The sequence below is a fragment of the Camellia sinensis genome, chromosome 15 (assembly GCF_055761805.1).
Source record: "Camellia sinensis isolate YWXY chromosome 15, ASM5576180v1, whole genome shotgun sequence".
Lineage (NCBI taxonomy): Eukaryota > Viridiplantae > Streptophyta > Magnoliopsida > Ericales > Theaceae > Camellia > Camellia sinensis.
In genome coordinates, this window is record NC_138975.1 from 18,008,816 (window position 1) to 18,080,904 (window position 72,089).

General features: G+C 39.6%; 2 protein-coding genes and 1 pseudogene across 3 annotated transcripts; 2 read left to right on the forward strand and 1 right to left on the reverse strand.

The window, feature by feature from the left end:
- Window positions 1-14,751: 14,751 nt before the first annotated feature.
- LOC114268618 (DNA repair protein RadA-like protein) lies at window positions 14,752-49,694 on the forward strand. Its single transcript, XM_082910207.1, has 15 exons — window positions 14,752-15,578; window positions 16,913-16,968; window positions 17,236-17,294; window positions 17,482-17,553; window positions 18,001-18,084; window positions 18,659-18,766; window positions 19,129-19,191; window positions 34,983-35,063; window positions 35,830-35,895; window positions 36,270-36,425; window positions 46,550-46,627; window positions 47,384-47,422; window positions 47,811-47,893; window positions 48,429-48,501; window positions 49,263-49,694. The coding sequence occupies exons 1-15, from the start codon at window positions 14,875-14,877 to the stop codon at window positions 49,440-49,442; spliced, it is 1,902 nt and encodes a 633-aa protein (XP_082766333.1). The 5' UTR covers window positions 14,752-14,874; the 3' UTR covers window positions 49,443-49,694.
- LOC114301546 (mitochondrial dicarboxylate/tricarboxylate transporter DTC pseudogene) lies at window positions 44,687-45,693 on the reverse strand (annotated as a pseudogene). Its single transcript, XR_014357318.1, has one exon. The product of XR_014357318.1 is annotated as a mitochondrial dicarboxylate/tricarboxylate transporter DTC pseudogene (transcript).
- Window positions 49,695-53,490: 3,796 nt separating the features above from the next.
- ABO5 (ABA Overly-Sensitive 5) lies at window positions 53,491-57,334 on the forward strand. Its single transcript, XM_028204599.2, has 2 exons — window positions 53,491-54,354; window positions 55,402-57,334. Exons 1-2 carry the CDS (start codon window positions 53,506-53,508, stop codon window positions 56,605-56,607), a joined length of 2,055 nt encoding a protein of 684 aa, XP_028060400.2. The 5' UTR covers window positions 53,491-53,505; the 3' UTR covers window positions 56,608-57,334.
- The last annotated feature ends 14,755 nt before the right edge of the window (window positions 57,335-72,089 follow it).

Below are 72,089 nucleotides of genomic sequence, written 5' to 3' on the forward strand. Positions count from 1 at the left end.
AATCCTGAGCAACTTACTGTTACTTTACTGTTACTGCTACTGTCACAGAGATCTCTGTCGGTTCCCAAGCTTGGAACCATTGTTGTTACTGTTATGATGGTCATCAACTGACTGTTCGATCTGTTAAGACCTACTGTACTGTTTTGTTATTGGATGTACCACAAATGACTGCTATGGTTTCTAAATGACTGATACGACTGTTTAATTACTGAAAGGACATTCATTCTTAACCTCTTTACACAACTGTTATTCACTGGGCTTTAGCTCACTATTTATATATATATGTAGGTATCTAGGCACCGGACCGGAGCTAGGGATGTCGAGTTAGCTCTCATTTTGTCAAGCCAACCGTTGTGCCTCACTGCGAGGTTCCAAGTCCGTTTCAAGCCAAGGCTGGTTTGGGGTGTTTTAGATTTCCCCTTTTGCCTCTATTCTATAATAAATGTTGAGACATGCACTGTACTTAGGGGTGAGCAGCGGATATACCGATCCGCCAAAACCGACCGAACCGATCCGATCCGTTGCATTTTGGACGGATGCGTGATGACGAGCGGACGATTGCAGATTGATTTTCTTCAATCCGCCAATTTGGCGGACGGATGGCGGATTTGAGATTTCTTTGGCCGCAACTGAACCGCCAAACCGCGAGCACCCCTAGTAATTTATAAGACTTTGTGCTTTCAATTTGTTTAAATATTATGTTTGTGTTTTCAATTGAAAAAGAGTTTAAATATTTTGTTGAAAAAAAGTTTTCAACTTGAATATATTTTTTGAATTGAAAAAAATAAACGTATTATTTATCTATATTTTTTGGTTTTAAATCTAATTCTAAAAATAATAAATAGAAAAAATGATATATGCTGGTTGATTTTTGTTTTCAAAAACATATATAGATGTAACAATACAGAGACATACAATTTCTACTATTGCTCTGTTTATGATTTTGGTAGTTTGAATTGTTATTATATTTTAAGAACCACAGATTGTAATACTTTATGTGGATGAATCGTGCTGTGATTGTAATATGTCGATGAAGCATGCAGTGATTGTGATATTCTAAAATTTTAAACTTTCTTTCTTTAGATAAGGCATATAGTGATTGTAATACTTTTTTAAGTCATTGACTGTAATACTTTCTTTCTTTTCTTTTTTTTTGAGGAAATGCACAAGTTGAATTATATTGAAAATTTATAAAATTCTAAACCGCCAACCGATTCGCATCAATCTGCCAATCCGCCAATCCACTCAATTCACATTTGCCGGATTGGCGGATGGATGCGGATTGATTTTCTCCAATCTGCCAATCTGGCGGATTGGAGGTTCCGTGGCCGCAACCGACCCGCGCCCACCCCTAACTGTACTGTTGTGGTAGGGATTTGGTCCCTAACCTGAATGTTTGTAAATATGACGTATATATATATACTATTTTGGTTTTGAATATGAATATGTTCAGGAAAGTCTTTTTGCATTCAGAATGTCACAGTTCATTGGACACCTTTTATTTACTGTTTTCGCTTCCGCCAACCCCTTACTCTGTATTACTGTCCCTACTGTTAAATAGGCCTTTGGTAATCACGGATTACTGGCCGGTTATGGTGCTAAACCCATAGGGTCGGGTTTGGGTCGTGACAAATGTCCTGGCTTGCATAGCCTTCGCCATTAACTCAAAGATTAAACGGCCTATTGAAGTAGGTTTTATCCCAGAGCCGAGCATTGGCCCTTCGGAGAAAGTCCAGGTCAATGCCATAGAGTCAAGACCGAGTTGGATGGACCCCATTGCTACATTCCTGCCTTCCGAACAGCTCCTAGCGGATAAGAAAGAAGCACACAAGCTGCGAAACAAAGCCCTACGATACTACTTGAATCCGCAAGGAAAACTTTATAAAAAAATCCCTTTCTGGTCCATACCCGGAATGTGTGCATTAGGACAAAGTCAAAGAGCTTCTGATTGAAATACATGAAGGCAGCTGTGGGGCACATTCTGGCGGGCGCTCTTTGGCTTATCAAGCTGTGACACAATGGTATTACTGGCCGACAATGAGAGCCAATGCCGAGTGTTACGTGAAAAAGTGCGAACGGTGCCAGAAGTTCTCTTCTCTGATTCACCTACCTGCTGAAGAGTTAAGCTCCATAACTAGCCCTTGGCCGTTTACTCAATGGGGACTTGACATCGTCAGACCGTTGCCTCGTGCCCCAGGTAACAAGCGATTTCTGATCGTCGCGACCGATTATTTCACAAAATGGGTAGAAGCGAAGGCACTAACGCACATCCGAGATACCGACGTAAAGCGTTTTGTATGGAGAAATATCATAACGCGGTTCGGCATTCCCAGAGCACTTATATCAGACAATGACACCCAGTTTGATTGCGAAGTCTACCAGGAGCTTTGCAACAAGTATGGTATTCGGCCCTACTTCTCCACCCCGGCTTATTCACAGAGTAATGGACAAGCTGAAGCCTTCAATAAAAATATTTTAGACGGCATCAAAAAAAGGTTGGAGAAGGCGAAAGGCCGATGGGTTGAAAAACTACCGAGTGTATTATGGGCTCATAGCACAACACCGAGACGGTCTACTGGGGAAATGTCGTTCGCTTTGTGCTTCGGAACACAGGCAATTATCCCCTTGGAGATCGGCCTCCTAACCTTGAAATCAAAAGTTTTTGATATGAGTCGAAACTTTGGATTTGACTCTGATTAAAGAACGAAGAGACCGTGCCCTTGTAGCCATAGCACGGTACCAGCAGCAGCTTGCTAAGTCATATAACCAACGCGTTCAGCTACGCCGATATGTACCAGGCGAATTGGTCCTAAAAAAAGTGCTTCCAGCTGCTAGGAAGCCGGCTGACGGAAAGTTAGGTCCTAACTGGGACGACCCCTACCAGATCGACTCAGTCGCGGGAACGGGGGCTTATCGGCTCAAGGACATGTTTGGCAAGAGTCTGCTACGCCCTTGGAACTCCTCACATTTGCGTAAACTCTATCATTAGACCCGACCTGTGGGGCATAATATTTATTTTGAATGATCTGCCATGTACAGATTTCACTTTTGCAATGAAAAGTTTTGTTCTCTTTCATTGTGTAACTTAGTTCTAGTCCTTTGATTAAAGCCTTTGAATTCGGAGCCCGATCCGTGCAGGTCACATTTTTGCCGAATAAGACTCCAGATTCAGAGCGCCCTTCGTGCATGTCGCGATTGATCAAGACAAAAAGCCTCTGAATTTGGAGCTCCATCCATGCAGGTCACGTTTTGGCCGAATAAGCCTCCGAATTCGAAGCCCCATCCATACAGGTCACGTTTGGGCTGAATAAGACTCCGGATTCAGACCGCCTTTTGTACATGTCACGATTGGCTAAGACAAAAATCCTCTGAATTCAGAGCCCCACTCGTGTAGGTCACATTTGGGCCGAATATGACTCCGGATTCAGAGCGCCTTTCGTGCATGTCGCGATTGGCCAAGACAAAAAGCCTCCGAATTCGGAGCTCCATCCGTACATGTCACGTTTAGGCCAAATAATCCTCCAAATTTGGAGCCCCATCCGTGCAGGTCACGTTTGGGCCGAATAATCCTTCAAATTCGGAGCCCCATCCGTGCAGGTCACATTTGGGCCGAATAAGACTCTGGATTCGAAGCGCCCTTCGTGCATGTCGCGATTGACCAAGACAAAAAGCCTCCGAATTCGGAGCCCCATCTATGCAGGTCACGTTTGGACTGAATAAGACTCTAGATTCGGAGCCCCATCCGTGCAGGTCACGTTTGGGCCAAGTAAGACTCCGGATTTGGAGCGCCCTTCGTGCATGTCACGGTTGGCCAAGACAAAAAGCCTCTATATTCGGAGCCCCATCCGTGCAGGTCACGTTTGAGCCAAATAATCCTCCGAATTCGGGGCCCCATCCGTACAGGTCACATTTGAGTCGAATAAGACTCCAAATTCGGAGTGCCCTTCGTGTATGTCGTGATTGGCCAAGACAAAAAGACTCCGAATTCGGAGCCCCATTCGTGCAGGTCACGTTTGGGCCGAATAAGACCCCGAATTTAGAGCCCCATTCGTGCAGGTCACGTTTGGGCCAAGTAAGACTCTGGATTTAGAGCGCCCTTTGTGCATATCACAATTGGCCAAGACAAAAAGTGTAATAACCCCGACCTCCAATTCATGCTAATCCATGATTAGTTATACCTAACAGTGATTTAGAAGGTATCTAGAATTAATTTGCATATGTGTTGCATTATTTTTGCGTTTCTATCTATTTGCCATAAAATGATCTGTTCATGTTTAGACTTTGAACTGCGAATTGAAAGCCTTATCGGCGCCCGATTTCGAAATTGATTAGTGTTTCATACTAGTTAGAATATATGTGATTTTATGGTAGATTTAATTAAAATTTGATTTGGTATGATTGAATTAGATTAAATAATGTTAATTTACATTTGTTTGAGTTATTACAAGTTTGCCACTTAGTGGCTTGATTCTAGACAACCTTTATTTTGCTTTATTACATATTTGTTGCACCATTTGCTCATCTCTTGTAACCAAATAGTGAGAAAGAGGGAGAGTGAGAGAAACTTGAATTCATCTAGAGATTTTGCTTGGAAATTGAAGAAATTGTAGAAGAATTGCACAATTGAGCTTCCATTCTTGAAATTGAGGACTTGAGTTAGGAGACTCACCCTTTTAATTGAGAGTTTGAGTTGTTCTTGCATGATTCATGGTAAGGATAGTGATTTAAGGCATGGATTAGCTTAATATGTTGAATTGAGTAGGAAATCATGCATGCATGTTCATATCTTAGCATTTTGAAGTGTCTTCATGGAAGTTCTTGCATGCAAGCCCATATTCTAGCCTTAGTCCATGAATTCATCATGATTTTGAGCTAAATCTTACATTTGGTCATGTTTTAGAGCATTGGATTTAAAATGAACACTTGTATGTTAAGCTCTTGTTTTGTTTTTGACGTTTTATTTGAAATTGTGTTTAATTGACTCACCTTTGCACTTTGATTTTACAAATTGATATTTGAAACATCTTATACTATGAGTTTACAAGTGTTTTACAGAAAATGGGCCCAAGAGGTCTAGTTTTGAGGTGTTGAATGCTTGGTTTAAGCTTGGGAGGCAAATCTGGAAATTCCAGAATTTGGCTTCCTCGCTCGACTGAAGGATTCCACGCTCGAGGGACCATCGTTTGTTCAGAGCTCCGCTCGAGTGAAGGAATGGTGGCTCGAGCATAAATTGCAAGCTCTCAGGTTTTTGGTGCCCGCAGACGCACGCTCGAGTGACGAGACCTACGCTCGAGCGAAGAGTTGTGTCTCATGCTCGAGCGAGCGTCGAGCGGGTATCAAGCGTAAAATTTTAACAACCAGTACTTTTGCATTTTTACAGACCGCTCGAGCAAAGGAGTCTACGCTCGAGCGACCCCTCTGTTTTGACAAGCTCGCTCGAGCGAAAGAAGCTACGCTCGAGCGAGACCCCTATTTTCAGCAAGTTTTGAAAAATGTTTTCCAAGACATCTTTGCATCCTCATTCCATCCTAGGCATTCCTAGGCCATGTTTAAGACTCTATAGTGAGGATTTAAGGTTAGAAACACTCTAAGAACCATCGACGTAAGTTTTGTGCAATTAGAATGTGTGTTTCAAGTATGTGTCTATAATGTGTTATGTAGGTCACGTGCCGCGTATCGTGTGATCAATCTGCTCCGTCTGTCTGTTTCAAGGCCAACTGTGAGTAATAATTTAGTAAAGTTATGTTCAAACTGTATCTACTTTCTGTGTGATAAAACAAGATCTATTTTCTGAAATGATATGCTCTGTACAATGGATGATTATTCAATTTCTGACATGTATTCGTGACATCCTTAGCATCATGTGATATCTGTTAGCTGTTACCCGGTATCAGAGGTTCCTTTATGGAACTTATTTCTGTCTGCACTCTATTACCCGTACCAGAGGCCCTGTTACGGGGGCTTAGCTTCTGTTCTGTTCTGTTGCCCGGATCCGAAGGTTCCTTTATGGAACTGGTTATTCGTAACCTCACGTGTATACGTTCTGTTCTGTTCTATTCTGTTTATGCTAATGGATGTATCACGTAAACTTAATCATGACTTATGATTTCTGTCTGTATATGATCTGGACAAATGATGAATTTGATACAAATCTGAATTATGATTTCTGAATCTGTACGAACTCATTCATTGAAACCCTTTACTCTATCATTATTCACTGGGCTTCGCTCACAGTTTATATTATGTATGTAGGTGAGTCGGCATATGACCAGGGCCAGAGTTGACAGCTTTCTGTTCTGTTTTTGTCAGCCAACCGTTGTGCCTCCCGAGGAGGTTCCAATCGAGTCTAAAGCCATGGCTGTTTTTGTATTCATGCTAGCCTCTGTGTATGCTCTGTAAAGTCAGGTCTTGGGAAGTACATTCTATAAATACTTTGTAAATATTGTGTATTTGGACTGGCATGTTTATGTATATATAAATAAGTTTTGAAATGTTCTGTCCCATGTACGTTATCACAGCTCATTGGACCTTGTCTATTTTGTATTATTGCTTCTGCAGCCCCTTATTATTTACTAATCTGTTCAGAGGCCTTTGGTAATCCACGGATTACTGGCCGGTTACGGTGCTAAATCTACAAGGGTGGGTTTAGGTCGTAACAAAAAGCCTCCGAATTCGGAGCCCCATTCGCGCTGGTTACGTTTGGCCCGAATAAGACTCCGGATTCGGAGCGCCTTTCGTACATGTCGTGATTGGCCAAAAAAAAACAAAAAACAAAAAAGCCTCCGAATTTCGAGCCCCATTCGTGTAGGTCACGTTTGGGCCGAATAAGACTCTGGATTCGAAGCGCCCTTCGTGCATATTGCGATTGGCCAAGACAAAAAGCCTTCGAATTCAGAGCCCCATCCGTGTAGGTCATGTTTGGGCCAAATAAGACTCCGAATTCGGAGCGTCCTTCGTGGAATTCCCGATTGGCCAAGACAAGCCTTCGAATACGGAGCCCTGTCCGTGGTCTCGTTTGGGCCGAATAAAAACTCCGGATTCGGAGCGCCTCGTAAGCTGTTACAACACGCGGTGAAAATTGAAACATTCAAGCATTCAGAAATGTTTCATTAAATTGATTTCAAGCATTTAGAAATATTTCATTAAATTGATCAACTGGCACAAGCTGTATAAACATAAGTTGACACATGCAAGCATTCAAAATGAAGTGAGTTCTTAAATCAATTGATTCGCACAAAGTGTATTAATACAAGTTGAAATATGCTAACATTTGAAATAGAGCGTCTTATTAATTTAGAAAATAAATACATAATTCGCACTCAATCTACATATGATCATTACAAGGTTTGCCTTTATTCGGCGGCTCCCTCATCATCACTCTTCTTAACTTCGAAAGCGGAAAAGGGGAAATCATCTCGCTGGTATAGCGGCGATGCTGAATTCACACCTACTGCCTGAAGAGCCTCAACTTCCTAAAGTGCCTTGATCCAACCGTGCTTAAATCCACGATTTTCACATCGGCAAACTTCCTCGGCGAGTTTCTCCTTGGTCTTCTCTATTCTAACCTTTCGGCCTTCATGAAAGCCTTTTTCATAGGCCCTAGACTTTGCAGTCTCAATCGCAAACATGCTAGCCGTGTCCCGATCGGCAATGGCATGACTTATTAGCCTCTGGGTCACCCTCTCTCCCACAACCGGGTTAGGATGGCTGGCCGATTGAGACTCGACAGACTTGATTTTCCTTAGTTCATGCTCGGCCTTCTCCGTGCGAGCTTTTAAGTTCCGAATGCGTTCATCTCTCTGTTCTATATCTCGTCGAGCGGCGGGAAGATGCATACCGATTTCATAAGTGGTGTACAGCCCCTTCACCGCCCCATGAATGCGTTTACGAAACACTTCGAAATCCTGCCGACCTACCATCGCCAATTGGACTTCAGGTGGAAAAATCGATCGAGCGAACTCGACTGCCACATTTGGATCACGAACGATTGAATCAGCCTCTATCATTGGTCTATTCTCCACGAAGACCGCAAAACTCAATGGACGCGGTGTCACATCAGATTCCCTTCCAGAACGAGGCGTGGCTGCTTGTCCCTCCTAGGCGACCTACTTCGACGGCAAGGAGATTGACGTCTCTCCCGGTCCCTCGAAGTCCTACTTCCCGTGCGCATAGGTTCGCCACTTCAATTCATATCTCCTTCCAGCTCAGCCAATGTTCTCACCTCTCCTCTGCTTCAAGTCTATTTGACATTCGCACTTGTTTAACCTTCCTCAACGAACTGGACTGAATTACTGACTCTGAGCATATAAATAGGACCTTCATGCACGAAGTACACACCCCACTTATTCCCTACGGGGGCAGCACCTCCGAGGTGATCTCATTAATACTAAAACCTCAATAGCCCGACGCCGATTGAGTCATGTGCCCTAACCATCCCATGAACCTCTGTTATTCGGCGTTCTAGTTCATGAACTAGTTGAGGCAAGGGCAGAGTCATCAATCTAGTCGGCTTAAGTGCCCTAGCCGCTCCATGAATTGATTTATCAGTACAATAATCACAAGTTCATTTTATTCGGCTTTCCAGTTCATGAACCAGCTGGGCAAGGGCAGATTCGTCTATCTAATCGGCGTATTTGCCCCAGCTGCCCCATGAATCTCAGTTATTCGGCATTCTAGTTCATGAACCAGCTGGGGCATGGGTAGATTCATCAATCTAGTCGGCTTAAGTGCCCCAGCCGTTTCATGAATCGATTTATCAATACAATATTCATGAGTTCATTTTATTTGGCTTTCCAGTTCATGAACCAGCTGGGCAATGGCAGATTCGTCAATCTAATCGGCGTATTTGCCCCAGCTGCCCCATGAACCTCTGTTATTCAGCGTTCTAGTTCATGAACCAGCTGGGGCAAGGGCAGATTCATCAATCTAGTTGGCTTAAGTGCCCCAGCCTCTCCATGAATCGATTTATCAGTATAATATTCATGAGTTCATTTTATTCGACTTTCCAGTTCATGAACCAGATAGGCAAGGGTAGATTCGTCAATATAATCGGCGTATTTGTCCCAGCCGCCCCATGAACCTCTGTTATTCGGCGTTTTAGTTCATGAACTAGCTGGGGCAAGGGCAAATTTATCAATCTAGTCGGCTTAGGTGCCCCAGCCGCTCCATGAATCGATTTATCAGTACAATATTCATGAGTTCATTTTATTTGGCTTTCCAGTTCATGAACCAGCTGGGGCAAGGGCAGATTCATCAATCTAATCGGCTTATGTACCATAGCCGCCCCATGAACTGATCTATCAGCACCCCATGAATTCATTTTATTCAGATTCATCAATCAAATTCATTAATATAATTGGCTAATAAGTTTGCTGTCTTACGTAGTCTTGACATTTTGTTCTAACTGTTGATTCTCTTAATTATGTACTCATATAACAAACAGTATAAGCAATAACTTGGGAGCATAGAAAATTTTCATTTATAAATTGGGTGTTAACAGCGAACATTTTACACATGAAAATCGGTTGACATCCAAAAAAGATGAAAATTTACTAACAAAAAACTGTGCATCATTCCTCAGGGTCAGACGCCAGCGGGTCAACGTCTACCTGCTCGTATGGAATCGGCTGTGCCAACGTCACATTCGCAGTAGCGAGGGCTTTGACCCAGCCGTGTTTGAAGCCCCGATTCTCAAACTTCGGCACTTCATCTGCGTAGCTTTCTAAGGCGGCCTCTTGCCCAGCTTGGAACGCTTTGGAAGTCTTAGTGTCGGCCTTTTCCCTTGCCTTCTTTGATTTCTCCAAGTCGGTTTCCAGCTTGGTGATTGCCTTCTGGGCTAACTTAAGCGCCTCCTCACTGGCCTTTGCCTTTTCTTCGGCGGCAAGCTTTAACTGATTGAAATTTCTAGCTCGCTCGGCCTCCGAGTCGGCTCTGGCGGGTTCCACCGTTACTTGCGCTGCCTCAGAATCGGCCATTTGAGAGACCGCCACAACCTTGTTTTGTTCATTTTCAATTTCGACTTTCAACAGGCCGATCTGTTCTATGGCGTCGTGTTGACGGTGGCCGATCTCGGCTATCCTGCCCACCGCCTATAAAACAAAGAAACAACAAACAAATAATTAGAAAAATATTTACAAACGTGCATGCATGAAGACGAAAGATTGCAGATAAGACAAGTAACGTACTGATATGGCCGACTGAGTGGCCAAAACAATTAGCATCAGATCTGGCTCCGTTCAAAATACGACTCTATCGACCTGCAAGGATATCGAGGAGGCCATGCTCAAGGCCATAGCCGGGTCCCTCAAAGTCGAGGAGTCTGAGGAAATTGGTATATTTCTGACCCTTGGTTGAATCGTGAATGGAAGGACCAAATCTGATTCTTCAACTCGGGGTCGTTTATCGCTTTGGTCCTCTTCGTACTCGGCCTCTCGATCGGTGGGGCGCTTTGTGCCCATTTGTTCATCTTCGTTGGCCTGCCCCACCTGCTCCATCTTGGCCATTTCAGGGTGAGTCGTCTCTTCGGCAATAACCGGAGGAGTAGACTCAGCGACCATGGCCTGTGTAGACTTAGCGACTGCGGCGGGTGGAGTTTCTGATCGGACGGCCTCGGCCCTCCGCCTGGCGGCAATCCTCTCGGCGTTCTTCTTCCGCGCAAGTTGCGAAAGTGATTCCCCAACCATATCCTCTGGATAAGCGCCGGGAAGATCTCATAAGTTTGTAAAAATGTCTTCAAAGATGTCCCCTAGGCCAGATGTGGATGGAGGGTCAGACAAATTCAGTCCAATCTCCTCAAACGCCAAATTAAGGGCTTCGTCTACCTCGGTTCCCAATTGGTCTGGTTTCCTTGGCGATCTGATCGACTACTTGTTCTTCTGCATGTTTCGAAGCGGAGGCTTCTAAACCGATCTCCTTCAGACTTTTAAAGCTGGGAAAGATGAGGGCTGTAAGATGATCTTCGCCTCTTGGAACTGAAATATGGTTTGTTGCCAAAAACGTTGCGTAGAACAGCGCGTAGTGCAAGAGAATATGAGTCGCCCTTCCTTGCTTCTGAAGATTTGGACGGCCAACGAATTGCAGAGCGATTTTAATATCAGCAAGTACAGCGTCGTCGGCCGAAACCAACACTTTCTTTAACTCGTTACCTGCGCAAACAAAACAGTAAGTACATGAAAGAAGAGCCGAATACACATGTGGAAATATAAGCAACTAGAATGAGCTATACAGTCACCTGGATCGCCTTTTCGCCTTGGCACGGGATTTAGGCGATCTTCACTCTCACTGAATTCCCAGTTGCCTTGAAAAACGACCATTACGTTGTCAACACGCTTGCCAGAGCTGGCAAGCATGGTCACTAAATGATGATCGATGTCCTTGGGCCTAAGAAAATAGCGTCCTAGACGGCCAGTGGACTTGGCAAAGACATAGTAATGCCGAATTGCAAGAATGCCTAGGTTCATCCTAAGACGACGATTTAACTCTATGATCCCCATTATGATGCGAAAAAAATTCACGTTAGCCTGGGAAGGGATTAGGCCCCAATGTCGAAAGACGGCTCTAAAAAACGGATGAAGGGGAAAACGGACGCCGTCTTCAACAATCAATAGGAGAGGAAAGATGATTGTGCTTTCATCGGTCCTTTGCATATCGGTGGTGCTATCTTCCACGAGTGACAGATGAATGTCATCGATGATGGAACAATGGCGTCGGAAGCTAGAAATCTGATCCGCAGAAAGGAGTGCTTTCAAATTTTTTGCCATCGTAGCCAGCCTAAGGATTATGCAAAACTAATAGTAAATAAGAAAATGGTATTGGGAGTGAAAGATAAGAGAACTTACAGGGAGCGGAAGGGATAATGAGAGACAGAAGAGAGTTGCAGAGGTCGCGAGGTGGAGGAGTTGTACTAGAAGGAGAACCAAAAAATCTTGAGTATTTAAAGTATACATTCAAAGAGACAAAGTTTTAAACCACATTAAATGGAGGAAGCGTATGAAGAGACGGGAACTTGTAATGATGACTAGAAAACGTGTGTGTTTTGACACGCTTCGGAATGAGGTTAACCGCCGAATTTTTGCCTTTTCAAGATTGATACCAAACACGTCGACTAAACAGAGTTAGTGAGGTGTTCGGAGGGCGATTGTGGTAGCTGAATAAAAGCAGACGCAGATAGGCAGTGTATATTTTCCCAATCGGTGTATAGTATGCACTCGGCCCCGCCCCTGACGTTTCAGATACCGAATAAGTTGAGCAGGGGGTCGATTAAAAGTTGGAATACGGCATAATTGGGGGGGCCGAGTGAATAAGTACATGACAGATCAAGAGCGGGCCCTGCCTAGAAGACCAGGAGCGTATATAAATAGAAGAACGACGAACAAGAAGAGATATGTGAGAATTAGTACGCTTAACTTAAGACATACGCAATCAAGAGAGCATACATTGACTTATCCGTCGGAGTGCTAATTCCGGCACCCCCCACCGGAGTGTTCATTCTTTTTCACGCTACCAGCTAAGGATCTCGAGCGTCCCATTGGATCCAAAGAGTATTTCCAAACTACCTTACCCACAGATAGTATCTCGGAACTAGGTTTCTTATCAAATGCAGTTCTGAAACAAGGCAGACTGGGAGGTTTTTTTTTTTTTTAACTAAAAGAGTTACACACAAACCCTCATAGGGAACTAGGAAGAGCATCAATCCTAACAATTTTAGAGAGAACCATTGGGGGGTTTGAAACCCAACCTACAGGAAGGTCATTATGGACAAAGGCTTGTGCTACCCAATAGACAGCCCTATTGTTGGTTTTGTTATTCCATCTCAACTGTAGATAGGTAGACTGGGAGTTTGAATTTGGAATTTGCTTTTTGGGTCTTCCGCTTGGTCAACCACCAGAACAATGGTGTTTTTTTTTTTTTTTTTGTGTGGCAAATGGCACCTGTTATTTGGAAAAAAAAAATAGAAATTTGTTTTTATTTTTTTTAAAACAAAAGTAATATATTTTTTTATATTTTAATTCAAAAATATTTTTAAAAAGTAATTCAAACCAAATATACAATAAAAGTTATTTTAAATCAGTAATTGAATATTTATTTTGGAAAAAAATTATTTCCTTTGTAATATTTTCAATTAAAAAAATTGATTAATGTTATTTTTTGTTAATAATTTTTTTTATTGAATTTTAAAAAGAGTTTGGTTATAAATGTTTCTCAGAATTTTCAATAGAGTTTCGAGTAATGTGTTTGGTTATGAGTTATAACAGTTTGAATTAAGTTTTGAAAGAAAAATGTTTGGAACCTCTAATTTAGAGTGATGCACCCACTGCCACTGTCAGTCATGTGTCTTGATTTTTTTTTTTCACCTTTTCCACCTCATTAGAGGTGTGTTTAGAGATGTGTTTTTAGAGGTCTCTAGAATTGTTGGTTTTGAAAACTCTTTCAAAAACTTATAACCAAACAAATTTTTTTATTTCACATGTCACATCAAATATTCAAAACTCAATTCAACACTCAATTCAAAATTCAATTCAAAACTTTTTTCAAAACTCATAACCAAACAAATTTTCTACATTCAAATCATAATTCCAAAACTCACAAACTCAAAATACAACCCTATTCTCAAATCATATTTAGAAAATTCTACCAAACGCTACCTCAATTTTTTTTGTTTTTTATTTTTTACATTTTTAGTGAATTTTTTACATCACATATGGAGCTGATGTGTTAGTAACGTGGCAGATTCTGTTAGTTTTTTGGATGAAAGTTAGTCTAGGAATAAAGTGGGAATGATTGCAAATATAAAGGGTCAAAGTGGGATAAATTGCAAACATGAATGGCCAAAGTGGGAAGGATTGCAAACATGAAGGATTAAAGTGAGAAAAAGTAAACTTAAAGGGCCAACGTGGAAATTGGGCAAAACTTTAGGGGGCAAATTGTAATTTACTCATAATCTAAATGACCATTCTACCATTGTTGACTTTTTGACTTTAAATTTTTTAACTTTTGGGTAGTTGAATTCAAATAGCAAAATAATAATTTTTCCCTCTAGACTTTCCTCACAGGCTTTCTCAAATAATATAGAATTTTTAACTTTTTTAGTAACTTTTTAGCTTTTATAAGTTATTATAAACAAAACTATTTAGAATATCTTAATATTTTCATCAAATTGAAAATAGTCGTACCTTTCATCAATTTATTGTTCATAATTGTTAGAGATGCAGGACATATACCATTACTAGATGACCTGCTAATTGTTCTCGATCGATTACCTCATAGTAAAAATCTATAAAAAAATTTATATTAACTGGTCAGCCGGACATACCTAATTGTCTCAAATGGTTTAACAAATCAAATTTTTATTTAAATTTTAAGATAAATTATAAACGCATTCTCTAAGATTTATTTAAATTACAAATTAACCCTTGTGATTTTAGAAATTACATTATACTCCTAAAGTTTCTAATTTCATAATAAATAGGTATTTTTATTAATAAATCATTAAATTAATTAACAGTTTTTAATAATATTAAAATATTATTTCAATTAATAATTCAAAATTTTTTATTATTGTATAATTAAACAATTAAAAATTTTACTTTTTTATTAATTTTGTTAAATAAAATTTTTTGATAGAAAAATATTTATAATTTTTTAAATTATATTAAATAATTATATTTTAAACAAATATTAAAATATATTTGTAATTTGTCCTAAATTTTAATGACAAAAAAGGTTTAAAATAAGGTTAAAATGGGAGATGCTCTAGTAAATCACCTCTGGTACTCAAAAGGCTTTCAAACGTCGAAGTTCGCGGTCATCATCTTCACATAAATCTCCTGAAAATCAATCAATAAACCACTGTAACCAAAACACTCTTTCTCTCTCATGCAAGTCTCAGACATGCGAGCTCTCCGAACCCTCTATGCCCACAAACACCTCCGCATTCTTCGTTCACAGAAACCCCCCTCATTTCCCACTCTAATCTCATCTAAATCATTTCCCCAAAACCCTAAATTTTCCCTCCAAAGAACCCTCTACTCAACCCCTCATCTTCTCTGCAACGAATCGACCAGTTCAAATTCTTGGGCTACTCTCAATAGTCCAAGAACCGAATCAAAATCCAGTGTGACCACCGTTTACGATCCAGTCTCGGGGAGTCTCGTCACAAGTAGAGGGTCAAAACGAAACAACAACGATGGAGAATCGGAGTTGAGCAATGGAGATGAAGATGTGTCGAAGAGGAGTCATGGGGATGTTCGGAGAGGGAATTTGGGAGGTGGGTCTGAGAAGAGGTTGGGATTTGGGGAGATTTTGGTGAATAAGAAGAAGGGGAAGAGTAAGGAGCAATGGGTTTGTTCGGATTGTGGGCATTCGGATGGACAGTGGTGGGGTTCGTGTAGGGCTTGTAATAGCGTGGGCACTGTTAAGAAGTTTACGGAAGTGGAGTCTGATGGGGGGAAGGGAAGTGGGTTTGAGGTTTCAAACAATGTGGTAAAGTCTTGGTTGCCGACGCTGTCGGGAGAGGTGGTGCCGATGAGATTGACGGATGTGAATCGGGGGATTAATCAGCTTAATTGGCGAATTCCATTGTGAGTTTTCACTGTCTTGTTGGAGCTCTTAATTCATGTTTTCGTTTGGTTGAAAAAAGAAAATATTTTTCATAGAAAACGTTTTTATATGTTTAGTTTCCTTCTTGAAACTAATAAACTAATGACATTAGTGGTGGTGAAAGTGGTGGCAGCGGGTTGAAGATGGAGGTGGGGAGGCGTTTGGGGGCGGCGGCGGCGGCAACTGCTGTAATGGTGTGGTGGTAGCGGCGGTGGAGGTGGAGGTGATAATGTGGTAGCATTGGTGACTTTAATTCAGAAAACGTGAAGAATATTTTATGATTAAATAAACTTGTTTCTGCTCCCTTGTTTTCAGAGGTAGAAAGGTAAAATGGATAGTCAGGATTAATGGTGAGGAAATTGTTTGGAAGGGAATTGATAATGAGGAGATTAAATTAAATTGTGTTTGTTTTGATGATAGTTGTTAATTTGGGTTGTTAAATTATTATCCTATAAAAGAAATATAAAATATTAAAACAAATAAAATTATAATTTTTACTTAACAAAAAATACAAAAATATTAAACATTAATGTTAAAAAAAATGCCTAACATGTAAATAAAAAAACAAAAAAACTATCACCACCTTTTCCTAAACAAAAAATGCCTAACATGTTAATCTCATGGGATTAATTTCCTAATACTATCTCCACCTTTTCCATCTTAATCCCAACACTAAGGCCCATCCTAATCTCATGAGATTATGAATCCCTCTCCATCTCTCAAAACAAATACAACATATAGTGGGTCCTACTTCCGTCTCAATCCCAATCCCATTTTTATCTCTCAAAACAAACGGGGCCTCTATTGGCTATAAAGAATATTTTTTTTTGTTGATTTTTGTTTTCCGTTATACCAACTGCCGTGCCCAAACAAACAGAGCATTAGTCTGTACATTAATCTTATATGTTACTGAAATTACAGGTGTTAGTAACTAATCCATGAATGTGATGTTTAAACACCCTGCATTAGTGGATTGTTGTTTGTTAGTTGTTACCCAAACACATTGATTGACTATTGTGTTCAAGCTGGTTGGCTTAGAAAATTGAACTCCCTAAAGGGGTGGGGGGAAGGAATAACAAATATAGATAGCATATCTTGTGTTTAGGAGACTATTGGGGTCTGTTGAGTTCTTGTCAGATGAACTATGAGATAATTGTCCCATCATAGGAAGAACCGGCATAGAATAAAAAGGGAAATCCTCATGGCATGCTCTTGAGGTTGATTTAGTCTATACATTGCTTATTTTAGGAGATACATCGTCATTTTTTCAATTATATTGTATGGACTGTTTATATCTGGTATGCTTGATGCTTAGGTCTGGACTATTTGGATCTGAAGTTGCTAGAGTGCTTGGTGGTGGTCTTGTTCCAGGTATAATTTTTCTTCAGCTCTCTGGAGATGTCTGAGGATCTTGGCAGGAAACTTTATAGCCTATGAGTTAGGCTGCATCTTTCTCCTATAATATTTTTAAAATTTCCTCGGCATGCACTTCTTTTGTTCTGCACTTTCCAACACTACAAGTTAGAATCAACAATGCATTGGAGTGTTTAATTTCGATTTGCTATGATAATTCCATGTTAGACATTAAGTTGGATTTTAAATATTCTATTATGTTGTGATGTTTGCTGGGTTTTGTAGGTTGTTTGGTTTTGGTTGGTGGTGATCCTGGTGTTGGCAAGAGTACATTGTTGTTGCAGGTATGATTTGGTTCAAGGATTGAAGTGGTCACTTCGAGATATATAATGTGGGCATATTTATGGTTTTGTTCCATTAACTGGCTTTTGAATAGATTTTCTTTTCTTTGTTGAACTTGTTGTCTTTCACTCTCTCTCTCTCTTTCCCGATAAATCTATGCTGATGTCACATCTTACTTTTGAATGGAAGATTGCTGCAATAATAGCAGAAGGGCGTGATTTTGGTGCACCAACTCCGGTTGTTTATGTTTCTGGTGAAGAGGTTAGTGTTTATTAAGCCACATAAAAAAATGATTGAGCCTGCAGTTAAAGCTACTTATTTCATAAATCCATATTCATTTTTCAACTTACTTGCTTGTCCTGTCTTTCCATTAGATATAATTTTTTTTCCCCTTTTGATGAGTGAAGTATTGACTGAAAGCATCAAAGCAGGGGCGCCATTCGTATACAATTTACAAACACAAACACCTTTCCTTGTTGACCATTGTCCTTTTCTTATTTTTTTTATTTTTCTTTTTATAGTAAGGGAGTGTGTGGACGCTGTTGAAAATTTGATTATAATCCTTCTTTTATTTAATTTTGACAACTTTATTTTGTTGTTCAAATCATCCAATTTCATTCTACTTGGGGGGGAAGGAGAGGACCAAAAAGAAAAATGAGGACTTAACTTCTTCCATGATACTTCATTTGTTTATCTTCCTAATGGCAGAGTGTTGAACAAATTGGAAACAGAGCTGATCGACTGAGGATTGGAACGGAAGAACTTTTCTTATATTCAAGTACTGATATTGAGGTGCATGATTCTGGACATATCTGCTTTGGTCAATGATCACGCCAATTTACCTTCTGCGGCACTAAAACGTGTGACTCAAATTTTATCAGAATAATATTTTTGCTGAGAATTATGTCTTCTAATGTAGTCTAGTGACTCTAGTGTCAGTAATTGCATATTGAAGTGCATGCTTGTGTTGCTCTCTTTCTCTCTCTCAAATTCTTTTTTATTGAGTCAACATTGATTATCATTTCATGGCTGTTGAACAGATGTTTAGTTAAATCCAAAAGAAAATTTTCTTAGGACTTTTTAGGTGGGGCTTCCCAAGTGCCTGTTTTTAACTAGTAGAATTTGTTGGTGATATATTAACGATGTAATGTATTTGTGTACCTGTAAGTTTATTGTAATGCAATTTAAGGCAGACAGATGTGTTATAACTTAGTTTGCTGGGGAGACAAAGTTTCATTTAGTGGAGTTGAAACAATACTTATTAAATGAAACATATTCATGCTAACTTATGCCCGTAAATGTGACTATGGCATATTAGTCCTCAAAATATTTACTTTTCTAAGTATTGTTTGATGCCTTCTTTCAGGACATATTGGGGAAAATTTTTCTTCTCTCCCCTCGGGTTTTAATTGTTGATTCCATTCAAACAGTTTATCTGAAAGGAGTGACTGGAAGCCCTGGAGGAATTTTCCAGGTTTGACTATTTTTTGAATACTTTAGCAGCTGCTACTTTTGATTGGAAAAGCAGTTTTTAGTTTGGGAGATTATCATTTTTGGATGCTTCAATTTTGATCATTTGGGTAAAAAGCTATGCTAAGTTATATTTACTCTATAAGTCACTTTCGTTTTGCATCTATGTTAATTCCCTAGTTTAGGTTGTTTATACAGTAACAAAGGTTTTCTTTGTAAGAATAGCAGTTTTTCCTCTTTTATCTTGATGGCCTGAAATGGTGCCATTCTCAGTTAAACTGTATTTTAAAATAGAATCAACTGTACAATATTTAGCTCATGTAATCTAGTAGTTTATTATGCCTAGACTGACTTGATATTTGACAGGTGAAAGAATGCACATCAGCATTGCTGCGTTTTGCGAAGAAGACAAACATTCCTGTTCTTTTGGTGAGTGTACAGTTTTGAAATCTGAGTGCTTTATTTATTTTTGTCCAATGTTTTAGAGTTCATAACTTGATTTGGCTTAGGTTAGACTTAAATTTTCTCAATTTCTGATGTTAAAATTAAAATATGCTCACTGTTTCATTGTGCACTGACATGTTGCCTCTTTCAACAGTAAAATTTTAAAATGTTGAAATTGTTGGGAGTATTTAATTTTTCCTTACTGTTAATTAAATTATTTCTATTTTACATGCGTTTTTTTGTTTATGTTACGTGACTCTGCTAAATTTGTGAAGTAGCCATGTCAAATGCTCAAGACTTTGGTAAGGGTGTGAGATGTAAGAAATATAAAATTTAACCATGTTCCAGTTTCCGTTGATATGAGAATAAGATGAATTCGACATTCGTCACATATTAGCACCTAACATCCTTACTGAGTCTACTTATCAAAAAAAAAATGCACCCCCTAGTTGAGTCCATTTAACATAGTCTTTTGCCTCTTCTTGTTTACAAAATTGACCAGCTTCATCACATCTTGTTTCTGTTCATTTCTACTTCTTGTTTCTAATGATGCTACTTGTCATGTATTGGTGCAGGACGTTGCCTTTCTATGAAAATTTTAGGCTGTCCTATAACTAGGTTTAAGCCGCAAAGGTTTTAATTTTAAAGGTTTATGGTTAAGAGGGTTAAATTAAGCATAAGGGTGGATTAAAAGATTATATTGGTTGAGGTTTAGGTCTGTTTGGGTGATGTAGAATAGTAGGGAAAAAAGAGATCAGAATGCTCAACAGCAACCTATTTATAGACTAAGATTTGTGGGAATGAGGAACCTATTTAAGACTTAAGATTTGTTTTCTTGTTATGTTGTATAGTCGGATCTGGAGGGGGTTAGACCTAACCTACAGTAATACTTGGATTGTGTTGACGTTTTAGTTTTTACATTTCCTGCAATATATATATATATATATATATATCAGTGGTTTTAAAGGCTCAAGGTGCACTAAGGCGACGAAGGTCTCTTGGGGCTTAAGCGTAAGGCGAGGCACGAACTTTATTGAAGTAAGATGCACACTACACTATTAGTAAAAAATAGATAAATTAACATAGACAATTCATGGTCTCAGTGTAATGTGTGGTGAATTAATTATTTGTACCTTTTTCTCTTAACGGAGATTGAGACTCAAAATTGAAATGGAGGAGAAAAAACATTGAAGAAGAGAATAAAAAAGACGTGGTTGCAAAAAAACACATAGACAAAAGAAGACCTTTTTCTCCTAACAGAGACTGAGACTGAGACTCAAAATTGAAATGGAGGAGAAACAACATTGAAGAAGAGAGAGAAAAAGCAGAGACATGGTTGCAAAAAAACACACAGACAGAAGAAGAAGAAGAAGACAACATCAAAGAAGCAAAAAAAAAAAAAAAAGACAAAAAAAATACAGCAGCGAAGGGGAAGGAGAAGGAGAAGGAGACAACATCAAAGAAGCAACAAAAAACAAAAAAAGACAAAAAAAATACAGCAGCGAAGGGGAAGAAGGACCGAGCTTAGAAGAAGAAGCAAAAAAAAAAAAAAAAAACATAAAAAGAGAGCAGTGAAAAAAAAAAAAAAGCAGCGAAGAAGAAGAAGAAAAAGAACTCACCTGGTTGAATCGAGCTGAAGAACTCAGACACTGTTGGCACATAAATTTCAACTAAATTTATGACACGTATGGAGTCTATGATAGGAAGGTTGTAGGTAATCACTTCCTAAAAAAAGATCAATGTGATCCGTTGAAATACATAAATAAAACGATGTTGCATCTCAACAACGTTATTCAAGATACTCAAGTGACACGTGGAGCCTACGAAAGATGACACCTGTAGAGCCTACAGGAAGGACACCACACAGGATGAAACCCCAAAGATCAATCCGGTTAATCAGATATACGATTAATTAGATAGCACTATTATTCAAAATTCAAATAGACGCTATCATTCAATTTGAAATTCAAATTGAAGATGAAGCATTCTTATCACCTGATGGCCCTCCATAAATATAAGGACCATCACACAAGAGGCGGGGATCAGAAAATCAGAAGTGAAAAGATCAGAGAGAGAGAGAGAGAGAGAGAAATTGAGAGCTAAAAAAATCATTACAAGAAAGAAGAAGAGAAGCCTAGAGAATTTGAGAGCCTACGCTAATGGCGATGAATAGGTAAAGGGTTCCAAACCCAAGAATTGTATTTTGTATTTGAGGGTTCAAAACCCATAACAACCTCAATAAATATTTATTTTATTTTCTTAAATTGTCTTTTGTTGTTTATTTTGTTCTTCATTAATCGGATGTTTCATTTGTATAAAATGTGTAATTAACGATCTGAAATACAGATCGGAAATAAGAACTTGCAATTCAAATAATCAACACTGTTTAGTCCAAAAACTAAACAGTAGACATTTGTAACATAAAATTTTGAAATGTGTTGAAATACTTCGTGTTTTAAAATTTGTGTCTACAAATTCTGGCACACCCAGTGGGACTTATTTCTCCTCCCATCTTTTGAAGAATAAAAATATATATATATATAGTTGAAACTTACTGATATATTCTTTTGTTATAGGAATGCTGAAGCAACTGTCAGGAGACAAACCTACAATCCAGTGGTTCTGAAATCACCAAGGGTGGAGATAGCACCCATCACCCATGGGGCTCCGGAGCGAATGCTCTTGGCTGTCCCAAAGGTAGAACCAGCGAAATCCTGGAAAGATGCACTTCTTTCCCCTATCACCCAAGGGGCTCCGGAGCAAAAGCTCTTGGCTGTCCCGAAGGTAACTGGTGTGACGAAGAAAGTCACACTTCTCCAGAAAGTTGAAAGTTTGAGAAAGATTACCGAAGATTATGTAAAAGCGTCAAAGCAGTACGCAACCGTGAGGGCCATAGCTCGAACGAAGAGCTTTCTAATTCAGGCAAAGGAGGCTAATCAATTTGCAATTACGACTTTTGTTGCAGCTTCAACGGGGGTAACAAAAAATGTTGTGGCCTAACTACTCAAAAAGGTAGAAGACTCCATTAAAATGGTGGAGTCTGCCCAGAAGAAAGCCTCTGCTGAAAACATGGCCATCATTAGGGCCATTGGGAGGAGGGTGATGAGCCAAACTCTTGTTGATGGAAAAAAGACCCTTGTTGTTAAAAAAACAGTTTTGGCCTACGAACCGATAGTTCTGTTCAGAGCACAAAATCGGTCAAACCAAATCTCAGTCAATTCTTAGGAGCCAAAGGAACACTCGTTGGCTCGACATGGTTCGAATGAGGAACACCCGTTGGCCCGACAAGGTTCGAATAAGGAACACCTGTTGGCCCGACGGGATTTGAATTAACATCAATTGATCCGTTCTAAAAATGTAGGGATTGTTCATAAGGAATTTGCAGAAACGCAAACGGTTCCGTCTTTGCCCCTAGGGGCTTGACTTGATATGTCATCCGGTCCAGTTTTGAAAAGACAAAGGCGAAGAAGAAATAAGGCATTAAAGAAACTGGAACTAAGAACAGTGGCAACAAATATTATAGGAGCTATTGAAAGGGCTCTCTCAAAAGATGAACCCCAAAAACAAATTGAAAGTCCTGTCTGTTAGCATATTATATTAGCCGAAAGTGTTTGGCATATTATATTAGCCGAAAGTGAGTAGGGTCTGTAATCATTTTATACCCTCAGGGATCATCTTGTAATTGTTTTCTTTGTAAACCCTAATCTTCATTTATAAATAAGGGGTGATCTTCTATCATACCCTAAGCTGGTTACCCAAGCTTCATGGTATCAGAGCTACACCTCTAGGGTTAGGGTTCAAAAAAACGTACCTAGTTGGATCATCTACTGGGTCGATCTTCAGTCACTGTTGTCACGTTGCTTCGTCTTCATCAACCGGTTGGACCATCTGCTTCGTCTTCGTTCTTCGTCTTCGTTCTTCTCCTCTGCTCGTCGATCTCCTCAGCTCGTCGTCGTCTTCCTCAGCTCCTCAGCCCCTCTGCTCGTCACTCGTCCAGCTCCTCCAGACGTTCGTCACTCGTCTTCCTCACCCCTCATCGTCGTCGTCACTCGTCGTCCTCACTGTGGTATGATCTCAGACCTAGTGTATATATAAATATATATATGTATTAATATATATATAAAACTAGCCTGATATATATATATTTATATTTATATATAAATCCATGTATATATCCTGATATCAATTTATATATATAAAAAAAAAAAAAAAAACCGAAAAAAAAAAAAAAAATGGTTTCTTAAATTTTGTTATATCTTTATAGTGGTCATTGTGCCTGTTATATCATTACCACCTTCCAGGTTTGTGATTGCTACTAGTTTTGTTGCGGGTTCGGTAGTATTGTATCCATGACAGATTCCACCAGTGCGTCCCCTTCTTCTCAAACACCAAAGAGTGAAAGTCCCATTCTACCTACTACCATGACTGAGAACCCCAACCCTAGTCTGAAAATCACCACCTCTCTATTTAATGGTCAAAACTACCTAGCATGGTCTCAAAGCTTGACTATGTTTTTGAAGAGCAGAGGGAAGATGGGATATGTTGATGGCAGGATACAGGCACCTAGTACCACTGACTCAGGTTATGACCAATGGGAGATTACCAACTCTTTAATTATGAGTTGGCTTATACATTCGATGGTTCCAGAACTTGGTGAGGGCTACTTATCTATGGAGACTGCCCAGGACGTTTGGGAGGCTGTGGCTAATACCTATTCCCGCAAAGGGAATTTTTCACAGGCATTTGAGTTGCGCCGCTCTATTGAGAGCTCACTTCAGGGGGAGCAGACTGTTCTTCAGTACTTCACTTTCCTCACCAACGGCTGGAAACGCCTTGATCACCTGGAAGACTATAAGCCCGTTTGCCTTACTGATTCTGTCGGGTACAAGAAGTTCATCTCACGGGAACGGGTCTTTAAATTTTTGGCCGGCCTAAATGTAGAGTATGATCCAGTTAGGGGTCGAGTTCTGAGTATGGATACTCTTCCTTCACTTCAGGAGGCATTTTCTTATGTACAAAATGAGGAGAGTCGCCGGTCTGCTATGATGTCCCCTGTCTCTACTGATCGTTCCGCATTACTGTCTACTCCTCGAGATGGCCTCAGCCTGCCTCATCCGTCTGCTGCTAAGGAGTCTGTATTCTGTGATTATTGCAAGAAGCCGCGGCATACTCGTGAGACGTGTTGGAAGCTTCATGGGACTCCATCTGGGGGTCGCGGTGATCGGTCTGGTTCGCGAGGAGGTCGGTCAGGTCAATCTAGGGGCCGTAGTTCCTATTCCCGGGCTCATCAGTCTAGTGCCGTTGATACCCTTGATTCTAATTCTACTTCTGTTACCCAAGCTTCTGATACTGAGCTGGAGGATGCTTTGCGCCAATTGTTGGACCGCCGATCTTCTACTGCTCTCAGTACCGCTTCCTCGTCCTTTGCCCGCTCAGGTAACTTAGCATCTTCTCCTTGTGCTTTCCTGTGTCATCCATCTTTGCCGTGGATTATTGATTCTGGTGCCTCAGATCATATGTCTGGCTCCTCTGATCTTTTCTCTGTCTATAAGCCCTCTTCAGGTCAGGACAAAGTTAGGATTGCCGATGGAACTGTTTCTTCCATTTCTGGAAAAGGTTTAGTCCAAGTCACTCCTACCATACATCTATCTTCTGTTCTCCATGTTCCCAAGTTTTCTGTCAATCTGTTATCCTTAAGTCGTCTTACCCAGGATTTAAATTGTCGTGTGACGTTTTTTCCTGATCATTGTCTTTTTCAAGACCTTGTCACGGGGAAGACGATTGGCAGTGGTAGTGCAGAAAATGGTCTCTACTTCCTAGATCAACCGGACAAACTTGCTTATTCTACCACTACGTCTTCTACTACCTCCGCTGATGTATGGCTATGGCATCGGCGTCTTGGGCATCCCTCATTTCATTTACTTAAGCATTTATTTCCTTCTAGTTTCGCAAATCATCATGTGTCTGACTTTCTTTGTGAGTCTTGTCAACTTGGAAAACAACATAGAGCTTCTTTTGCTCCCAGTTTGAATAAAAGCTTAGTTCCTTTTTCATTAATACATTCTGATGTTTGGGGTCCCTCTCGTGTTCTGTCTGTGAACGGTCATCGCTGGTTTGTTACATTTATTGATGATTTTTCTCGTGCTACTTGGGTGTATCTCATGAAAGATAAGAGTGAGGTTTTCTCTGTGTTTCGCACTTTTCATAAGATGATTTGTACTCAGTTTGGGGCCACTATCAAAATATTTCGTTCTGATAATGGCGGGGAATACATAGCTTCTGGGTTAGGACAATATTTCTCTACTCATGGCATTATCCATCAGACCTCTTGCACCAATACCCCCCAACAAAATGGGGTGGCCGAACGCAAGAATCGGCATCTTCTTGACATGGCTCGGTGCATGTGTTTTTTTATGAATATGCCTCGACTCTATTGGGGCGACGCTGTTCTCACCGCTGCCCATCTTATTAATCGTCTCCCTACCCAGGTCTTGGACAAACAGGCTCCGCTTCACGTCCTCCTCGGTTCTCAGTCCTTGTTTTCTATTCCTCCCAAAATATTTGGTTGTGTCTGTTTTGTCCATAATCACTCTCCCTCTCGTGGTAAGTTGGACCCTCGCTCCCTCAAGTGTGTTTTCCTTGGTTACTCTCCTACTCAAAAGGGGTATAAATGTTACCACCCTTCTTCTCGTAAGTGGTTTGTGTCCATGGATGTCACTTTCTTTGAATCTCAGTCCTATTTCTTGTCCTCTCCGGTGTCACCGTCCTCATTTCCGGGGGAGCCTTGGTGTGAAGTGAGCCCTGTGCCTCTTATGGAAGAACCAGTTGCTCTTGCACCACCCTCTACTACTGTGCTTCCTATGGTGGAACCAGTTGTTGTTCTTGCACCTCCCTCTACTGAAACTATAGAACCCACTGTCACCAAGAATAAGGACGAGAATGTTTATGTCCGGGACATAGACAGAAAACAAGTTAACTAGATACACGGGACCGTTTCTGCTACTCCACTGCCATCTCCTGCTTCTGATGAGAGTCTAGGTAACTTTGAATCTCGTGAGACCATTGATCTTGATGTTCCTATTGCCAAGAGGAAGGGTGTGAGATCTTGTACTCAACATCCTATCTCACAATTTGTATCATACTCTCATTTGTCATCCTCATATAGAGTGTTTGTATCCAATATTTCCTCTGTTAGCATTCCTAACCATTTTCAGGATGCTCTTGCTACCTCTGAGTGGAAACTAGCCATGATTGAGGAAATGAAAGCACTTAGGAAGAATGGCACTTGGGAATTGACTGAGTTACCCACGGGCAAACGACCTGTGGGATGTAAATGGGTATATACTGTGAAACACAAAGCAGATGGGTCTATTGAGCGTTACAAGGCAAGACTTGTAGCAAAAGGGTTTACTCAGACATATGGCATTGATTATCAGGAGACCTTCGCACCCGTGGCTAAAATGAATTCAGTCAGAGTACTTCTCTCTCTAGCAGCTAATCTAGATTGGCCGCTTTATCAGTTTGATGTCAAGAATGCTTTTCTCCATGGTGACCTCGAAGAAGAAGTATATATGGACATTCCTCCGGGTTTTGAGGATCATCAAACAGAAGGCAAAGTATGCAAACTTCGGAAGTCATTATATGGTCTCAAACAGTCTCCAAGGGCTTGGTTTGAGAGATTCACTCAGGCTATGTTGAAATTTGGCTTCAAACAAAGTCAGGCAGATCACACATTGTTTGTGAAACATTCCTCACGTGGTAAGACTACAGCACTTATTGTTTATGTAGATGACATAGTTCTTACAGGCAATGATAGTGGGGAAATACCTCTGTTGAAGAAATATTTAGCCAACGAGTTTGAAATCAAAGACTTGGGAAGCTTGAAGTATTTTCTGGGAATTGAAGTTGCTCGCTCTAAAGATGGGATATTTATCTCACAGAGAAAATATGTGCTTGACCTGTTGAAGGAAACTGGGATGCTTGGCTGCAAGGCATGTGCCACTCCACTGGAACCAAATCAGAAATTGGGGGATGATGAAGGAGGAGAAGTTGTGGATAGGGGGAGCTATCAACGATTAGTGGGTAAGCTCATTTACCTATCTCACTCCCGTCCTGATATTGCTGTTGCTGTCAGTATAGTTAGTCAGTTTATGCATGCTCCTCATCAGATTCACTATGAGGCTGTCATGAGAATCTTGAGGTATTTGAAGTCTGCTCCTGGTAAGGGTCTGTATTTTTCAAAGTATGATCATCTTCGTGTAGAGGCCTATACAGATGCTGACTGGGCTGGGTCAGTAACTGATAGGAGATCAACTTCAGGGTATTGCACATTTGTTGGCGGCAACCTAGTTACTTGGAGGAGTAAGAAACAGAATGTGGTTGCCAGGTCAAGTGCAGAAGCTGAGTTTAGAGCTATGGCACAAGGTGTGTGTGAACTTTTATGGATCAAATTATTGTTAAGTGATCTAGGTATTGATCAGACGGACTCCATGCGGTTATACTGTGATAATAAGGCCGCCATCAACATCGCTCACAATCCCGTTCAACATGACAGGACAAAACATGTTGAGATTGATCGCCACTTCATTAAGGAGAAACTCACTAGTGGTACCATTTGTACTCCTTTTGTCCAGTCTGGTGAACAACTTGCTGACATTCTCACCAAGGGAATTGGGAATAAACCATTTCATGACATATTAGGCAAGCTGGGCATGAGAGATATCTTCGCACCAACTTGAGGGGGAGTGTTAGCATATTATATTAGCCGAAAGTGTTTGGCATATTATATTAGCCGAAAGTGTGTAGGGTCTGTAATCATTTTATACCCTCAGGGATCATCTTGTAATTGTTTTCTTTGTAAACCCTAATCTTCATTTATAAATAAGGGGTGATCTTCTATCATACCCTAAGCTGGTTACCCAAGCTTCACTGTCTTTGTTGGAAAATCCAAGGTGGATGAGGGTAAGCAACCCTTGGGAAATATTTCTACTTTGGTTGAACTATCTATGGAGGGAATAAGAAAAAGGCCTGTGACAAGGTCCATAACCCGTCAGGCTGAAAACAGAGCATCGCAATCAGATGCTTCAAATATGAGTAATGTTGTGGGGGTTGATAATCCTTTATACGAACAAGATGATTCTATCTCGTTTGTTTCAACGACTATTGGAAACAATGAATTGAAAGATATCAACAAAGTTGCAGTTATGATGACTGAGGTTGAGAAAGAAGGTGAAAATTCGCAGGTCCAACAAGATCAAGGTCTCAAGGAAAAAGTGGTGGCCTTACAAGAACAACTTGAGAGAAGAGAATGGGAAATGGCTGCTATGTTGGAGCAAATGCAACAGTTGCAGGCCCAAATGACAGGACCAGGAAGTGCACCCAAACAAATGACGACACAACCTGTTGTGGGGACATCCGTAGGCATATAAAGCACACTAGCCCCAGGGGGCAATGGTCCTTGTTACTCCGATCTAACCAGTGGTGGTATGAATCCAGTGCTCATGGCCATGATTGATGATATGGTGAGGAGACAAGTAAAGAAAGTCAAAGAAAAAGATGATGAAAACTTTCGAATAATTACAAAACCTTACCCAGCGTGGGTAGATGCTGTTCCATTCCCTTTTGGTTTTTCCCAACCAGATTTCAAAATGTTTGATGGAATAGGAGATCCAAGACAACATGTGGCTCATTTTCTTTCAAGGTGCGGGCCAATAGCCCAGAATGAGGCCCTGTGTCTGCAGCTATTTGTTCAATCACTTGAAAGTTCTGCGTTTACTTGGTATGCTAACCTTCCTGAGGGATCAATCCTAAATTGGGATTCCATGGTGAAGGTGTTCCTTAAACAGTTCTGCAACACACAAAGGCGAGTTGGAGTACCAGAACTGATTGAGACCAAGCAACGTGACAATGAGTCTGTTGAGAAAATTCATCATGACTCGCACAGTTAAGAAAATTCACTTGTGCAAGTCACGAGAGGCATTTGTTGGCACATAAATTTCAACTAAATTTATGACACGTATGGAGTCTATGATAGGAAGGTTGTAGGTAATCACTTCCTAAAAAAAGATCAATATGATCCGTTGAAATATATAAATAAAACGACGTTGCATCTCAACAACGATATTCAAGATACTCAAGTGGAGCCTACGAAAGATGACACCTGTAGAGCCTACAGGAAGGACACCAAACAGGATGAAATCCAAAGATCAATCCGGTTAATCAGATATACGATTAATCAGATAGCGCTATTATTCAAAATTCAAATAGACGCTATCATTCAATTTGAAATTCAAATTGAAGATGAAGCATTCCTATCACCTGATGGCCCTCCATAAATATGAGGACCATCACACAAGAGGCGGGGATCAGAAAATCAGAAGTGAAAAGATCAGAGAGAGAGAGAGAGAAATTGAGAGCTAAAGAAATCATTACAAGAAAGAAGAAGAGAAGCCTAGAGAATTCGAGAGCCTACGCTAATGGCGATGAATAGGTAAAGGGTTCCAAACCCAAGAATTGTATTTTGTATTTGAGGGTTCAAAACCCATAACAACCTCAATAAATATTTATTTTATTTTCTTAAATTGTCTTTTGTTGTTTATTTTGTTCTTCATTAATCGGAGGTTTTGTTAAAATTCAATGTATAAAGAGAAATAGAGAATTGTATTATTGATTGATATATGTTGTGTTTACAATGAGTCCTATATATAGAAGATTAAAGGAGGTAGGTATGTAGTAGGTGGAGTAGTAGGTGGAGTAGGTGAAGTGGGTGGAGTAGGTGTAGTGGTAGGTTTTGGTACATTTTAACAGCCTCCCGCAAACTTAAGGGGGATAGGAACTAATCAACTTGAGTTTGGAGAGACTAACAAAACAAGAAAATAGACGAATACATAAAATAAAAAAGGATAGGAGACACTGTATGGTCGTGTCAGACCGTTGTAGAAGACTGTATGGTTATGGCAGACCGATGTAGACGACAGTTTATGGGGTCATGTCGGACCGTTGTAGCAGACAATATTGTGACAGTTGTTGTGACAGTTTACGGAGTCTTGCTGGACCCTTGTAGAAACTAACCGGAATCAATGTCGGGACAGTTTACAGAGTCTTGTCGGACCCATGAAGGAGCCAACCGGAATCAATGTCGGGACAGTTTACAGAGTCTTGTCGGACCCATGAAGGAGCTAACCGGAATCAATGTCGGGACAGTTTACAGAGTCTTGTCGGACCCTTAAAAAGTCGCACCCTCAAAAGGTGTGGCCAATCTTTCAAAAGGCGTGCCATCAAAAGGCGTGCCCAATTCATAAAAAGGCGTGCCATCAAAGGCGAGCCCAAGTCATAAAAAGATGTGCCGGACATGATGGCGAGGCGCGTCACCACATTGGCTTGCGCGCCCGTTTTGTCGTCTGGCGTCAAGTGGCGCGCGATGCGCGTGTTTGCCCTGGCTATTTAACCAAGGTTGAGGCGGAGGCTGTGCAAACCAGTCTGAAACCGTCGAACATTTGCATTCTGAAATACTTTGTAAACACTCTGTAACCAATCCTTCTCTGAAAGTACCAGTCGGAAATCGCTGCGTCGCTGAAACACTCAACAACCCAAAAAACATGGCCTCTTCTTCCCGTCCAGCTACCCAGAACATGGCCTCCTCTTCCCGTGGTCTGCTCACGCTCTTTGCAGACCTGAACGAGTCCACAAGAGAAATAACTGGTGCGGTGGCCAGTGAACCTCAACCAAACACCTCTGGTTTTGCTCCGTTGAATTTTCCGATGCGGTCTGTGGAGCAAAAAATGGCGGTGCAAACTGATATTGAGGCCAATCAGTATACTTTGAAGTCATGTGTGGAGACTATGACGGCAGTCACAAACTTGTCGCACCGGCTTCAGAGTAGGATAAATGAGGTGCAGCAGTTAAACGCCCAACTGGCTCTGCTCCAACGCATGTATAAGGATGCGCGAGCAGAGATAAGTATGCTAAAGGCGGAAAATAAGGAGCTGAAGCGGAAGGCCACCGTTATGTTCCGATTTGGAGGTCCGCCATATGCTGTAGTAGAGGAGCAGGGGGGAGGCAACTTGCTTGGTGGCCTAGGAAGCACGGAGGCCGGACTGGCACGGGACACCCAAGATAAAAGTAAGAAGAAGAGACCCGTAGCAGAGTAGAGAAGAAAAATCCCACTGTGGGTGTGGTTGTTTTGTTGGTGTGTTTTTTTTTTTTTTTTTTTGATGTAAAATGGTGAACGGGGTGAGCCCCGACATGAATAAAAGGAGGTTGGTGTGCAAGTCGTCTTCGTCTGTTTTTTTTTTTTTTTAAAGATAAAGGAATAAAAAAAAGAAAAAAAGAAAGGTGATATTCAAATCGGTAGAGAATAGGAAAATAAAAAGAAACGAAAAGAGGAAAGTGGAGTGGGGAACAGGAGTGTCATGAAAAAGAAAAAAGTATAGGTTGGAGAATCTGAGCATCGTGGGTCACATGGGTGAATGGTGGTAAAGGAAGTAAAAGAAAAAAAAGAAAGAAATGGAGTGGGTGATAAAAAAAGAAAAGCTGGGTGTGGTGGTGAGTTCTGTGTGCGTGTGTCTATGGAGAGAGAGACCCAGCTAGAGGAGATGAGAGTGAGCCGTGTGTGTATGTGCTGGATATGGTGTGTGAATGGCTTCAAAATGCAACCCGAGAGGGAGAGAGGTCTGTGGCAAATGTCATAGATGGCCTCATTGTCCAGAAACACAGCAACGTTTGGGTTGAGAGGACACTGTTATAGGGCTCCACAACAGAAGTAGAGACTTGGGGTGAGGGATAAACAGTGAAACCGAGCTTTGATTTCGTGCCATAGTCAACAGAAAGACGTTCCAAAAGAAGTGATCCAAGAAGTTGAAGTAGATGAGCGTTTTGTCGTCATCAAAATAGGCGGTGACGATGATGGAGTCTCGATCTACCACATCTCAGATCCAGATCCAGAGCTACCACAAATCTCTGTCTTTCTCTCAGATCTAGATCCAGATCAAGTTTAAGATGGTTCGCCTTTGTCTTATGCAAACAGAGAGATTGTCGGGGCGGCAAAGTTCTGAAAAAAGATGACCTTTGGATATGGAAAATAAAAATGTGGCTTAGGTGGACTTGGGATCAGATCTGGGGTTTCTAGAAAAGAAGAGGAGTTGTAGTGCGGTGAGACTTCATCAACGGATGTGGTAGTGTCGGTAGTCAACAGTGAGGGAGTGGTGTCGGCGGCGAACCTTGATGGAGTGGTGTTGGCAGCGAACAGTGAGGGAGTGAGAGAGAGTGCCATTACAAAAACAGAGTGGTGAGGGCAGTTCAAGGTCAGTGCCATTGCAAGACAATGAGGGGACTTCAAGAGAAGTACCAGAAGAACAATATTTTGAAGCAACACATTCTGTTGATGTGAAAGAGGATAAAGGAAGTTCCGATACAATCGAATCAGAACATGGGTCTATGAGGAAGAAAGGGGTTACTTTTGAAGTAGATGGGGCAGCAATTCATGATGCCGAATCCTCCAAGTTAAGTAGCTTGACCTCATTATCGGCTCGAGGCACACGAGACCTTCAAGTGGTTGCTGCTGAAATCAGGGATGAATTTGCGACGGCTTCGAGTTATGGCAAGGAGGTTGTGTAGAAAATTCCAGCGGGCAGCAAAGGCAAAGTTGCCGGCCGGCTACCCGCCGGTGAGAAAAAAATACAGGTTTAAATCTTATAGCTTTGATACCATGTTAAAATTCAATGTATAAAGAGAAATAGAGAATTGTATTATTAATTGATATATGTTGTGTTTACAATGAGTCCTATATATAGAAGATTAAAGGAGGTAGGTATGTAGTAGGTGGAGTAGTAGGTGGAGTAGGTGAAGTGGGTGGAGTAGGTGTAGTGGTAGGTTTTGGTACATTTTAACAGGTTTCATTTGTATAAAATGTATAATTAACGATCTCAAATACAGATCGAAAATAAGAACCTGCAATTCAAATAATCAACACTGTTTAGTCCAAAAACTAAACAGTGGACATTTGTAACATAAAATTTTGAAATGTGTTGAAACACTTCATGTTTTAAAATTTGTGTCTACAGACACCACAAGATTTCTTCTTTCCAATCGATTGGGGATTTTTAGTCGTATTTGGGGTTGGGTATTGAGTTGTATGCATCAGAGTTATAATCTTTTGTAGTTTGAGCTGTTAAAAACATTGGTATGAACCGTTGATTTCAATCAGAAAACAAAAAAAAAAAGCCCATCAAGTCGTGCGCCTCGCACCTTTTGTCACCTGGCCAAAGTCGTGTGCCTTTTGTCGTCTTATTCAACTCGCATCGCCTTGGGTGTCTTAAGGCGCATCATCTGCGCCTCGCCGCGCCTCGTCCCTAGGTGTGCCTTTCACAACACTGCTATACATATTAAAAATACATAAAATAATGCTCTTTTAATAGGTTATATAGCAAATATGCTATTGCCTGAGCCATATTCATTCCCTTTTAATGTTCTTTTATATTAATTTAGTTTACTTACTAAAAAAAGGTCGTTGACGTAGAAAAGTATTTTCGACTTTTAATCTCCTTTGGCTAAAGTATGACCAGTGATTAATAACATTTTTTTTCCCTGGTAAGTAAGATTGAATCTTATCTGTTGTTTTTCCGTGGAAATGTGTCTGGGTGTCAAGTTCACCATCCAAGGTGGCCTTTTTTGTGTGGACGGCCATGTTGGGGCGTATCTTGACGTTGGATAATCTAATCTGCCGTGGCTATATATTAGTCAACTGGTGTTGCTTGTGTTGTGGGGATGCGGAGTCGATGGACCATTTGCTAGTTCATTGTCCAGTTACTTCTCGCCTCTGGATGCTAGTTGTTGCGACTTTTGGGTTGGCTTGGGTGCATCTGGATTCAGTTACGGCAGTTCTACAGAGTTTGATGGGGGGTCGAGTTGGTAGGTGGCGTCGGAAGGCATGGTTGCTTACTTTTCATTGTCTTGTTTGGTTGGTTTGGTTGGAACGTAATAGGCATGTTTTCCAGGGAGTGTCTCATTTGGTTCCTTGGTTGGAGCGACGGATGCTTACGGTTTTGCATTGTTGGGTGACAACTTTGGTTGACCCTGATGTTTTGGCCTTTGTAGATTTTGTGGAGGATTTGATTTGTTAATTCGTTGAGCGTTTGTGGCTTATAGTTCTGTACTCTTTGCATCATATTGATGCTTTTCTAATAAAGTTTGGTTATTTATCCCAAAAAAAAAAAAAAAAAAAAGTAAGATTGAATTTTATAAAGGATATGCAAAAATTACATTCTACATGGTGCATACCCCAGGCATTACAAGGAAGATTCTTGTAACAAACTATACACTTAGGTTCACTGGAGGTTTGCTTGATCGTTAACTTCAGGGCCTCCAGGATTAGTTCTCGGATGTCCGGATACAAGGTAACTTGGGTCTAATTGGGATGGGTTGGGTGAGATATATCCTAGATCATCAAAAATATAAAATTAAAAAAAATTTAAAAACTATACAGTCAACAGCTATACTAGATGTAACTATTAGAAATGCTAATCAATTAGCTCAACAAAAGCAAAGTACAGCCATACAAGCAGCCAAACAATAAGAGTGCTTTCCTTCATTCTTTGGACCTTTTCTTCTTCTTGTCTGTTCTTTTTGTCCATGTAAATTGATGTTTTTATTTCATACCCAGTGGCATTTTCCTGTTGCTTATAAACATGATCGATCTTTTCTGTAAATATTGTCAATTTTTGTTTTGTTCAATGCTCTACTTGGATTTGAACTGAATCACCTCTTCTTGTGTATTCCAGGCTGGACATGTGACTAAATCTGGAGACATAGCAGGACCTCGTGTCTTGGAGCACATTGTTGATGTTGTTTTATATATGGAAGTAGGTATCTTGTTGCATTTTCTATCTTGGATAGTTTGGAGTTGGTTTTGTGGCTTGATAGTCCCACCTCTGCACATGTTGTCACCTTATCACCAAGATACCTTTATGTGTCAACCAGTCATTGTGACACATGGGCCTCTAGCATTAGGCTGTGGTGCATCCCTTTGCGCCCCGGCAATCCATTCTCGGACCTAGGCACTGTTGTGCCACTTCTATCGAGTGTCTGAATAAATATAATTGAGTTTGGCGTCTGATAGCAAAAATTATGGACCTCACAGCAAGAAACAATTTTGGTTCTCATGCTTGTATTTAGAGTCCTAATTTATGTTTGTTAAAATTGTTTTGCTGTTGTTGCTTTGATTTATATTTCAACAGTGAAGAGTGGTTTTGTTTAGAGTCCTAATTTATGCTTATTCAAGTTGTTTTGTTGCTTGTTTTTATTTATTTCAAGAGTTAAGTTTGTTTTAGTAATTTTAGTTTTTGCTAGACGCTAGCTGTAGTTTGGGCCCATGGGTCTTATTTTTGGTTAGTTATGTTATTGGGTTGAAGTGTCAAACTTTCATATTTTAGTTTGTCATCCTAGTTGAGTAGGAGTCGTCAAAAAGCCTATGAATATTGATGAAATATCTCCATTCATAAAGTTGAGCTGATGAGAATTTGAGATTGTACTTTTGTATTATGCTTCAGTGGATTCTCTACTCGACACTGTTGCGTTGAACATAATTTTAGCTGAATGCTACTTAACTATTAAATTAAATTCTGTCAGGGGGAGAAACATTCATCTCATCGCTTACTTCGATCTGTGAAGAATCGATTTGGATCCACTGACGAGGTATTCACCAGTATTCAATTTGGATTCGCTGAAAAAACGATTTCACTATTTTTTTTTTTTCATTTTGAATTCTGGTCAATGTTTCATGTTGCATGAACATTAACTCAACCAGTTGGGTGACATAAATTGCCAGATGACCTTTAATGTGGGGACACTCTTTTATGTGAGCTCTGTAGTTTTTAGAACACAGTAGCTATGTACTTCAGATATTTTTTCATCATCATTTGAGAATATCACTATCTAGTAGTATCTGAAGGCATATACGATATATATAACTGGATTTACTTATGTTTACTCCATGACGATGATTGCTGTCCAATTGTGGCACATATTGCCTTTTGATCTGTAATAACAGAATCACTTCTTGTTGTCAGCTTGGAGTATTTGAAATGTCACAATCAGGATTGCAAGCTGTTTCAAACCCCAGTGAAATGTTCTTGGGCGAGCAGCAACCAGATTCAGATGTTTTAGCAGGACTAGCTGTTGCTGCAATTATGGATGGATCTCGAACTTTTCTTATTGAAATTCAGGTAAAGAGCCATTTGCAAATCCAAGGTCGGGTAAAACTTTTAATTTATGTGTTCCATTTAAGGATTGATATTTATCTAAAGCTAGCAGATACAAATTAACGACCTTCTCAAAATTTTAATTAAATTCTGAGGTTTTAATTTTTACTTAGAAAATATGAGGAAGAAGAACTCCGAAAATATGAGGAAGAAGGAATATATTTCTGTTATATTCAAAACTTCTTATTTTACAAGACCAAATGACACTCCTTATATAGGAGATATTACAAACATCATTATAACCCATTATATGCCACTTACATATTATATATTACCACTATCTACCACTATCATATTATATACATGTCACTATCTACCACCAACACCACTATCATATTCTATACATGCCACTATCTACCACCAACACCACTATCATATTCTATACATGCCACTATCTATCACCAACACTACTATCATATGCCACTATCTTATTATATGCATTAACACAAATTTCCAGCACTCCCCCTCAAGCTGGTTTGAAGATATCTTCCATAGCCAGCTTGCTAGTCAGCTTATCAAATTGCTTCTTGTGTAGTCCCTTCGTTAGCACATCAGCTAATTGTTCACCTGTTGGAAGGTAGGTCATACAAATTATGCCAGCATTGATTTTCTCCTTGATGAAATGTTTATCCACTTCTATATGTTTTGTGCGATCATGTAGAACTGGATTATGAGCTATAGATATAGCTGCTTTGTTGTCACAATAGACCTTCATAGGTGTCGGGTGAGAAAACTTTAGTTCTTCAAGAATTCTTTTAATCCACATTACTTCACAGATTCCATGGGCAACAGCTCTGAACTCTGCTTCTGCACTACTTCTAGCTACCACATTCTGTTTTTTACTCCGCCATGTAACTAGGTTCCCACCTACAAAGGAGCAGTATCCGGATGTTGATCTCCTGTCTGTAACACTTCCTGCCCAGTCTGCATCTGTGTATACTTCAACTTGAAGATGTCCATGTTTCTTGAACAGTAAGCCTCTCCCTGGAGTTCCTTTCAAATATCTTAAGATCTTATAAACGGCCTCAAAGTGCTCTGCTCCTGGTGAGTGCATGAACTGACTTACCATGCTGACTGCAAAGGCAATATCAGGCCGCGTATGAGACAAGTAAATCAATTTCCCGACAAGTCGCTGATATTGTTCCCTCTCTTTGACTTCTTCAGCCTTAGCAGCTTGTAACTTCAAGTTAGGCTCGATCGGAGTCTCCACCATCTTACAACCAAGCATACTTGTTTCTCCAAGGAGATCAAGAACATATTTTCTCTGATTAACGAATATACCTTTCTTGGATCTTGCAAATTCCATTCCGAGGAAATACTTGAGGGCTCCTAGATCCTTAATGTGAAATTCTTTTGCGAGTTTCTCTTTGAGGGCTCCTAACTCTGCTTCATCATTACCAGTTAAAATGATGTCATCAACATAAACAATCAAAATTGCAATTTTACTGTTTTTTGAATGTTTATAAAATATTGTGTGATCTGCTTGACTCTGCGAGAAGCCACAACTGATAACTGCCTTCCCAAAGCGTTCAAACCATGCTCTTGGTGATTGTTTGAGTCCGTATAATGACTTGTTCAATCTGCATACTCTGTCGCTTCCAAGTCTCTGCTCAAATCCCGGCGGTAGGCTCATGAACACCTCCTCTTCAAGATCACCATTGAGAAATGCATTTTTAATGTCAAGTTGATGTAGAGGCCAATCTGAATTTACTGCAAGAGATAACGGTACTCTGATGGAATTTATTTTAGCAACAGGAGCAAACGTCTCCTGATAGTCGATCCCATAAGTTTGAGTGAAGCCTTTAGCCACCAGCTAAGAAGTATGGACACGGACACGTGACACGACACGGATACGACACGGACACGCCGACACGCTAATTTTCAAAAAATGCAGGACACGACACGCGGGGGACACGCATGAAATATATAATTTTATATATTTATTATATGTTATATATATGAATATATCATTCAAAGATAATAAAAATATTAAATATGACAATAATTCTTATGAATTTATATGATTTTTGTTTTATTATTGTATCTTAAGTTGTTTTGTTCAAACTTATAACTGGTTTCACATGTGTCTAATTGATAGACACGTGTGTTTAAGAGATACACATGTATTCTACAAGTGTCCAAAGAGTGTCCGGCTCTTTAAAAAATAGGACACGTTTTAAAGAGTGTCGGACACGTGTCGGGAAAGTGTCCAAAGAGTGTCGGTGTCCGACACGGATACGACACGGATACGTTACCTTCTTAGAAGTGTCCGTGCTTCTTAGGCCACCAGTCTCGCCTTGTATCTCTCAACACTTCCATCTGCGTTACATTTTATCGTAAACACCCATTTACACCCAACTGTTTTCTTGTCTTTGGGTAGATCAACTATCTCCCAAGTACCACTTCTCCTTAAAGCATTCATCTCCTCCATGACTGCTAATTTCCAATTCGGATCATCCAATGCTTCCTGTATATTCCTTGGAACAAACAAGTGTGAAATCCTAGATGTGAAAGCTCTATGGTTTTTAGACAGTCTTTGATAGGAGAGGTAATTTGCAATAGGATGTTTAATGCAATTTCGGACACCTTTCCTAATTGCTATAGGAACATCAAGGTCGGAAATAGAAGGAATAGGATTACCTAAAATTTCGATGCCAGAACTCGGGTGGACATTCGGGTCATTAGGATGGACATTCGGGTCATTATTCCTCAGATGAAATCGCTTCCTAGTATAAACTTGAAGCTCAGGATTTAGATCATTTTGTAGTACTTCTCCCCCTAAACAAGAATCTTCTTGACTAGGCACCATAGAACTTGGTTCTCCTAAGTGATCATTATCAGACAGATGTGGTTTTTGTGTAGGATAAATGACATTGGGGAGCGGGATAGAAATATCCCAAAAACGGTCTTCTACTCCACTTGTCTCCCCCTGAAGAGAAGTGTTGGGGAAATAGGATTTTGTTTCCACAAATGACACATCCATACTCACATGAAATTTCTTGGTTTGAGGATCGAAACACTTATACCCCTTTTTGTTTGAGGAATAACCCAAAAAAACACATTTTATAGCACGGGGGTCAAGTTTTGAACGAAATTGACTAGGAACATGAACATAGGCAGTACATCCAAAAACTTTGGCGGGTAAATCAGAAAACAACCTCGTGTCAGGAAAAAAAGTTTTGAGACAATCGAAAGGTGTTTTGTATGTTAACACCTTTGTAGGCATCCTGTTTATCAAATAAGAGGCTGTTAAAATTGCTTCACCCCATAAATATTTAGGAACATGCATGTAAAACATTATAGCACGTGCTACTTCAAGTAGATGTTTATTTTTTCGTTCTGCAATGCCATTTTGTTGAGGGGTATCCCGACATGTAGATTGATGAAAAATCCCCTTTTTTTCCAAAAACTCACCCAACTGCTCATTGAAATATTCTGTTCCATTATCAGAATGTAAAATACCAATTTTGGTTTGAAATTGGTTTTCAATCATATTGTAAAAATTTGTGAATAAATTTTTCACGTCAGATTTTTTATTCATCAAATAAATCCAACATAAGCGGGTATGGTCATCAATAAATGTAACAAACCATCTTTTACCAGAAAGAGTAGTGATTTTAGAAGGGCCCCAAACATCACTATGAATCAAATAAAAAGGTTTGGAAGCCTGGTAAGGTTTTGGCAAATAAGTAGAGCGATGAAATTTTGTAAAAATGCCACTTTCACAATGAAAAGAAGAACAATCAATCCCTTTAAATAATTATGGAAATAAATGTTTCAGATAAAAAAAACTAGGATGTCCTAGCCTATAGTGCCATAGCATTATTTTTTCTCGAACAGAGATTGAACTAGTACTATTAAAGCTCTGAGCTTTTTTATTACTAACAGGTACTTCATCAAAGTAATAAAGACCTTCAAGCATCCTAGCACGCCCAATCATCATCCCCGAGTTTTGGTCCTGAAATTCACAATGGGATTCAAAAAATGTAACACGACAATTAGAATCCTTAGATAGTTTACTGACAGACAAAAGGTTACAGGCTAAGTTGGGGACGTGAAGAACAGCATTGAGATTAATTTTCTCAGTTAGTTTAATAAATCCTTTTCCTGCAATAGGTGAAAAACTACCATCGGCTATTCTGATTTTGTCATGACCAGAACAAGGGAAATAGGTACTAAATAAATGGGAAAAACTAGTCATGTGATCGGAGGCACCGGAATCTATGATCCACGGAGAGAAGTTTAGGCAAGAGAAGGCTTTAGGATTTCTACCTGTTTGTGCCAACAAAACACTAGGAGTACCGGATGAGGAGTTGGATTTTATCAACTTTAAGAGTTGATCAATCTGCTCTTTGTTGAAGGGACCTGAATCGGCTTCATTAGCGGTAGGAAAGCCACGATTCTTCTCTCCTTGTTTGCTGCTTTTCCAGTTGACAGATTTTCCATGGATCTTCCAACACGTTTCGCGTGTATGGCGAGGCTTGTTGCAAAAATCACACCAGACCCGTGGCTTATCATCAAACCTGCGCTGGTAATTTGCAGCCTTGTTGGCCGCAGCATCGCTAATTAAAGCAGAAATTTCAATTGATTCACCAGTACCTTTTTTCTTAAGCATGACGCTCCTTCGGCTCTCTTCCCTTCTGACTTCGGCAAATACTTCGCCAATGGATGGGAGAGGAGGTCTGCCAATAATTCTTCCTCGCACTTCATCGAACTCAATGTTGAGGCCGGCAAGAAACTTGTAAACACGGCTGTCTTCCACAGTTTTCTTGTGGTGGTTGCAGTCGTCAACCGATTTCCATTCGTATGTGTTGAAGATGTCAAGATCCTGCCACAACCTTTTCAACGAATTGAAATATTTGGTGACGGAATCATCTCCTTGACGAATCTCTCCCAACTTCAAAGTTAATTCGAAAACTTGAGATTGATTTCCTAGGTCAGAATACATCTGACTAACATTATCCCACAATTCTTGTGCAGTAGGATAGCACATGTAATTAGAGCTTATATCCTCCTCCATGGAATTGACCAACCATGTCATAACCATGGAGTTTTCAGCGTCCCAACTGTCGAACAGTGGATCATTAACAGCAGGAGCCTTCTTGTCACCAGTGATGTAACCGATCTTTCCTTGCCCACGGATATACATCCGGACAGATTGTGACCAGCGGAGAAAATTATCACCATTTAGGCGGATGGTGGTGATTTGGACAAAGTGAGAGTTTGACGTTTTCACTGGAATGGCAGCGGCAGGGGTTGAAGTGGTTTCGGACGTGACTTCCGACATGGATATGACGGTTTTAGGGCTGCTGTGTTTTTTGTAGCTCTGATACCAACTTAGAAAATATGAGGAAGAAGAACTCCGAAAATATGAGGAAGAAGGAATATATTTCTGTTATATTCAAAACTTCTTATTTTACAAGACCAAATGACACTCCTTATATAGGAGATATTACAAGTATCATTATAACCCATTATATGCCACTTACATATTATATATTACCACTATCTACCACTATCATATTATATATATGCCACTATCTACCACCAACACCACTATCATATTCTATACATGCCACTATCTACCACCAACACCACTATCATATTCTATACATGCCACTATCTATCACCAACACCACTATCATATGCCACTATCTTATTATATGCATTAACACAAATTTCCAGCATTTTTCTTTGCTCGTCTGTTGGTAATCAATGGTAGTTACATATAAAGAGAAGTACTGCTATTTATTAAAAAAAGAATACAGCAGGGAAGTGCCCTTTGTCTGTAGCAATCCATTACGTTCTTCACCCTAGAGCAGCCTCCTGAACCACATGCTTTCTTCTTACCCTACTACAAATTCTTGTTACTGATCATATAGACAAGTTTTTGCGTCCAGTATTAGAAAAATGTTTTTGTTGTTGCAGAAATGTTAGTGCTGAGCTTACCGGTCTTAATTAACTTGGATGGAGTATTGGGAAAGAAAAGCCATCAAGTTATTTCCCCAAAAGGCAATGGTATCATCGTTTCCTAATAGCCTATTAATTCGTTAAAACAAAGGTCTTATTATTCAGTATACATTCAAGAATTTTCAAGGTGTTTATGCGAAAGTATGATTCAACAGTCATACCCTCTTTTCTTACAAGAGCTTGGGGAGGCTGCATACCTGACAATAGCCTTACTTCCACCATTGTTTAGAAAATCTCTTTGTGGGATCAAGTCACAAACTCAACTTCTACATTGCTTCTCAGCGGTTGTGTAAGAAATAGATGTATTATTGATTGATATATATTCATATCTATTACAATGATTCATGATTCCTATATATAGAAGAGGGTGAGTGTGTAGTAGGTAAGGAGTAGGTGAAGTGGAGGTGGTAGTGGTGTAGTGGGTTAGGTTTAGTGGAGTAGGTGAGGTGGTAGTGGTGTAGTGGGTTAGGTTTAGTGGAGTAGGTTTAAGTGGGTGAAGTAGGTGGAGAGTAGGTGGATTTTAACAGCCCCCCGCAAACTCAAGGGGGATAGGAACTAACCAACTTGAGTTTGGAGAGAGTAACAAAACAAGAAAATACATAAAAATAAAAGAGGATAAGAGACACTGTATGGTCGTGTCAGACCATTGGTGAAGACACTGGATGGTGGTGTCATAACGTTGTAGAGGACACTGTATGGGGGTGTCATAATGTTGTAGAGGACACTGTATGGTGGTGTCATAACTGTGTAGAGGACACTGGATGGCGGTGTCAGACCGATGTAGAAGACAGTTTATGGGGTCATGTCGGACCGTTGTAGCAGACAATGTTGTGATAGTTGTTGTGACAGTTTACGGAGTCTTGTTGGACCCTTGTAGAAACTAACCGGAATCAATGTCGGGACAGTTTACAGAGTCTTATCGGACCCATAAAGGAGCTATCCGGAATCAATGTCGGGACAGTTTACAGAGTCTTGTCGGACCCATGAAGGAGCTAACCGGAATCAATGTCGGGACAGTTTACAGAGTCTTGTCGGACCCATGAAGGAGCTAACCGGAATCAATGTCGGGACAGTTTACAGAGTCTTGTCGGACCCTTAAAAAGTCGCACCCTCAAAAGGTGTGCCCAATCTATAAAAAGGCGTGCCATCAAAAGGTGTGCCCAATCCATAAAAAGGTGTGCCAGATATGATGGCGAGGCACGTGAGTGCCTTGGCTGGCGCGCCCGTTTGTCGTCTGGCGTCAAGTGGCGCGCGATACGCGTGGCTGCCCTGGCTATTTAACCAAGACGGAGGCGGAGGCCGAGGCAGAGGCTGAGACAAGAAACTGAGAAAAAACTCTGAAAAACAAACTCTTCGTTGTCGGAGAGAGAAACTCGGTAATATTCTGTAACACGCTGTTGCCCAGAAAATGGCTTCGTCGTCCCGCGGTCTGCTCACCCTCTTTCCCGACCTCAACGAGTCAACAAGAGAGAGAACTGGTGCGGTGGCACTGGAACCTCAACCAAGCGCCCCGGAGTTTGCTCCGTTGAACTTTTCGATGCGGTCTGTGGAGCAAAGAATGGCAGTGCAGTCGGATGTGGAAGCCAATCAGTATACATTGAAGTCATGTGTGGAAACCATGACTGCGGTTACAAACTTGTCGAACCGGCTGCAGAGTAGGGCAAATGAGGTGCAGCAGTTAAACTCCCAGCTAGCTCTGCTCCAACGCATGTATAAGGATGCGCGAGCAGAGATAAGTGTGCTAAAGGCGGAAAATAAGGAGCTGAAGCGGAAGGCCACCGTGATGTTTCGTTTTGGAGGTCCGCCATATTCTGTAGTGGAGGAGCAGGGAGGAGTGATCATGCCCAGTGGAGTGGGAAACACGGAGGCAGCACCGTCAAGGGCCGCCCAGGACGGAGGCAAAAAGAAAAGATCGGCGGCAGAGTAGAGAAGAAGTGAGGTCGATGTGTGGCCGCTGCAGAAAAGAAAACAAAGCTGTTGTTGTTGTTGTTGTTGTTTTTTTTTTTTTTTTTTTTTTTTTGTAGAAATGTGATGGGGGTTAATTCCCTGTCATGAATAAAACGATGTGCGGTGTGTTTTGGTTTTTTATTATTATTATTATTATTTTTTATTTTTTATTTTTTTAAATAGATATGTGATAAAATAAATGAAATTATAAAATCAATGGGGAACAGGTTGGCAGAAGAAAAGTTTAAAAGAAATGATGGGAAATATTAAAAGAAATGTGGGAGAAATGATGAGTGTAATGTGATGATGATAAAAGAAAATAAAAAACATGAAGAGACATGCCACGTGAGTTGAAGAATAAAAAATAAAAAAAAGGAAAAGGTTGAAAGATTAAAAAACCAGAGGTGCATGTGTGAGTGTGTGGGTCTCTTGTTTATATTAAAAAACCAGTGTATGGGAATTTGCCTTCAGCATCAGGTTGCATCTTCTGTATCTGGGTTTTTACATAATCAAATGGTAAACTGCAGGCTGCAGCAAAGAATCCTGAAACACTACTCGCCCCTAATATTGTAGCAGCCTCACCAAAACCCACAGAATCCTTGAAGAACTCCACACTCTGGTCATATGAGGCAAGCATTTCCATATTCAGTGCCATTGCTCTCACTACAGTAGGGCCTGCACCTTTCCAGAGTGCCAAAACTCCTTCATCTGCAACAATACGATAAAGGGCATGGAATGCATTCGTGTAGTTCCGGCGCTGTGCGAGAGGTAAGGTAACATCTGCCTGCATACGAATGAGTGCTAAATCTGCTGGACTACCAACTGATGCTCCAATTGCTCCAGCAGTTAAGCCACACAAAGCCTTCTGATATAAAGGTAGGGGCTTCCCATCATTGGCCTCAATTGTTTTATTTGTCAGAATCCTAAATGATCCAAGTCGGGCAGTTGTATATGTAGCTTGTCTAAGCAGCCCAGCAGTCGGCCCCTTGTAAAAGGCACCAATACCCTCATTCTTGAACATGTTCTTTGTCACATCAGTGGCTGATCCCTGACCTAATTGAATTCTGACCTTGATCATGTCGATAGGTTGGATGACACAGGTAGCGAGCATTCCAGAGGCTCCGCCATTGACGAAAGGCTTCACGGTGGGCCAAACACCACTGGCTTTTGGCTTCGTCTCTCCCATTTCTTCTTTCTTTTTGCTAATAGTTAGCCCCCAAAATTGAACAAACAAAAAAGCAGACAGAGAGAAGAGAAAGAGCCTTCGTCAAAAACAAGAGAGAATTTTTGCAGACTAGGTGAAGGTCCGACGGACGGCTAAGGTGAGGTTGCCGCCCGCCGGTGAAGCGAAAAAAATATTAGCTTCTAAACCTGCTCTGATACCATGTAAGAAATAGATGTATTATTGATTGATATATATTCATATCTATTACAATGATTCATGATTCCTATATATAGAAGAGGGTGAGTGTGTAGTAGGTAAGGAGTAGGTGAAGTGGAGGTGGTAGTGGTGTAGTGGGTTAGGTTTAGTGGAGTAGGTGAGGTGGTAGTGGTGTAGTGGGTTAGGTTTAGTGGAGTAGGTTTAAGTGGGTGAAGTAGGTGGAGAGTAGGTGGATTTTAACAGGTTGAATTTGGCATCTTGTCCCTTCTCTCCCACCCCCTCTTAGCTATTTTCTTTTTCCAGGTTTGTTGTCTTTGATTATGGAAGAAACTTAAAAATTGTGGCTGGCAGCTGACCTGAAGGCCTCTGCTTTGAATTAGGAATTCCTGTTGAGCATGGCATCACGGTAGTGGGATTTAGCTTGATTCAGTTGTGTAAACTGTAATATAAATGTAATATGCTGCTGTAGTTGATATCTTTTGTAGTGCTTGGTCCACGCAGAGCAGGATTTTTCCATTTGAATTGATGAAGTGATCAAGTTTTCTTTTATGTTGATTGATATTTTTACAGTACTTTCAGGGAATTAATTTTTCAAGTCAATTTTTTGGGTCAACCTTTTTAGTGTGTGTCAATTTCAAATGCTAGTAGCCATGTGTTTAGATCATTTCAGGACAGCACCAAGTAACTTCTGTATTTTTCAGCCAAATAAATTGTGCACTGTGGATGGCTGTTAGTATCCTAGTATTCAGTTTTCATTATTCACTTTTAATGACTTGCAGTTATCATGTAGGCATTATGCATCCCTGGCTCATCGATTTTAAGGCAAGTGAACGGGGTTCCAGCGAGCCGAGCAGACATGATTATTTCAGTTAAGTAATAGTTCCAAAGTTCATATTAACAATTTAACATTTGACACATTCTGGGTAAGTCTCTTTTTTGGGATTGTGGATACAACGTTACGAATCATGGCATATGGCACAAGAAACCAAACCTGTAATGGCACATGCCATGATTTGACCATAGAATCACTTTGGTTTGAGATCAAAGATATGTTTGACTAACATTTGATGTGTAAAGTGGTTCGTGTGTCCAATTTGACTGACAAGAAAGATCGTGTTCCATGGATATTAAAGGTTACTTTTACCTCACTAATGTTGTGGATGAAACTTGTCTCTTACACATGCATTTTCTTGTAAATTAAATTACAATCACAAATATATTAATACAAAATCAAATCATATTGTAGGGCATTTCTTTGTGTAGGGTTATTCAATAGGATGTTTATGGAGTAGCTTCTCCTTTTGGACATCAGAAAGGGGTGGAAATACGATGGTTATCAGATTCCTTGTGGCACTCTGTTTTTATGATTTTAAAAGACAAAATTATTCATTGAACTGGGTATACTCTTAGGTTTGCTTGCCTGAGTTTTCGATGGCATAATATGTGAAGTTTACCAAAAAAAATATCATATGGTATTTCCACCTTGTTTACTGTTGTAATTTTTCCAATTAAGGGAGTATACAGTATTATGGTGAGGTGATATCTTGCTTCTGTTTTGGCTATGTGCTAAAATGTCCGAATACTATTCAATTTGAAACTGATCCTTGCATCTCTTCATTTGTAGGTTCTTAAGAAGCAGGCTGGTCTAAAGCTTCAAGATAATGTAATTAGTTCTTCCTTGTTATTTATCCTTTCAAATTTCATCATCTTACTTATCCAAAAACATATATGTAAATAAATACTCATCGTTCTTCTTTGTTCTGTCTTTTGTGGAATGTATGTGGGCTTCTCCCTCCATTTTAATCATGATAAAAAAATTACTTTTAGGTTAGAGAAGTAGAAGAAAATCAAGAAATGCAACGACATTTGTCTTTGATACAAAACCACACATTGAAAGTATCTGTTTCCTGACAAATAGCCTTCAATCATATCAACTGTTCACGTTTTATAACTCATAGTTCAGTTTATACTGTCTTCGTTTTGATCATTTTATTTTGTGACATGTTTGTCTTTTTTTTAAGCTTTAACTATTTTTTATTGTTCAATCACAGGGCATCTTTTTAAATGTCGTTAGTGGGGTGACACTGACAGAGACTGCTGGTGATCTCGCTATAGCAGCTGCAATTTGCAGTAGGTATGTGTTCTTCTATTTACTTGTCCTCAAAACAAGTATTTAACATTTCTTATGTTTGTTACGCATGCTTTCCTTTTGTCATTTCTCACCTGATAGAAACAACATTATAGCATGTTATCTTGGGGGTTTCTGAAAATGTTCAGGCTTCTAAGAAATGTATGAGCAGTTAGAAAATAATATATGTTGTGAAGTTCATGTTACATGTATGGTAAAATTGGTCTACATGTGTTTCACGTTGGGTTTGGTCAGGTTGCCTTAGCTGTCAAACCGCAAGCAACTCATGCCCAACCCGACCTTAGGTAAACCCATGATTTTTAAACCTAAGCCCAACTGTAGAAAACCTGAGCTAGAGCCTGCCTGCCTTTTTTTTTTTTTTTTTTCCGGATCAGGTTCAACCTGCCCGAATTCCAGCACTAGTTATTGCAACTTAGTCTCGTACTGCTGCTTTCGTCTTACCTGTTTTGGCTCCTATTCATCTATTTACGACTTAAACTTGTTATAGATCGAGAAAACATTTGACTTTTGTGTTTTCCAGTTTCCTGGAATTTCCTATTCCCAATAGTGTGGCATTCATTGGAGAAATTGGCCTTGGTGGCGAGCTTCGCCCAGTAAGTATCTACTTTCTCTGTTATTGTATTAAATTTAAAATTTAGTCTGAAATGCCAATTCAGTTTATACAATACCTTTTCTAATGTGCCATCTATAGTATTCGGAAGATCACGTTTTGGGTTTCTGATTATATTCTGATCTTCAATATTACAAAATAAAATAAAAAATATAGATAGATTTTCTTTGATTGGTACTAAGGATGTATTTTTTTAGCAGATATTATTTATGTGTTCATATGTTTGTAAAACCCCTTATTGAAGCCAAAAGCATTTCCAATAAGTACATTCCTATATCTCTACACGTAACTTGAAAACTGTAAAAACATTAGATTCTTGTTATATGGAAAGAGCAATTTGCTTAACATAATCACATTCATTCCTTCAGTGCTAGCTAGCCTTTAACATCTTGTACCTATCTTAAAATTTTATTTTTTCCAAAAGTTTATAGTATCCCATGAAATGGCACTTAAAAATAGTTCCTTAACGTGAAAAATACATTCTTATATATTAGTTTTGGCGAGTAATGTCTTAAGATAAAAACATTTTGAGAGAGCATGGCAAGAGGTATTCCAGCATGCCCCGTAGTGTGTTCATAAGCTATTCGTGTCTAACATGTGTACAAATAAGATATATCTAAAATTAATATACATTCCTCCATCAACTTAAATTAAATTATAAATATAAATAATTTTCGTTTGACTATAGACTCATTTTCTTGTTTTCATTTTGTTTTGTTTGGTTCATTGTACCAATGTTTGCAGGTATCAAGAATGGAGAAGCGGTTGAATACAGTGGTGAAGCTAGGATACAAAAAGTGTATTGTCCCCAAATCAACTGAGAAATCTCTTGCAGCTATTGGCACTGAGGGGACAGTAATCTTGGGATGCAGGAATTTGAAAGAGATGATCAATACTGTGTTTACAGCGAACAGATTGGTATGAAGCAGGAGATCTATTTACCACCTTTGTCATAAATTATGTACAAATATTGTGCTGATATTCATATATTGGATGTAAATAGTAAACTTTTTTGTATTCTGGTTTTTGAGCCGGCATTTCTGTTTCCATTTTTGTTAGCTAAATGCAAAATTTAAGAGGATCAACTCACTACGCATCGTTAGTGTAAAAGAATGGGTGGCATGTTTTGAGAAGAGGAACAAGAAGGTTATTAAGGATCCTGATTGGTATTGTTTTTGTTTTGGGTATTTTTGTTTGTCTTGTTTTTCTAGAATGAAGACATTGAAAAGTTCAAAAATATCCATTGCTCTCATATTGTTTTTATTTTTGTGCAAATATATATATATATTTTAAATTTTAAAAGATAACATGAAAAGTGTTTTTTGGAGGGAGTTTTCAAAAAATTCCTTGTACAATTTATGAAAATAGTTTGCTTATTTTAATGTACAAAAAATATTAAACATATTTGTTTATTTTTGGTAAAAATAGGTCATTTTATAAACTTGATTTGAAAACAAGTATGAGAGGGCCAATGGGAGGTGGTTGTTGACATAAGGTGGTTATCAGTCGCGAGAGATAGTGGCTTAAGAATGTCATATGTGGCGATTCTCAAAATGGCAGTTCTTGAATGCAATGGTGGATTGGAGAGGGATGAAGGATTGAAAGTTTATTTTCAAAATTAATGAAACTAACTTTTTCTTGATTGCAAATTTTTTAAAAACCAAATAAAATTTTGTTCATCTACGAAACGAGTCTTAACAATTTTTTCTTTTCATGTTAGTTTCATTTAATTATATTTTTTAGAACAAAAAATGAAAATTGATTAAATGTGCAAATTTAATTTTTTTGGGGGTAACTTTAAATGGTTTATCATATGGGGTATTTTTTTTAAGGTTCCTGATATTATGATTTTATAGTACAAAGGACATCAAATATTTTCATGATGTCTAAGGTCCCTCAATATCAATCCAGAGAAAATTGGTCCAGAGAAAATTTAAGTCAGAGAAAATTGGTCCAGAGAAATTCAAAATTTCTCTGCCTTCTTAGCCTTTCATGGACACTGCCACAAAAATTTTCTTAGTCTTTCATGGACTCTAGAGAAATTTCAAATTTCTCTGCCGTGGGTTTGATCCTCCATCATTGTTGCAATTGACAGTTCGGGAAATTTTTTTTTTTTGATGAAGTAGTGTGTTTTTTATCATTAAAATATTAACTATTTTTTTAAAGGTAATAAACAGAAGAATATTTTCATGGTACTACATTTATACACAAGCATATACATTCCCTTACATACACACTTAAATTATGGCAAGTGTAGGATACATACATGCAGGTATTGAGTGAGCAAAATTTCTATGTTGCTTCAAAGTCATAGCTAGAAGGCTCTTTTCTAAGAAAACAAAAATACAAATAAGTATCTTTTAAGAATCGAACTGGATATAAAAGCTGTATTTTCAATCATATAGCTTTCTTCAGGTCAAATAAATAAATAACAATAATGAAGCTTTCTTCAGGTCAGAGAATATTGGTCTAGAGAAAATTAGTCTAGAGAAATTCTGGACTTCCAAAGAATTTCTCTGGGTTCAACCCAGAGAAAAGTTTGACCAATTTTCAAATCAGAAAAAAATTGATAAATTCTGGACTTTTCAAGCCAGAAAAAATTGACTTCACCAATATTGAGTGTCATCAGCATCTAAGCACTTTCCTTTACCTTCTTGGAACCATTACCATCTTTCATATGTGAGCTGTCCTTGCTCCAAAACTTTTCTTGTAGGCCATTGTTTTGCAAAGTTGCATCATAGGTCTCAACAAGTGCTCTCTGCTTCTCAGCATCAGGACAGAGTCCAGCCAACTCAATAACAAGATGTGACAAGCCAAACTGATTCACATAACCTACATAAGTCTCTGCATCCATCAAGCCCTGTCGATATTGTCTTGATATATCCTTAAATGCACTGTACTTCGCTTCATCAAAATCTCAGTCTCTGATCAATCGGTGTTTCAGATCGGAGAGAGAGAGAGAGAATGTCTTCGCATGCGGATCTGGATCGGCAGATCGAGCACTTGATGGAGTTCAAGCCTCTAACAGAAGCTGAGGTCAAGACGCTTTGCGAGCAAGCTAGAGCTATTTTGGTTGAGAAATGGAATGGGTCAGATGATGAAGATTGTATAAAGGATTGAAATTTCTTTGATATATGTTTAGGAACCTTAGACATCAAAAAATAATTTTGTAGATCTCTTCCATTACGAAAAGTGGGAGAGGGACCCTAGACCAATTTTCCCTTATCATATCTCAAATAGTAACTCAGTAGATGCCCAATTAAAATTTTAATTCATATTATACATTAATATAAATTTACTAATAAGGATAATATACATTACATCTTAAAATAAAATATTATTTTGTTTTTTGCGGTACACACTAATCATTTATACATATTTTTCATAATCAAGTCTGTTCATCATCTTTTTCAAGTTTTAATTATTTTTTCTTCAATTTTTATTTTTTATTTTTTATTTTTTTTCACTCCAAAATTCTAATCCATCCATCAAAACTTACCATTATCTTTAAAATTATTATTTTTTATTGTGTTGGTACTTATAAATAGAAGAAATGCTCAAAACTCACAATCCTTCCTTCCAAAATAAATATTGTTCAATGAGGATCACCCATGAGTTCCTGAGCAATAAAACATTAAGAGCTACATCAAATTATATTAGCCATCACTGGCGAGGCACTCAAGTTCTATATGTTTCATATGTCTAAAATCATATTATCATGTTTATATATAAATATATAACAAAACAAAACAAAACAATGTCTAGGATTCAAAAAAGATACTCTTCTCACTTATGATAGATACAAACAAGTCAAAATCTCAACAACCCATGGTCCCATGTAAAATAAATAACACAATAATACCAATATATATACAAACACATGAATCAGTGATGAGATTTACAAAAGTAAGGGCAGGTGGTTATCCAAATAAAGGTTATTTTGGGAAGATGGTTATAATCAGTTTTTGGTAAAAAACTACTTATAAGCAGCTTTTTTTGTGAGAAAGGAGGTGAGTTATAATCTGGGAAGTGGATTATAACCCACTTTCTGTATTAATGGTGAGATTTGAAATAGCAGGGAAGGTAATCGGTGGGGGAGTTGCGGAGCAATTCACCAAGATTGTCATATTTGCAGAGGTCAGCGAGATTGACTCGAGGAATTTAGGATTTTTTAATTTGTTTATTATTTTGGTGTATCATAAATTATCATTTTATTTTGAAGGGTAATTTATTAAAAAAAAAGGGTATATTGAGAATAAATTATAACATAAATAATTTAATAAAAAGTACTGAGAAATTGAACATACTAAGCCTCCGTTTGGGAAGTGGGTTGGCTTTTTGGCTTTTTGGCTATTTTAGCCTGGTTTGGAAAGGGCTTTTTGACTTTTTGGCTTTTTTGACTTTTTTTTGTGAGAGAGGATTGTAATGATTATAGGTTGGATTTGATGTTTTGTTTTTTGTGGCTAAAATAACCTATTTTGTTTTTTATGGCTATTTTAGCCAAAAAAGCCTGGGCTTTTCCTTCCCAAACAGAGGCTAAATGATTCTTGGGTGCAAATAGAATTCCCCCCATATCCCAGCTTACAATAAAAGAGGAGTCCATTTTGGCAACAAAAAAAAGCCACATCTTTTTTCATATTTTTTTGTCTTAGTGATTTTTTTTTTTTCAAAATTATGTCATTTTTTAAAAAACTTTCTCAGTCCGCCTTATCAAGAAAAATCTAAGAAGTATATTTTTAAATTTTTTAAAAAAAAAAAAAAATCACTAAAAACGAAAATAAGACAAAAAAGATAACTTACTTTGGTTTATTTTTGTCTTTTCTGATTTTTTTTTGATTTTTTTAAAAAAAATTATACTTTTCCTGTTAGAAACCTAAAAATTTTTAAAAAAATTCACTAAAAGCAAAATTAAACCAACATATAAAAGTTAAAAAGTGCATTTCCCAAAACATGCATTTGTCAATGAGTTTAGGCCCAGCTAAAAATCATGATTAAACATGGATCTTCACAACGGGCCTTATCAGAGGCCCAGCTTGTTAAGCCCATAAAACCAATTGAATTCAGCAGTAGCGAAGAGAGCAGACCACAGAAGAAGCCGACAATGAAGCTCCACCACCGCCACCACCACCTCCTCCGCCGCCACTTCGCCACCAAATACAGCGGCAGAGTGGTCGTCGAAGCCGACAACGGCCGCTCCTTCGCCGTGGAAGTGGACTCCCCCACCCTCCAAACCGACACCAGAGGCTACACTCTCCCCCGCCGCGACCTCATCTGCAAAATCACCAAAATCCTCACCACCACCACCGCCACCTCCGACGACCCCTTCTCCGAACTCTCCGACTACCTCCAAACTCTAACCCTAACCCTAACCCCCTCCGAAGCCTCCGAAATCCTCAAATCCCTCAATTCCCCCACCCTCGCCCTCCATTTCTTCCGATTTTGCCCCTCCTCTATCCCCAAATTCCGCCACAACTCCTTCACCTACAATCGCATCCTCCTCATCCTCTCCAAATCCTGTTCTCTCCACCGATCCGACACCGTCCGTCAGATCCTCGACGAGATGGAAAACTCCGGGGTACGTGGCAACATCTCCACCGTCAATATCTTGATCGGAATGTTCGGCGGAGGCGAAGAGTTGGAGAGGTGTTTAGGGTTGGTGAAAAAGTGGGACTTGAGGTTGAATTGCTATACGTATAAGTGCCTTCTTCAGGCGTATTTGCGATCGTATGATTCGAATAAGGCCTTCGAAGTTTATATGGATATGAGGAGGCGAGGATATAAATTGGATATATTCGCGTATAATATGCTTCTTGATGCTCTGGTTAAGGATGAAAAGGTCTGATCTTTAGTACCTTATGGGTTCTAGAATTGAAATTCTTATTCATTGGTTATTGCAATGTGATGAATATATGATTAGTGTCGTTGTATTTGTGGGTATGATTCATGAATGTGGAAATGTGGACTTTTTGAATGAATGAAACAATGTTAAAGTTATCCAAAACGTAGAGATTCTTTCAAGCTTTGTCATTTTTAAAACAAGCATAAAGATTAGTACTTTACAAAGATGGATTTACTTGAAGATGTGTTGTGTATGTTGCTAATAACAATTGTGGTATGAGTGATGATATACAAAACACAAAATTTGTAAAAATCCATACAAAATGACGTGGCAGATTTGTGCCCATTCATTCCAAATCCCAAAGCCCATTAAAATGACTTACATTTTCAAAATGCCATTGCCACATCATTCTTGTGGTATTCTTGTTATGAATTTTTTTGTTTGCGCATCACTTTCCTTGTAGTATTGTTTAGGGAAAACTATTCAAACAAGGTCAGTAGATGGACGGTTTTGGAGAACCCTCAAAATGTATAGTAGAACTTACGGGGATGAGCTGAGGTAACTGTTTTCAAACCCAATTTCGTGTCCTTAAATATGAAAAAAATGGTATACACAGACAACTTTAGCATGTAGTTGCAAATTGAAGTTCTGTCAATTGTCTTATTTGATCACTGATTGGTGGTAATAACATCCTTGGGAGGAAAGTATAAAGTGCAGAGCAGTTTATTTCCTCTGGATTGCACACACATTGAAGAATTGGACAAGTCTTAAATTGTGTGCAATGGTCTCTGAGGGAACCAATAGGTTAGCAGTTTTTCGGCTTGTCAAAAGTGATGAACACCTCAAGCATCTTAGCAATAGGTATTTGAACATTGTAATCTTAATCATGAATGACTAGAACTAAGTTTTTTGAGTCGTCTGTAATGCTAGTTTGCAGTTGATTTATGTGGATTCCCTTGAATTTTCCACCCATCTATTTTATAATTAGTTTTGTAAATATCAGTCACACAGATCCTGATGATCTGATATGCAGCATATTGACAGGTTGGCCAGGCGTACAAGGTTTTCGAAGACATGAAACGGAAGTACTGTGAACCTGATGAGTATACATACACTATTCTGATCAGAATGACCGGCAAAATTGGGAAACCCGATGAAGCACTGACATTGTTTCAAGAAATGCTAGCCAAGGGTTGTATTCCAAACTTAATTGCTTATAATACTATGATCCAGGCACTTGCTAAAAATCGAATGGTTGACAAGACGATATTTCTCTTCTTTAAAATGGTTGAAAATGGTTGTCGGCCCAACGAGTTTACGTACAGTGTCATTCTAAATGTTTTGGTTGCAGAAGGGCAGCTTGGTAAACTTGACGAGGTTGTGAAAATATCAAATAAATACATGAATAAGTCGATATATGCTTATCTTGTGAGGACATTGAGTAAATTGGGCCATGCAAGTGAAGCTCACCGGCTTTTTTGCAATATGTGGAGCTTCCATGATAATGGGGATAGGGATGCATACTTGTCCATGTTAGAGAGTTTATGCAATGCGGGTAAAATAGCAGAGGCTTTGGACTTGTTAAGTAAGGTTCATGAAAAGGGAATAAGTACAGATACTATTATGTATAACACTGTGTTCTCAGCTCTCGGCAAATTAAAACAAATTTCCTATCTCCGTGATATTTATGATCAGATGAAGCAAGATGGCCCTTCGCCAGATATTTTTACCTACAATATACTGATCTCCAGCTTTGGTAGAGCTGGGAGAGTTGATGAAGCTGTGAAAATCTTTGAAGAGCTTGAGAACAGTAATTGTAGTCCTGATATTATCTCATACAACTCTTTAATTAACTGCCTGGGGAAGAATGGTGATCTTGATGAAGCCCACATGAGGTTCAAAGAGATGCAAGAAAAGGGATTGAATCCTGATGTTGTCACTTATAGCACATTGATTGAGTGCTTTGGCAAGACAGATAAAGTTGAAATGGCTTGTAGGTTGTTTGACGAGATGCTTTCTGAAGGCTGTTGCCCTAACATTGTAACATACAATATCTTACTTGACTGCCTTGAGAGGTCTGGGAGAACTGCTGAAGCGGTGGATCTTTATGCCAAACTTAAACAACAGGGGTTAACACCAGATTCAATCACATATGCAGTTCTTGAAAGGTTGCAAAGTGGTTTGCATAGGACAGTCAGGGTTCGGAGGCAGAGTCCAATTACAGGCTGGGTTGTTAGCCCTCTAAGGTGATGAAAAAACATCTATTATTGACATATGATACACACAAGTTGGATTTAGTTTAAGGGGTCTGATCAAGTTGTTGTAAACTGTTAGAATTGGCTTGAGCATTAGGTGAGAAAATTGATGTTGTCATACAGCGACACCTCGCACTGCATACTTTCTGGTGTACATCTTTTGAAGGTAAGAGCTTGATACCATGTTTGGTGGGGCAATAAGTTGTATAAACTTGATGTTGGTTGCACTGGTTATCTGAAGAGATATCCTACATCTTGAAGGAAGCAGCCCCTACCAAAGTCTGCCTTATTTTTCATCTGCAAACGATCTATTGTTACCAAATGCGTATATCTGGCTTTTTGGGCTTTGGATGATTCGTGGCTTTCTTTGACATAATGCAAGGATCTTTGTCGTGCATTTTGAAATTGGAGGACCACAATGTGCTAAACCACATGGAATCAGCTGTGTGGGGTGTTTGTTTTCGGAGCCCTATACCGGCATACATGACCAGGTATAATGCATGGTAAATTTTGTATCATTATCATTACTGCGAATATTCTTTTTGCATGTCTTTTTTGGAAGCAAGGGAGGGGTGTCGTGGAATGGACATAGTGTAAGTTACATAATTGGAAGTTAATTTTGTTGGGAACTTGTTTAACCTCATGAAGAAAATGTTGTGTTCACCCATTTTGGGCTGCTAATCTGGTTCTTTATGAGAAATTGATTGTCAGAAGTGTTGTAATTTTGGTGTGTGATATTATGCTTTGAAGTTTATGCACTACTCCTCAGATGGTATTATATTGCTATGTTAAAGGAAGGGTAACCGAAGTATGTCACCTCAATTGTTTCTATATGATCTTGTTGGTCTTTAGACATGCATTATAATTTTATGAATTGTCAATTAAATTGTCAATCAAGGGTCATGTTCCATTGTCATAGAGATGAATCCATATTATCTTCTCCCTAGATTGATATCTAATAGAATGTGCATGGTGGTTCTTTGCCTAACCTGGGGTAAATCTATATGGGATTGAGGGAATGCTGGAAAGAATAGTTGCTGACCCTTTCTTAGAATTCTATATACACACACAAGCTAGCAGTAGATGGAAACTCGTTGCATTTGCAATTTTACTCCTAAATTTTTGAATGATTTGACGATTGAGCTGCGGTTTAATGAATGAGAAAAATCATTTAGCAGTTCTACGCATTTTGATAATTGAGAAACTTTTCAGTTATTTGACAGGGCAATTATTGGATGTGAACGACGTCCTTTGAAAGTAAAAAAAAAGAAGGTGTGATTGTATTCACACCAAATGATATGTATGCTTTGTGTCCCTAGCATTACCCTATATAATATATATCCATCAATTGAATGAGGGGCCAGATGAGGTTAATGTTATTCAGTGGTTCTTAAATGCTGTTGGTCTCAAGATCAATCTGTTTATGGCTTGGTCCTTTAAGTGTTGGCATTTTTGACTTATTTGTTTGGTGTTTTTTCATTTTTAGTATTTTTTTTGAATAAAAAAAATTGCATGTTAAGAAAACTTGAAAGGTATCATACATTATACGTTTTTAATGCATTCATTTTCATGGTTGATGTACGACATTTTTAAGCATTGTGTTTTAAAGGCACACATTAATAAAATATAAATATTATATTAATTTTTTAATTTATTTTCTAGATCTGTCTCAAATAGATGACTAAAAAATTTAATTACTAAAGATAAAATTAAAATTTTCTATTAAAGAAGTTTAAAAAGATTGATTGTTTTTGTTTTTAGTAAATTTTTAATTTTTTTTTTTAAATTTTAATTTTTTTAACACCTAGTCAAGAATTAACCCGTTGAATTTAAAAGGGTTTCAATTTACGAAGGGTTCAGATTCTATGGGGATAGCATTTCAAAGAATTTTGTTTAGAGTATGAAATAATTTTTTGTTAAAAATTTAAGGGTAAATTAAACTCACTCATGTATTTTGATTCAAATTATTTTAATTTGAACTAATATGGGCCTTAAGACTTTAAATTTAGTTTTAATTTTGTCTTTTTTTTTTAAAAAATTGAATGTTAAAATTCACAAAATCTTAATATGAAGGTATTGACATAAGGAGAAAAAATTGACAATAATTTGGATAGAATGACCAAAAATTGAACTTAAAATTTAGAGTTAACGATATTTAAATTGATATAATACGGATTAAAGTTAAATTTAGATTAAACTACATAAATATACAAAAAAGATAATTTGCACATAGTTAAAATAAAATAAACTATACTTCTAAATATTATAAATTAAAGTGAAATTTTGGATAATCAGTTTGGTGACCAGCTAAAACCCAACTTTAACAGAAGAAAATGATTGTAATGCAGCAACAAACATAGAGCAAATCGAAAATAAAATCCTACACCGTGTTGGTTAGAAAATCTTATAAATAAATGGGAATTCACACCATTCAAATAGAAAGGTGTAACTTTCATGGTGCCTCAGGTGAAAATGTTCCATCGATGAGTTATGACCTTTTAGAATGGTCTTAACCACTTTTATAAATACCATCTCACCCTATTCCATGGCATTCATAGAGAATAAAAAAGAGTTTTATGATTCATATATTATGTTTAGTTGAGTATATAAGAGAGAGTGTATGATACAAATTGGTTCGCTAAACACACAAAAAAGTTGTACAATTCTTGTGTGTGGTGATCGTTATATCTTGAAGGCAGGACAGCTATCAATTGCAAGCACCAAAAGCGAGGGCGAATTTCTATATTAAATACACATTATTTAAACACTGGCCTTGGTCACAAATTGTTTAAATTTTGCAGAACTCCTGTAAGAAATTCCTTGTGTTTTATTTTATTATTTATTTGCATTAAATTGATTCTTTCGAAAATATTTTCTTACAATTTTAGAAATTCCCATCTATTTATAGTTTTGTTTGTACAAATGGTGCGGTAAAGATTAATTATTATTGGTTAAATTTATTTTTTGCAAATTGTTGTCCCACATAATGTGTTTCCTATTTACGGTAAAATAATTTATTTTTTTGCAAATTGTTTTTTCACATAATGTGTTTCCGATTTAAGGTAAAACTCTCAATATTATTTACTGATTTTAGGCACTAACGATGATGCTTCTATCCAAATCTGTGTTTGAGTTAGATCCTATTTCCAATTGTTTTGTTTCTTATTCTGTTATCATAAATTTCAAACTCAAACAAAATAGAAACATAATATGGTTTTATTTTTGTACACTGTGTATGTTTTATAAAAATTCTTGCTTTTCCGAAACTTTTGTTTGAAACAAAAATTTATTTACACAGAATCGATTTGGTTATTTGTTGATCTCAATCTAGAGTCAATAAAGAGATAGATACAACCTTGTATATCTGCAAGTATATGCAGTAGATTCTTGTTATCAGGTTCCGTTTATACAAAGAAATAGAAGAAATTACGTTTTGAAATTTTATACAATTAAACGGTCTGTACTGTTGAGGCATAATAGTTGTAGAATCCTTTTATGTTTTAAAAAAAGTGTTTGCATTGTTTGATTTGTACACAGCGTATGATGTAAATAAAGGATAATTATTTAGTAATTTTAAAATATGGACACGTGATATTATATAGTATTATGATTAGTGGAGAATATGGATAAGTGAGGGTATTGTGTTGGATGTTAAGAAACATGAGGAGGCATATTAAGTGATGATTGTTTAAGGAGTACATACACGTAGTATTTCGAAAATATTGAATAATTTTTCTATTTAATAAATGATTGTAATACTCATGATTTATACATTTCGATTTGGATTTGATTTGTTTCTACAGATTTGTAGTTTATAACATAATATGTTTATATTTTTTAAGGAAATTTGTTATTTTGTATATTTATTGTTTGTATACAGGAGATGAGGTAGTTGCTGTGCAGGGATACAATAACCACTATTGTGCAGCAATATGAGCTTATTTTAGGACCCATTTTAATAATCTAAATTATTCACATTTTAGAGTACATCGAAAAGAACATGCTTGCAAAAAATAAAGTTAATCGGATATCATTAACCCTTTCATCTATTTACTTTTGTATTCATTTTTATTTTTAAATCACAATTGTTATTTATTTTTGTAGATACAAATGCAATTCGATGAAATAGTTAACGATATCCGATTAATTTAACTTTTTATAAACATATTCTCTTTTATATATTTTAAAATATAAATAATTTAAATCATCGAAATAGATTCCGAAATAAACCTCTAGGGTGACACAACTGTGGTTGTGGTTGTTGTGCCTCGCACAAAAGCCACTCCATTTCTTTACATATTGATTTGATTGAATTAAGACATATTATGTCTTTTTTATTTTTAAATTAAAATAAAGTATGTTATAAAATAAAGTATGTTATAGAGAGAGAGAAAATAATTTTCTCTAAAATTTTCTAACCTTCAAAGCAAGAGGGAAGGTCCTCTATATATAGAAAACCTTCACACTCCCTCAGAAATATCAATGCATACACGTGTAAGAAGGTGCATGTATCTGTGCCAACAGCTAGCACAGCTGGCAGAAAAATATACGCAAAACACACCACATCAGTGGCCAGCAGGCCACAAGAGGTTGCAGGCTTGAAAAACTCTGGTTTTTGTCCAAAAAAAAGACAACATGTGTGTAGGGTTTAAAGGCTCAAACCTGTGGCATTCTGCTAAGGACTTCGAGCACTTGACAAGCATATGCACTCATCATTGGGTGTGCAAGTGGTAACGTCCAAGTCATAAGGGCGGTCAAAAATGGGATGTCTACAGTTGCCCCTCTTTGACAGAACTTGGAGTCATGAAATAATGTGAGTGAATGTCAAAGCTTGAAGACGACCCATTTTGACAAGGACGTAAAACTTGGACAAACAATCAAAACAAAATAAATAGTTGCGCTTGTAAGCTGCCTTCATATCCCTTTGTAAGGAATCAAACCAGTGTAGTTCTGGGGCAAGATGCAAATGATATGCACAAAGAAAACTTTGAAAGCTGGACTCACTTGCTTTGCGCAGCCGACTATTTTGAAAACTTATGATCATGTAAGATGATGCAATAAGCAATAACAAGTGTAATAAGTAAAAACAAGTTAAAAATATATGAATGAGCATCTTTAAGCTTAAAACCAACACAGGTTCCATGCAAAAAGATCTAAAACACAGTCTAACCACGCCAAAATGTGAGACGAGGAAAGAAAACACAGCTCAGGGCTGCGTTTCACACATCTTGAGAAATTGAGAAACGAAAATCGCTCGGGGTCGTGTTTCACACGCCTTAAGCTAAAAGGAAAACCGCTCAAGGTTGCGTTTCACACATCCTGTGAAAGTGAGAAAAGAAAATCGCTCGAGGTCATGTTTCACACATCCCGAGATAAAACCCACCCAGGGTCGTGCTTCACGCGTCCTGAGAAGAGAAACCGTTTGGGCTCGTGTTTCACACATCCTGAGATAAAACCCACCCAGGGCTGTGCTTCACGCGTCCTGAGATATAAGAGAAACTTCTCGAGCTCGTGTTTCACATATCTCGAGATAAAACCCGCCCAAGGCTGCGCTTCATACATCCTGAGAAACAAGAGAAACTGCTTGAGCTCGCGTTTCACGTGTCCTGAGATAAAACCCGCCGAAGGCCGCGGTTTAAACATCCTGAGATATAAAGACAAAAGATGCAAAGAGGAATGAACGTGTGTGATAGATGCACAAAGTGAATAAATGCGATGGATGCACAAAGTGAACAAGTGCGATAGATGCACAAAGCGAACAAGTGCGATAGATGCACAAAGTGAACGATGGATGATGTTAATTGAACGCATGTTCTATGCAAGAAACAAAAGCAAATTCTATGCAAAATTGAAAAGCATGTCCTATGCACAAATCATGAGTGATGTAAGACACGCGTGCAACATAAGTATATGTGAAAATGCACATTCTATACAATAGAAGAGAATAACTATGCGATTTTGATAGAATGAACAAAAATAATATTTGGTGACAACCTCTGATTTACCTCTTGGAGACTTTGCAACATGTTCAAAAAGGATACACCTCGTTCATATTGACAAATGGAGATCGTTTGCATGCCGAAACGCAGTTTCGAGATCCCTTAGAATCAATTTGGATCCCACAGTGAACCTCTCAAACTTTTCTCGGGAAACAAAAGCACAAAACAGCATTAGGACAAAGTGAGGACCACCGGCCACCTGCCAACCACTGTAGACAGCCCATTTTTGACCGACCTTAAGACTCAGACGTCATCGGTTGAGCGCTCGGTGATTACGTATGTTGTGCTCGTTTCGAGGTTTCAGAGTTTTTGGCTGAGAGCCTTGCCTCTGGACCTCTGAACTCTTTGTGCTTTGGCTCGGTTTATGGAACGAACCTTGTTTTCTCTTCCCTGGAGGAAGGGAGAGGTCTCGTAGACAGCTTTTCGTGGTCATAGACCACGTTCCTTGTTTGGAGACCAGTTTTCGATTTTTGGTGCCTTCGGCCGTGCGCCTTGTCTCGGGACCGCTTAACGTTCTTCGTTTGGCTTGGTTTTTGAACCATAACTTGTTGCCTCTGCCTAGAGGGATACTGTGGTCTTGGAGACCACTTTTGATGCCCGTAGACTAGTTTTCGAGGCTCCCGGCTGCGCGCCTTGCCTCCCGGAATTTTGTCTTGCATCCTTTTTGGTTTGTTTTTGGTACAAACCTTGTTTTCCTTGTTTGGAAGGTGGTATAAGGGTGGGAGACCAGTTCTTCCCCTTGGAAACCACTTTCCTTCTTGCCAGCCAATTTTTTGGTCAGGTAACTGGTTTTCTTGGCCTTTGGACCACCTTTTCTGGTTGGCCACCACACCATTGCCTTACTTTCATGTTGCAGACCATCTCCCCCCAATGGCCGACCACTTTTTGCCTTGGCCGACCACTTTCACTGGTCGGCCGACCAGTAGAAGTAGCTGGGCGACCACTTCAAGTGGTCGATAGCTTTTCATCATCTTTTTGGAGATATTTTGAGGCCAGCTGTTACAGCTGGAAGGCACAGAAGCCATCCTCCATACACGTGTATGGAGGGATGGCTTTAGGCCAAAAGCTTGTCCAACAAGCTTGTTGCTTGTTCTCTATAAAAGAGAACCTCCCTCCTCCTCCCCCAGGTTCAAAGTTCTGTGCTTGAGAGTTATACATACATCATTGTATCTATCTTGCATCTTCTCTTCATTTTTGTGTTCAAAAGTGCCTTTTTATCACACTATTGCACACAAACACACACTCAAACACCATCCTTTTGTTGCTGAGGCTCTTAGAAGCTGGTTTTGGTGTTTTTGGAGAGCTTTGAGCTCAGAAAAGCTGTTGGAGTTATAGCTTCAAAGTTGTTCTACAAAGGTGAGCTTCTAACCCTTAAATCCCTTGATTTTTATTAAGCTTTTAGCCCTATTTTCATGGTGTTTTAGGCTTAACTTCCTACTGCAAAAAGTTCTATTTTTCAGTCCTTAATATGTTTGTTTAAGGCCAGTTTTGTATTGGGGATAGTCTACCCCCTCTTAGGCTTTGTTTGGCCTTGTTCTTGTGCCATCCTTTTAAGCTATTGGGACCACCTTGTTTTGACCTTCTCACCACTGAAACTTAGAGGAATTTCAGTGGTGGAAATGGTGTTTTAAGGTCCCAAGTAGGAGAGGGTCATCCCCTCTCCTTGTGTCTTGTGGGCTTGCTTCATTTGCCTCATGTTTGAGCATGTTTGTTAAGCTTATGTTGGCCATATCTTAGCATGTATTTGGGGTTATTTTAGCATGGCATACCACTGTTTTGACTTGGTTTTGTCATTCCTTGCATGCTTCATACACTTGTAGTGTATTTCTCACAAACTAGTATTGTATGCTTCATGAAGTAGCATGTCTTTCTAGCTTGTTTTGGGTTTATCTCAGCATGTTCTTGGCGATATTTTGCCATTTAATACCTCTGTTAAGGTTTGGTTTGGTTGGCCCTTGCATGCTCCTTGCACTTGTAGTGCATTTCCATTCACTAGCCTAATGTGCATCATGTGTTTAGACCATCATTCTAGCATGTTTTGGCTTAACTCTAAGAAGCTTTTGTCCATGTTTTAACATGCTCTAGCTCTGATTTATGTTGTTTTGGTCATGCATGCCATGCTTTGTATAGCTATAATGCATTCTAGCTTGATAGCTTTGTGTATCGAGTTCATTAGCATGCATTGCTTGGACTATTTTCATGATTTTGCATCATTTGAAATATGATTTCAGTACATGTAATGTTGCCATACCCTCACATCTTTCACTCTTTCCATGCTTTGAAGGGTTGGTCCTTTATGCCTTAAACATGAGTCATTGCGTATGCCTTCATGCCTAAGCTTGCGAGCTATCATTTCAATGTGTTTTTGGGGTTATATTGCCATAATATAACTCTGATTTTTGTTGGCGAAGCCATCTCATGCTTGGTCTTGGTAGGTGTAGTGTAACCCTCCCTTTTGGCCTTGCATATTCCATGCTTCATGCCCTTCATGCTAGCTTGTTTTGGCTTCCTTCCATACATGTTTTAGCATTATTTTGACATGTTCTAGGACTGTTTTGGGTTGCCTTGACCATATACTTCATGTTGTGCATAGTTGTAGTGTAATTGGCCTTGCTAACTTCAAGTTTTGAGCACCATAGCATGCTTCATTTGTGTTGTGTACATGATTTGGCATCGTTTATCATGATATTTCAGAGCTTATAGCATTTGTATGTTCCCACTTTATTCACCCTTTGAGTGCCTCTAAGGGTTGTGCATTTGTTGCCTTGTTTATGGCCTAGCATGTATGCCATCTAGCCTAGGTCCTTGAGCTCCCATCTCAGCATGTTTTGGTCTTCGTTTAGACCTATTTGAGCTCTGTCCGTGATTGGCTCATGCGTTTGTACCATGTATTGCATGCCCCTTTGTAGTCCTCTTTGCTAGCTTTAATGCTTAAGGACCTTTGCATGCCATGCTTATGTTGTTTGAATGATTTGGCATCATTTCTTACTTAATTTTAGTGCATTTAGTGTTGTTACACTTCCACATTTGTCACTTTTTGAGCACTCTTGAGGGTTGTGCTCTTAGGCCTAGTGGATAGGCCAATGCATGTGCATGCTTGTATATGCTTTTATGCCTTCCTTTTCTAGCATTATGGCCACTGATTTGGGCATGACTGAGGTCTGTCCATTTTGGTTTAGGTCCATCGAGCATGTTATGTGAATGTTGTTATATTGCCTCATGTTGTTACATGCTTATGTTGCCTTGCATTGTGTATGCATGCATTAGCCTTGATAGCATGCTCATGCATGCATTAGTATTGTTTGCATGTCATTAGTTTTGTTAAGTTGATCATGTCACATTGCATTGAGTATGCCATGTTATTCTTTGCATTGTGTATGCCATGTTATTCTTTGCATTGTGTTTTGCATGCCTTGCATTGCATGTTTGCATGCTTAAGTTGCATTGCATGTTTTCATGTTTGAGTTGCATTGCATTTGCTTGGATTAGGTGTTAGTTCAAACACGAGAAAAGAGGGACGTTTCATACTTGAAGTGATGAAACGTGCCTCAATTCTCGGTCGCCGACGCTCTTGATCATACATGATAGAGTTTAAGGCATTTATGTGTTTATGTGTGCATTCATTTTACATTGAATTGTGCAATATGGCTTCTCGGCCATCATGCATCGAGATGCGTGATTGGTGGCCCGAGGGTCGAGAACCACACTCCCTTGAGCTTATGAAATGACAGGGAGGGTGGTTGTACACACATACCTTGCAAATACAGTGCCATGCCCTTTCTTGCTCTATGTTGCAGCAAACTGGAGAAGTGCAGTAGCAACTGGTCGGCCGACCAGAAAAACTAGCTGGCCGACCACTTTTTCTGGTCTGCAACAAAGAAAAGTGGTCGATAGGTGGTTGGCAACTCCAGAAAGTGGTCGGCCATGTTCCTACAGGTCCCCATGGTGGAGTTGAAGCTTTGTGGAGCTTTGTGCAATGTTCTGAGGTCAAATGAAAAACAGAGGCAAATTGGGGCATCGCGTTGGATTTCCGAACGAGGCGACCGAGCATGTATGCACTCCTCATCCCGAAGACCTCTCTTACTGCTTTCCTTAGCTAGTTTATGCTTTGGTTCTGTATTTAAGTAGTTAACGCGTTTAGCTGCTTATTTGTATTATAATAACTAGTTAGTTAACTTGTTAGTTAATTAGCTTCGTTTTGTACTTAATTAGTTAGCTTGTTAGTTAATTAGCTTTGTTTTGTAATAATTAGTTTAATTAGCTTAGATTAGCTAGTTAACTTCTTATTCGAACCCTCCGTCGAGAGGGCCAACTGCTGTAATAAGCGTGTGTGTGTGTGATGCATGTCTTTCAATCTCCATTTCTTTCTCCCTTTTACTTAACCGCTTACGATGGTTAGTTTTAGGGCATATTTCAATTAGCATACCTTATGCTTGCATGCGTGCATCATTCATCTGTTTTGCATGCACGGGGCTCGGCGCATCATCCTAACTGCATTGCATTTCAATTCCAAGTTGAATACATGTATCGAATTGTCGCATTCACATGACATCTTAGAATAGTCGAGCCTATCTTAGCTGTATTTTGCATGTGTTGCATTAGCCATCTTAACATGAACTAGGATCATGCATGATTTCTAACTAGTTCTCTGTTTTGGCTCGGAGTACACTGTGAGTGTTTACGCTTTAGCATACTGCATGTGTGTAAATGTTGCCATATTTAGCATGCTTGCCATGAGGCTAACTGCTTAAGTGATTAACTGCTTGAATGCCTGTGGGTGAAGGTTAGATTGCTTGAATTAGAACAATTCATCAAACTATACGTTTTAAGCCCACTTGAGGATGACAAAATCTACGACTTAGCCTACTTGCGAGTAGCAAACTTCAAATCATTTTCACAAACGAACATGCAATGTTTTGTTCCAACTTAGGTGATCTAGTCTATACTTGTATGCTGCGCGTATCATATAGTAATTCTAGGTTAATAACCGGAATAAGAACACATGTGTTTTAAAAAATAAAATATCATGTTAGTAAAGGCCGATCTTTGATCGGGCGAGCGGGGGTGCTCATTGCATGACCTTCCCCTCTCGTATCCAAGTTCCCGAGCCGAGGTAACTTTGGTGATGACGGACATGTGGCCTTAGGCATGAGTCGGGGTTTCCAAAATTTTTCCAAAATAAAATATTTAGGTGGCGACTCTGTATCTGGCAAAGCAATCCATGTTGACATTTCTTTAAAAAAATCAGTTTTCCAAAATGATTTTCTGGATTTGGACTCTTTGGTGATTTATCAGTCTCACATTGCACTTTGTGAGATTAAATTCAGAACCGTGACACGGGTCCGAACTGTAGTAGCCTAAGAACAAACGATTCGTGCCCTCGCGGCACGGAGAGCGAGAGTTCTCGAGGTGGTCTACAGTTTCTGGCGACTCTGCTAGGGAATTAGAGAACTTGACTCGAACTCATGATATCTTGTTTTGATTACACTTATGTGTTTCTTTGGATTACATTTGCATTGGTGTGCCTAGGACACCGTGTTCACCGTCTGCTATTCCTAAACGGTTAGCCTGAGGCTACTTGCCATAAGGTTGACCGGTTATGGGCTCTGCTACGATGGGAACACAAACCTCAGTTTTTCACCGAGGCACCCTTTTTGACCATTCGACCTAGTGCATATCGGAATTCGTAGTGACCATTCCAAGCTAGGACAGGTTGCTTACCCGATTGTAGGTTGTTTGAAATCGCTGCGTGCGTAGTAAAACCCTAGCTCCTGACAAAATAGGACAGGGAAACCCTACCCCAATATAGGGGTGTTTTGGCTCTCATTTGCTTGCTATGTGCTTTTAGAGTGTGCCTCTACAGGAATGCATGTATCAGTTTGCAAGTCTAGGTATCAGGCCCGAGGGCATCAGTATTTGAGAATTAGTTTCACCTGAGGGTATCAGATCTGGGGCATCGATTTGGGCACAGTAAACAGTGTTTAAGAATAGTATGTTCAGCTTACAAGTGCCAACTGTGTGTTGTCATGTCAACTATGTGTTGTCTTTATTTAAGCCGTTATGCTGTCCGTTTTTCTGGTTGTATGTTTCCTTATTATGCTTTATTTATCTTTTTGCAAGGTAGTTTAGCACAATTGCATTCGACCACGCAGATATTCTCGCAGCACTCTAGGTTAGAGGTCGAAGACTTAATCGATCCGAGGATCTGATAGACGGACAAGCAGTGTTCCTTTCTTTACCCCCGGTTACTAGACGGAGGTCAGTAAGGCACAGTGTATCAGTACAGCGGTTGCCGGATCAGTGGTCCTTGAGTAGTCAGGCTGAGGTCTCAGTTTCTACTGCAGAGTCAGATATACCGATTGTTCAGTTAGACCAATATCCTATGGCAGGTATGGAAGAGATGATGTGTCAACTCCAGGAGAGTATGCAAACCATGCAGCGGGATACTTCCTGCCAAGCAGAAGTGGCTGCACGTCAAGCAGAAGTAGTGGCCCAACAGGCAGAGTTAATTGCCAGGCTACAGCAGCAAACCGGAGCATCTGCTTCGCACCCAGCTCCTCCCCCACCTAGAGTTCCAACACTAGGGGAGACAACAAACGTCCAGGAAAATACGAACGTTCCAACGGGGCCAGCTCCGCCCCCAATCCTACCCCAGCTGTCCAAAGCGCCCACCAATATAGTAGATTCACCGTTTGAATTTGAGGTGGATCCAATGGCGTTAAAAGTGAGCAAGCTAGAAAAGCTCTTCAAGAAGACTCAAGGCGGGAAATCCATTCCGGCTATAGAGGATGGATATACCGATTCGGTCGTGACCCTACCGGACCGGTTTAAGATGCCACACATAGACCATTTTGACGGTTCTGGAGATCCTATGGTGCACCTGCGGCTGTTTTCAGATATCTTAAGGTCGATGGGCCTTTCCAGATTGCAGAAGCTTTCCCTGTTTGGCCGGACCCTGTCGGGTATAGCGACTATTTGGTACGCGAAGCTAGAGGACTCTGTTAAGAGAAACTGGGAAGAGATGGCTGAGGCCTTCATAGCTCAATACTCCTACAACACTGAGATCGAGGTCACAACTTGTGATCTCGAGACAACTAGACAGGAGCCTAAGGAAAGCTTCTTCGATTTTGTGACCCACTGGAGGGCTAAAGCCTTGATGATGACCTTTAGGCCCGTTGACAAAGATCAGATTCGGATGGTTGTGTGCAACCTCCAGCCCAAGCTCATGCAAAAGATGATCGTCCTCCCCCTACCCACCTTTGCAGATTTACATGAGATCGGGGTGCAGATTGAGGATGCCATGAAACAAGGTCTGATTGACCATGAAAGAGAGCAGCCCAAGAGGGCATTCAACTGTAGTATGAATACAGGCACGAGTAGTGCTGTAGCTGCCAGAACTTCAGATGTGGGTATGGTCACAACGACCCACCCAAAAACCCTTACAGCTACACCCTTTACCGGTGCGTCCGAAAGTAGCTCGCAAACAGCCAGATATGCGCCCCGAGGCCAAAGAACCTTCACCCCACTATACATGTCTTTGTCCAAGGCTTTGGGGGTTTTGATCAAGAAAGGGCACCTGAAGCCCCTAGAGCCGCGACCCTTACCAGAAAAGCTTCCTCCCTCCCATAACCCGGCAAAGTGCTGCACCTATCACCAACAACATGGTCACGAAACTGACCAGTGCTTTCGATTGTGTCATGAGATTCAAGATCTTATTGACAACAGGGTGATCGTGCCTCTAGAGAAGCCAAATGTCACCACCAACCCACTTCCACCACATAACCAAACTCCACCTCCCAAACGCATTAACCTCATCCAAACCTTGGCCATTCCATATGACCCGAGCATATATATCACACCTTCCTACCTACCTAAGCCGAAGGTGTTCATTCCTGACAGCACTGACTTGTGCATGTTGGACATCTCCCAAACCCAACCTGAACCGGTGTTGGTGACTGTTGAAGATAGAATTGGGACGACTGCTGAGGCAGATGGTAATGAGAATTCAGAGCCTGAGGGGTTTGCAAGCTTTGTGTACAACCCGAGTGGTTATATCACAGCAATGGATCAGTTTAAGCTGACAGTAGAGCTGCCGGTTGGGGCAGAGATTTGTGTAGTTCGAGAGGATGGACCTAATCAAGGGCTAGATGACCTAGCAGAGCTGGAAGAGGACATAGCTAACCTTCAATTCTTTAATGAACAGGACTTAGGGGACATGACTGTCAACTGGTTTGATCTGGAAGGGTCAGCGGAAGCTACTGGGTGGCTCAGCGATGAGTCGGATGTTATTGAGCAGCCTTAGCCAGAATGGGGTTCGTCAGAGACGGGGACATCAGCAGTGGCCGGAATGGCCAGGAATCAGAATAGATCATCAAAGAGCACCGGTGTAAAGAATTTTGCTCAAAATACGGGCAGTTTGAGTGTGGAAGATGCTGAGCAGCAGGCTGCACTGAAGCACTTCGAACAGGAAAAGATCGAAGATCTGGAGAGGGCTAGAAAGTCCAAAGCCCATGCGGGGACGGAATGTGCTGTGAGCATAAGAATGGGAGGTGCTGTGCGCACAGGAATAGTTGTAACAGAACCAGATAGCTGCTTGTCGATGGCTGACGGAATGTGGTGGGAAGACGATGACTTGTGTCTTGCCCACACCGATGAAGATTGGGGGCAAAGCCAACCCAATGATACATGGTATATTGGAGAGGCGGACCACATGACCAGGAGTGGGCAGTATTTCAAGCACCCACACCTAGATCAACCAGAGGCGTCCGGGAAGGACAAGGGGGCGGAAAGGCAGAAAGAAAAAATGCTCGATGAGGAGGCTGTGCTGAAACAGCTTAAGAAGATACAAGCAAACATCTCCATCTGGGGACTGCTCATGGCCTCAAGAGTTCATAGACAGGCTGTCTTTTCTGCAATGGATAGGGCCAAGCTATCATTCGATACCACGCCTAAGCAGCTGGTAGGGCTGGTCTTTCCGGGAGGAGTTTCCTCGACGTTGACCTTCACTGACGAGGAATTGCCGCCTGAGGGCTCAGATTACAACAAACCACTCTACATCTCTGTGGAGTGTAAAGAGAAATGGATACCAGTGGTTCTTGTTGACACAAGATCTGCTATCAACGTGTGTCCGTCGACGACGACATATGCTATCAGGTTGAAACCCGCTGATTTTGTGCCAACTACCCAGGTGATTCGGGCATATGACAATACCAACAGAGAAGTGATGGGGACTGTGTAGATTCGGACTCAGGTTGGTCCAGGACAACACGATATTGACTTTCATGTCTTGGACGTTCTCGCGACCTTCAATCTACTCCTAGGGCGGCCGTGGCTGTACCAGGTGAAGGCAGTCTCTTCTACCCTGCACCAGATGCTTAAATACCCCCACGGGAAAGTGGTGGCTATAATTTTTGGGAATTCTTCAATCCATCCCCCGCCAGAGGTTTCTACGCCAGTTCTGGAGATTGAACATGGCACG

Excerpts from the sequence above, each read along its gene's own strand:
- ABO5 (XM_028204599.2), top strand. The coding sequence starts at position 53,506 with ATGATTAAACATGGATCTTCACAACGGGCCTTATCAGAGGCCCAGCTT. Across the intron at positions 54,355-55,401 it reads CTCTGGTTAAGGATGAAAAG|GTTGGCCAGGCGTACAAGGT; the intron begins GTCTGATCTTTA and ends GCATATTGACAG.
- LOC114268618 (XM_082910207.1), top strand. The coding sequence starts at position 14,875 with ATGCAAGTCTCAGACATGCGAGCTCTCCGAACCCTCTATGCCCACAAA. Across the intron at positions 17,295-17,481 it reads AGAGTACATTGTTGTTGCAG|ATTGCTGCAATAATAGCAGA; the intron begins GTATGATTTGGT and ends TTTGAATGGAAG. Across the intron at positions 47,894-48,428 it reads GCAGCTGCAATTTGCAGTAG|TTTCCTGGAATTTCCTATTC; the intron begins GTATGTGTTCTT and ends TGTGTTTTCCAG.